The 70,750-nt window shown below is 43.2% G+C and overlaps 6 protein-coding genes and 1 long non-coding RNA gene across 7 annotated transcripts in view; 4 read left to right on the forward strand and 3 right to left on the reverse strand.

The window, feature by feature from the left end:
- Positions 1-2,944: 2,944 nt before the first annotated feature.
- Positions 2,945-7,336, forward strand: LOC137906136 (immunoglobulin lambda-1 light chain-like). The gene is made up of 4 exons (XM_068750442.1): positions 2,945-2,984; positions 3,077-3,396; positions 6,180-6,213; positions 6,901-7,336. The coding sequence occupies exons 1-4, from the start codon at positions 2,945-2,947 to the stop codon at positions 7,221-7,223; spliced, it is 717 nt and encodes a 238-aa protein (XP_068606543.1). The 3' UTR covers positions 7,224-7,336.
- Positions 7,337-11,184: 3,848 nt separating this feature from the next.
- On the reverse strand, positions 11,185-13,568 carry LOC137905590 (zinc finger protein 782-like). Its single transcript, XM_068749836.1, is given in 4 exon segments — positions 11,185-11,630; positions 11,633-11,997; positions 12,454-12,643; positions 13,397-13,568. Coding segments are annotated over 4 exon segments (921 nt in total). The 3' UTR covers positions 11,185-11,436.
- Positions 13,569-14,946: 1,378 nt separating this feature from the next.
- LOC137905351 (uncharacterized) lies at positions 14,947-16,029 on the forward strand. The gene is made up of 3 exons (XR_011105855.1): positions 14,947-15,233; positions 15,448-15,495; positions 15,580-16,029. It is a non-coding gene; the product is annotated as an uncharacterized lncRNA (long non-coding RNA).
- A 191-nt stretch (positions 16,030-16,220) lies between these two features.
- ndel1b (nudE neurodevelopment protein 1-like 1b) lies at positions 16,221-24,817 on the reverse strand. The gene is made up of 9 exons (XM_068749579.1): positions 24,671-24,817; positions 22,575-22,671; positions 21,254-21,407; positions 20,438-20,586; positions 18,597-18,733; positions 18,329-18,496; positions 18,142-18,233; positions 17,533-17,678; positions 16,221-17,441 (listed from the first exon to the last, which is right to left on the reverse strand). Exons 2-9 carry the CDS (start codon positions 22,658-22,660, stop codon positions 17,351-17,353), a joined length of 1,023 nt encoding a protein of 340 aa, XP_068605680.1. The 5' UTR covers positions 22,661-22,671; positions 24,671-24,817; the 3' UTR covers positions 16,221-17,350.
- An 805-nt stretch (positions 24,818-25,622) lies between these two features.
- On the forward strand, positions 25,623-26,286 carry LOC137906029 (RING finger protein 222). The gene has a single exon (XM_068750321.1). It carries the CDS (start codon positions 25,681-25,683, stop codon positions 26,284-26,286), a length of 606 nt encoding a protein of 201 aa, XP_068606422.1. The 5' UTR covers positions 25,623-25,680.
- A 4,434-nt stretch (positions 26,287-30,720) lies between these two features.
- arhgap44a (Rho GTPase activating protein 44a) lies at positions 30,721-52,097 on the reverse strand. Its single transcript, XM_068749608.1, has 23 exons — positions 52,045-52,097; positions 43,228-43,267; positions 42,828-42,947; positions 42,662-42,738; positions 42,355-42,466; positions 42,190-42,266; positions 41,792-41,906; positions 41,582-41,650; positions 41,388-41,469; positions 40,907-41,034; positions 40,188-40,299; positions 39,726-39,807; positions 39,458-39,538; positions 38,871-38,984; positions 38,695-38,786; positions 37,763-37,946; positions 36,591-36,608; positions 36,324-36,500; positions 34,784-35,296; positions 33,023-33,168; positions 32,535-32,936; positions 31,753-31,755; positions 30,721-30,875 (listed from the first exon to the last, which is right to left on the reverse strand). Exons 1-23 carry the CDS (start codon positions 52,095-52,097, stop codon positions 30,721-30,723), a joined length of 2,952 nt encoding a protein of 983 aa, XP_068605709.1.
- A 10,602-nt stretch (positions 52,098-62,699) lies between these two features.
- hs3st3b1a (heparan sulfate (glucosamine) 3-O-sulfotransferase 3B1a) overlaps positions 62,700-70,750 on the forward strand; it is a 10,621-nt gene continuing 2,570 nt past the window's right edge. Inside the window, exon 1 of the mRNA XM_068749661.1 lies at positions 62,700-63,193. Coding sequence (XP_068605762.1) covers positions 62,700-63,193 — 494 coding nt within the window. The remainder of the gene's footprint in view (positions 63,194-70,750) is intronic.

The following is a 70,750-nucleotide window of genomic DNA, read 5'->3' on the forward strand; positions in this document are numbered from 1 at the left end:
ATAAAGTCCAGTCCAGTTTACTGTCCAGCTGTACCTCCAGCTCTCTGCAGCTTGACACAATCTCCACCTTATCCTCCTGGATGCTGACAGTGGCCAGATTTGACCTCCACCTTCTTCAATCCACAACCATTTCCTTAATCTTAGTGATGTTCTGCTGCAGACGGTTGTGGATGCACCAGTCCACAAATTATCCAATAGAACTTCTTTACCCCTCTTCATATCATCCTCAAATATAGCCAAGAAAAGATGAGTCATCAGAACATTTCTGAGGAAAGCTACTGTCAGAGTTGTGTTGGAAGTCTGACGTGGACAAAGTGGACAGGACTGAGGACAGACTGGTTCCTTGTGCTGCTCCTGTGCCGCAGGTATCCTTTCCAGAGACACAGTTCTGCATGTGGACAAACTGTTGGTGCGATGCCAGATAGTTGATCCAGGAGACGAGTCCTGACTCGATCCTCTTGGTCCTCATCTTCTCCAAGCAGCCTCGGCTGGATTGTGTTGAAGGTGCTGGAGAAACTGAAGAACATAGTGTCCCTGAGTGTAACCACGTCAGACCAGGAATGAATCAGAATTAATGACAAATGGTCAAAGAGGCATTGGAGGTTTATCCTATGATTGCTGATACACACAGTTTTACATGTTACAATGCACAACAGAGTAATATTTCTGAGTTTCTTGTACCACGTCAGACATGAGTACAATCAGATAAAATGAGTGAAACTGAGTTTTCACCCTCCATCAGTGAAGCGTCACATCTCTGCTCCTTCCCAGGATGCACCTGCAGGCCTGCTCTCCTTATTAACAGCTCCATGTAGATGAAGAGTCAAGATTCAGCTCTCTGTAGAACCACAGGAACTCAAGCAGAACTCATTCATTAGGAAGCCAACAAGGAAAATAATATGACAATAAAGTTTCAGGATGAGTTTTTCAGATCATGATTTTGTATTATTTTAAGTCGGGGTGTGAAACATTTTCTGCCCTGATGATCATGGAGTCTGAACAAAGATCCCCTTCCCGTCAAAGCTCCTCCTCCTCCTGTCAGTCTCTCTCTGCTTCAGTGCTGTAATAAATTGCTCCTCCAGCACCTCCTCTCCTCATCCTCCAAAGCAGTAAGATCACTTTCTGAACGAGGAGACCTTTCTCAGCACACACTGACAACATGCTGGTGACCCTCTGCACTCTCCTCTCTGCTCTAACATGTAAGGAGGCTGACTTGCTGCAGCTCTGAACTCATGCTGGCCTCATCAGTCGGTGTGTTTCTCTTGACTACATGTCGTCTTGTTGTTTCCAGGTGTGTGTGGTGTGACGGTGGTGACACAGCCTCCTGTTGTGGCTGTGAGGAAAGGAGAGACGGCCACCATGGACTGTAACCTGGGGACGGGTACTTATAGTGCTAGCTGGTATAAACAGAGTCCAGGAGGAGTCCCTCAGTATGTGCTGGTATTTTATCACGGCAGCAGCTCTCCAGATTACGGCTCTGGGTTTTCATCCCCAAAATTCACTTCCACTCGTCAGTCACAATCAGATTATCGTTTGATCATCAAAGATGTGGAGGAGGGAGACTCAGCATTCTACTACTGTCAAACATGGGACGGCTCTGTTAATGAGAACGTATCACAGTGATTTACACTCTGACAAGAACCTCCTCACCAAACACTTCTGCTTTCTGAAACTTCAGTGTTGATTATGCCTCAACATGTTTTTGTAACTCCTCCACATCAAAATCCGATTTTAAACTTCTCACCCCTGTTCTATATCTGACATAAATCATTACAGCTCTTGTAAATAAAGTCCAGTCCAGTTTACTGTCCAGCTGTACCTCCAGCTCTCTGCAGCTTGACACAATCTCCACCTTATCCTCCTGGATGCTGACAGTGGCCAGATTTGACCTCCACCTTCTTCAATCCACAACCATTTCCTTAATCTTAGTGATGTTCTGCTGCAGACGGTTGTGGATGCACCAGTCCACAAATTATTCAATAGAACTTCTTTACCCCTCTTCATATCATCCTCAAATATAGCCAAGAAAAGATGAGTCATCAGAACATTTCTGAGGAAAGCTACTGTCAGAGTTGTGTTGGAAGTCTGACGTGGACAAAGTGGACAGGACTGAGGACAGACTGGTTCCTTGTGCTGCTCCTGTGCCGCAGGTATCCTTTCCAGAGACACAGTTCTGCATGTGGACAAACTGTTGGTGCGATGCCAGATAGCTGATCCAGGAGACGAGTCCTGACTCGATCCTCTTGGTCCTCATCTTCTCCAAGCAGCCTCGGCTGGATTGTGTTGAAGGTGCTGGAGAAACTGAAGAACATAGTGTCCCTGAGTGTATCCACGTCAGACCAGGAATGAATCAGAATTAATGACAAATGGTCAAAGAGGCATTGGAGGTTTATCCTATGATTGCTGATACACACAGTTTTACATGTTACAATGCACAACAGAGTAATATTTCTGAGTTTCTTGTACCACGTCAGACATGAGTACAATCAGATAAAATGAGTGAAACTGAGTTTTCACCCTCCATCAATGAAGCATCACATCTCTGCTCCTTCCCAGGATGCACCTGCAGGCCTGCTCTCCTTATTAACAGCTCCATGTAGATGAAGAGTCAAGATTCAGCTCTCTGTAGAACCACAGGAACTCAAGCAGAACTCATTCATTAGGAAGCCAACAAGGAAAATAATATGACAATAAAGTTTCAGAATGAGTTTTTCAGATCATGATTTTGTATTATTTTAAGTCGGGGTGTGAAACATTTTCTGCCCTGATGATCATGGAGTCTGAACAAAGATCCCCTTCCCGTCAAAGCTCCTCCTCCTCCTGTCAGTCTCTCTCTGCTTCAGTGCTGTAATAAATTGCTCCTCCAGCACCTCCTCTCCTCATCCTCCAAAGCAGTAAGATCACTTTCTGAACGAGGAGACCTTTCTCAGCACACACTGACAACATGCTGGTGACCCTCTGCACTCTCCTCTCTGCTCTAACATGTAAGGAGGCTGACTTGCTGCAGCCCTGAACTCATGCTGGCCTCATCAGTCGGTGTGTTTCTCTTGACTACATGTCGTCTTGTTGTTTCCAGGTGTGTGTGGTGTGACGGTGGTGACACAGCCTCCTGTTGTGGCTGTGAGGAAAGGAGAGACGGCCACCATGGACTGTAACCTGGGGACGGTTACTGATAGAGCTTTCTGGTATAAACAGAGTCCAGGAGGAGTCCCTCAGTATGTGCTGAGGCTTTATCACGGCTGGAGCTCTCCAGGTTACGGCTCTGGGTTTTCATCCCCAAAATTCACTTCCACTCATCAGTCACAATCAGATTATCGTTTGATCATCAAAGATGTGGAGGAGGGAGACTCAGCATTCTACTACTGTCAAACATGGGACAGCTCTGTTAATGAGCACGTATCACAGTGATTTGCACTCTGACAAAAACCTCCTCACCAAACACTTCTGCTTTCTGAAACTTCAGTGTTGATTATGCCTCAACATGTTTTTGTAACTCCTCCACATCAAAATCCGATTTTAAACTTCTCACCCCTGTTCTATATCTGACATAAATCATTACAGCTCTTGTAAATAAAGTCCAGTCCAGTTTACTGTCCGGCTGTACCTCCAGCTCTCTGCAGCTTGACACAATCTCCACCTTATCCTCCTGGATGCTGACAGTGGCCAGATTTGACCTCCACCTTCTTCAATCCACAACCATTTCCTTAATCTTAGTGATGTTCTGCTGCAGACGGTTGTGGCTGCACCAGTCCACAAATTATCCAATAGAACTTCTTTACCCCTCTTCATATCATCCTCAAATATAGCCAAGAAGAGATGAGTCATCAGAACATTTCTGAGGAAAGCTACTGTCAGAGTTGTGTTGGAAGTCTGACGTGGACAAAGTGGACAGGACTGAGGACAGACTGGTTCCTTGTGCTGCTCCTGTGCCGCAGGTATCCTTTCCGGAGACACAGTTCTGCATGTGGACAAACTGTTGGTGCGATGCCAGATAGTTGATCCAGGAGACGAGTCCTGACTCGATCCTCTTGGTCCTCATCTTCTCCAAGCAGCCTCGGCTGGATTGTGTTGAAGGTGCTGGAGAAACTGAAGAACATAGTGTCCCTGAGTGTATCCACGTCAGACCAGGAATGAATCAGAATTAATGACAAATGGTCAAAGAGGCATTGGAGGTTTATCCTATGATTGCTGATACACACAGTTTTACATGTTACAATGCACAACAGAGTAATATTTCTGAGTTTCTTGTACCACGTCAGACATGAGTACAATCAGATAAAATGAGTGAAACTGAGTTTTCACCCTCCATCAGTGAAGCGTCACATCTCTGCTCCTTCCCAGGATGCACCTGCAGGCCTGTTCTCCTTATTAACAGCTCCATGTAGATGAAGAGTCAAGATTCAGCTCTCTGTAGAACCACAGGAACTCAAGCAGAACTCATTCATTAGGAAGCCAACAAGGAAAATATTATGACAATAAAGTTTCAGGATGAGTTTTTCAGATCATGATTTTGTATTATTTTAAGTCGGGGTGTGAAACATTTTCTGCCCTGATGATCATGGAGTCTGAACAAAGATCCCCTTCCCGTCAAAGCTCCTCCTCCTCCTGTCAGTCTCTCTCTGCTTCAGTGCTGTAATAAATTGCTCCTCCAGCACCTCCTCTCCTCATCCTCCAAAGCAGTAAGATCACTTTCTGAACGAGGAGATCTTTCTCAGCACACACTGACAACATGCTGGTGACCCTCTGCACTCTCCTCTCTGCTCTAACATGTAAGGAGGCTGACTTGCTGCAGCTCTGACCTCATGCTGGACTCATCAGTCGGTGTGTTTCTCTTGACTCCATGTCGTCTTGTTGTTTCCAGGTGTGTGTGGTGTGACGGTGGTGACACAGACGCCTCCTGTTGTGGCTGTGAGGAAAGGAGAGACGGCCACCATGGACTGTAACCTGGGGACGGTTACTAATAGTGCTGCTAGCTGGTATAAACAGAGTCCAGGAGGAGTCCCTCAGTTTGTGCTGATGCTTTATCACGGCCGGAGCTCCCGATATTACGGCTCTGGGTTTTCATCCCCAAAATTCACTTCCACTCATCAGTCACGATCAGATTATCGTTTGATCATCAAAGATGTGAACGAGGGAGACTCAGCATTCTACTACTGTCAAACATGGGACAGCTCTGTTAGTGAGCACGTATCACAGTGATTTACACTCTGACAAAAACCTCCTCACCAAACACTTCTGCTTTCTGAAACTTCAGTGTTGATTATGCCTCAACATGTTTTTGTAACTCCTCCACATCAAAATCCGATTTTAAACTTCTCACCCCTGTTCTATATCTGACATAAATCATTGCAGCTCTTGTAAATAAAGTCCAGTCCAGTTTACTGTCCGGCTGTACCTCCAGCTCTCTGCAGCTTGACACAATCTCCACCTTATCCTCCTGGATGCTGACAGTGGCCAGATTTGACCTCCACCTTCTTCAATCCACAACCATTTCCTTAATCTTAGTGATGTTCTGCTGCAGACGGTTGTGGATGCACCAGTCCACAAATTATCCAATAGAACTTCTTTACCCCTCTTCATATCATCCTCAAATATAGCCAAGAAGAGATGAGTCATCAGAACATTTCTGAGGAAAGCTACTGTCAGAGTTGTGTTGGAAGTCTGACGTGGACAAAGTGGACAGGACTGAGGACAGACTGGTTCCTTGTGCTGCTCCTGTGCCGCAGGTATCCTTTCCGGAGACACAGTTCTGCATGTGGACAAACTGTTGGTGCGATGCCAGATAGTTGATCCAGGAGACGAGTCCTGACTCGATCCTCTTGGTCCTCATCTTCTCCAAGCAGCCTCGGCTGGATGGCGTTGAAGGTGCTGGAGAAGCTGAAGAACATCGTGTCCCTGAGTGTACGTACCTCTGAAGTACAACCATGACATCATCGTCCACACCAATCTCTGGCTCGTAGGAAAACTGTACAGGATCCATGTATGTGGTCACCATCGGTCTCATGCAGGAGAGGACCAGTTTCTACAGGATTTATTGTGTAAAACACAGATTCAAGGGAGGATGGAGCTTTTATTGTTTATCAGCACATGTTGATGTTTCACTTCCTCCTCCTCCTCCTCGTCATTGGTGAGAGTCGGGAGGTTTTTGTACAGCCATGTGTACGAACTGAATCACTGTGGTATTCGGACAAGGCACCAAGCTGATTGTAACAAGTAAGTACCTTCAACTTACCTTTAAATGAAACAGCAGAGACTTTTGTGTTTTAAAAAGAGGTTGTATCAAATAAAAATCAATACTTTTGACTCCTTGTAAAAACATTTTACGTGCTATTCATTAATTAAGATGCTGACAGATTGTAAGCTTTAATATTAAGTTATTTATTAATGTCATAAAAACATTTCACACATTTTCTACATAATTGTCCATATTAGTTTAGAGAGCTTTGACAGTACAAAAGTTAAATACTTCAGTCATCAAAAAAAAAAAAAAAAGAATTGTTGTGTTTGTTTTGCTCATGTTTAAATTCTAGAATTCATCTTGAATCGAACTTGTAGTAATTGTGTTTAAGGGATGTTTGAAGAAGGATTTTTCCATCCTCCGTTCAATGCTTATCTTGACATCATGAAAACCAAGTTTGCTCTGTTATCTTTTCTCATACTGTCATTTTACAAATCCAGACATTTCACAATAAAAGCACTAAATGGTCACAGAAACCTTTATTTTTCAGATTATTTTTTTTTGCTTTTTAGTTGTTTAAAGGGGGATGTTATATAGAATTCTTAATATATTATTTGAGATGTTCCACTCTCAACTGAACTCGTAACATAAACTGTAAGACTCTGCCTTTTAACAATCATTTCGCTGCTGGTTATTGATGAACGTCATTCATGTATTTTCAGGCTCCAGCCTCCCTCCTCCTGTCCTGACGCTCTTCCCTCCGTCCACTACTGAGCTCCAGTCCAACAAAGCCACTCTGGTCTGTCTGTCCAGTCAGTCTGTGCCGTTTGCAGACTTCAACTGGTTGGTTGCTGGGAGTCCAGTGAGCAGTGGGATCTCTACCAGCACCGCTGTTCAGCAACCGGACCAGACTTTCCAAATCAGCAGCTATCTGTCCATCCAGAAATCAGACTGGAACATGGATGAGGTTTACACATGTAAAGTGTCTTTGGGCTCCCAGACCGCGGAGGAAAGCATCAAAAAATCTGACTGTGTAAAAGAGTAGACAAGCAGAGCGAACATTTCATATCTGCTACTTTATTGTTTGTTCTTTTTGCTCATTGCAGTGTTTTAATGTTAGAAAAAAACATGTGTGTGCATGCTTGTAGTAAATGTTATGACAGTTAGGTGGAGGCGTTGTATCGGCTTTGCAGATTTCAAAACTCATTCAATAAAAAACAGGATAAAATATATGCGTTTTATTTTGTCTTTTCCTTTCAAAATATACATTATTGACATCATTACATTCTCTGAAAATTACTGTCAGTTATAATCCTGTATATTTATAGTTACATTCAGTGAACTTTGTAATTCTGTGTTTCTAATAATAATTACTATAAAAGTACCATGTGGAGTTTAATAATCATGCACCTGACTTTTAATGCTTTTTTGTTTGATAAAAATCAGATAAGGTGATCAAATGAAAGTGAGTCATCCTGTGTCACTGCTGCATCACCTCTCCGAGCTTCCCTCTGTCCCTGACAGAAAACACCTGCAGGCTTATTTGCAGCTTCATGTAAATGAGGAGATCAAGAGTCGATGCTAAGATCAGAAAACACTCTGACTGGAAACACACTAATTAATATGTTTCTGTACACAGACAAAGTTCATCTTCTTGTGTTCACACACAACAATTTCATAAATTAGATATGTGAACAGATTTGTGTGCTTCTGTTTTGTTGTGTTTTCAGCTGCAAAACAAAAAAATGCCTTGAGAGCATTAATGGTTTCTGAATAATAACACAAAGATCATGAAACGTACTTCAGTCCTCGGTCAAAGCCTTTGTCAGTGACATATTGTAAGTACATAATGGATACTGCAACTTGAAAAAATATTCCATACAAAATCTTATCTTGATTTTAAAACAGATGCAGTTCATTCTGACAGGAGTTTGAAATCTGCAGCAGCTGCAAAGCCGATACAAGACCTCCACCTAACTGTCACAACATTTATTACAAGCATGCACACACGTTTTTCTAACGTAAAAACTAACATAAAATAGCAGACATGAAATGTTCACTCTGCTTGTCTACTCTTATACACAGTCTACAGTTTGTTGAGGCACAGTCATCATCACATTGATGTTTGAAAAAGCAGAAGTGTTTGGTGAGGAGGTTTTTGTCAGAGTGTAAATCACTGTGATACGTTCTCATTAACAGAGCTGTCCCATGTTTTACAGTAGTAGAATGCTGAGTCTCCCTCGTTCACATCTTTGATGATCAAACGATAATCTGATTGTGACTGATGAGTGGAAGTGAATTTTGGGGATGAAAACCCAGAGCCGTAAAATGGAGAGCTCCAGCTGTGATCAAATATCAGCACATACTGAGGGACTCCTCCTGGACTCTGTTTATACCAGCTAGCACTATTAGTACCCGTCCCCAGGTTACAGTCCATGGTGGCCGTCTCTCCTTTCCTCACAGCCACAACAGGAGGCGTCTGTGTCACCACCGTCACACCACACACACCTGGAAACAACAAGACGACATGTAGTCAAGAGAAACACACCGACTGATGAGTCCAGCATGAGGTCAGAGCTGCAGCAAGTCAGCCTCCTTACATGTTAGAGCAGAGAGGAGAGTGCAGAGGGTCACCAGCATGTTGTCAGTGTGTGCTGAGAAAGGTCTCCTCGTTCAGAAAGTGATCTTACTGCTTTGGAGGATGAGGAGAGGAGGTGCTGGAGGAGCAATTTATTACAGCACTGAAGCAGAGAGAGACTGACAGGAGGAGGAGGAGCTTTGACGGGAAGGGGATCTTTTTTCAGACTCCATGATCATCAGGGCAGAAAATGTTTCACACCCCGACTTAAAATAATACAAAATCATGATCTGAAAAACTCATCCTGAAACTTTATTGTCATATTATTTTCCTTGTTGGCTTCCTAATGAATGAGTTCTGCTTGAGTTCCTGTGGTTCTACAGAGAGCTGAATCTTGACTCTTCATCTACATGAAGCTGTTAATGAAGAGAGCAGGCCTGCAGGTGCATCCTGGGAAGGAGCAGAGATGTGATGCTTCACTGATGGAGGGTGAAAACTCAGTTTCACTCATTTTATCTGATTGTTCTTTACTTAACTTAGACTTTATTTTTCATTGTTATAGTGAACATATTCAATGAACAACGGAATTGTTTGTAAAAAAAAAAACAAGATAAGATCAAAGAACTGAGACACTGAAGAGCTGAAAGGCACACGGACACTCTCTAAATCCTTTATGTTAATGCTGATTGTGAGGATTATGACTTCAGTCTTGCAATATCATAACCTTTCTTCTCATAAAAGAAATTCTTACAGTGTTTATGGCAGTTTCAGTTCTCACAAAAATACAAAATGTAATCATTGGAATTTCAGATTGTTTTTCTCAATGTGACCCCAATATTCTGCCATAAAGAATGTATTTTGGCTTAAAAGAATACTTGATGATGATGAATATATTTATTAGATAGAATGTTAGTGTACAAGTACAGTCACACAGTAGCATGTATTACAGTACAAATAACGTCAAACATCCTGTCTAAGAGGAGCATTTCAAAAAAGCCCTTGCGGGCTTGTTTCCGTTGAAAGTCCTTCGTACATAAATCATCCACAAATAACAATACAAATAAAAATAAAACCAATATTAAATTACGCAATTGATGCAACGCAACATTAGAAAAACAAAAATAAAATGTTATTACACCGCCAGTGCAAACTAACAATTAATCTAAAATAAATTACACCACTGATGCAAAATGACAATAAATAACTTACATAAATGACAATAAATTACTAAAGCAATTAATACGTGCAACATAGGTGGACAAAAAAAAGGAGGGGGGGTTTGATCCGGAGAGAGTCGTGATGACTATCTCCGTTTCTGTCCCCCTAAAAGGTGTATTTTTAGGGCCTTTTTGACTAAAAATTAACTGTTTCAATATTTACCAATTGGTCATCTATCAGTAAAGTAAATGGTGATCAAATAAACACTAGAGGTCTATTTCAAAGAAGAAACATTTGGTTTTATTACAAAGGTTTAGAGCAGGGAAAGCTCCTGTCAGAAAGGATTGTTGAAATGAGGTGAAAAAGAAGTCTGTCAACCTTTTTCTCGTCAGCCAGACTTGATCGCTATTCAGCGTACAGCTTGAATAAACTTGCACAAAGGCATCACAATTCAAGAGCCATTTATATTGAAGAAATTCTAGTTCCTGTTTGTGAGAACTGGTACCATGCACACACACACACACCAGGTGCCATAATCAGGTGCTGAAACCGATTGCGGTCGGGATCAGCAGCTGTAGCCGGTTGTGCAAAGTCCACCAGCGCAATTGCTTTGATCAAGCCACGAGACCAGCCAAGTGTGAGTCGCAAGAAGGTTCCAGCAGGGATCCTGGCTACGGCCCGTGATTGGCAGCTCTCTGTAGACCTGGGGAAGCAGCTGAGGTTCCCCCAGCACATTGTTAGCTCCACGCGGAAGTCAGACATCTTACTGGTCTCAGAAAGAACCAAGACGATCATTATCATGGAGCTGACTGTGCCATGGGAGGACTGCTTGGGGGAGGCTCATAAAGGGAGGAGGACCAAATATGAACACCTGGTCATCAAATGTCAAGAGCAGGGCCGAAAGGCAAGATGGATGCCCGTTGAGGTTGGCAGCAGAGGAATTGTGGGGTACTCGCTCCACAAAGCCTCAAGCGCTCTGGGCATCACGGGAACAGCGAGGAGTAGGGCAATCAAGAAGACCACCGTAGCAGCGGAGAGAGCCTCGAGATGGCTCTGGATCCAGAGAGGACAACCATGGGGACAAGACTATGCCACCTGAAGACAAGTCGCGGTCTGATCAACTGCGGCTGGGTCACCTGAGTGAGAGTGTTATTGATCCTCGGGTGTTTTCCAAGGTGAGTAGATTCCCCACAAAAGCTACATGATAATGGCTTCAGCATATTTTTATTTCCTTTCAAATAACAAAACACAGGAATTCACTACAGGTCAAAATATGATTTGAGCATTCAAACAAACTTTTATTCAGTCATAGAAAATAAGAAACACAGAACTTCTCAATTCATCAAACAGCATGAAAGCTACATCAATCTTCTGTCACATTTGTCACAAGGATACGGTTTCTCATCTGTGGGTCATTCGGTGTCTTTTCAGAATTGATTCATGACTAAATCTTTTCCCAAAAGTCCTGCTAGAATACGGTCTCTAATCTGTACGGCTTTTAATGAGCTTCACCAAATTGGAGCTACATGCTAAACGTCTGGCGCATTCTTTCTCTGAGGTAAGCTCTCAGCTTACTTGGTTCTCTGAATATTTCTTTTCCACAGGTGGAACAAGAAAACTGCTTCTCACCTGTGTGGATTCTTCTATGGATTGGCAAGTATGATTTAAATATGAATCTTTTCCCACGGGTAATGCACAAATGCGGTTTTCCACTAAATGCTTGTTCAGCGCAGCCTTGTATCCAAAACTTCGCCCACACATTTTACAAAGGTACGGCTTCTCACCTGTGTGGCGTCTAATATGATTGGTCAAGGTTGATCTCTGAGAGAATCTTTTTCCACAGGTGCTACACAAATGTGGTTTTTCACCAGAATGGATTCTGAAGTGAATTTTCATCTGGGACAACTCTCTGAATCTTTTCCCACAAGTTTTACAAGGGTACGGCTTCTCACCCGTGTGAATTCGTGTATGAACAGTCAATTGCGATTTAACAAAGAATCTGATTCCACATGTGTTGCACAAATGGCGCTTTTCACCAGTATGGAGCTTTAAATGCTTGTCCAGTCCAGACTTGCATCTGAATCTTTTCCCACAGGTTTGACAAAGACATGGTTTCTCACCCGTGTGGGTTCTCATGTGTGCCTCCAGTTCTGATTTATACCTATGCAACTTTCCACAAGCGTCACATTTTAAAGCCTTTTTTGGTGTTTGGCTGTTACTGTCACTCTTTGATGTGGTGGAGTTGTTGACATTGTTACTTTGAATTGTGTTTATACAATGTCTTTCTGTTGGTTTCTGTTCTCCATACACGCTTTTCTGGTCTGGTCTCTCAGCTACACTAGAGTTGTTAGAGGGAGAACGGCGCTCACTCTGACAATTTCTGTTCTTTGTCTTCGTCTCTGCATCTTCACTTGACTTTTCATGTTTGCTTCCGGTCACATGTTGACTGCCGGCTGCATCAGAGTTGTTAGTGGGAAGTTGGTGATTGCTGTTGAGTTCTGGATCACAATCATCACTTTCCTCGTGAGCAGCAGTTAACACAAAGGTAATCATCTCCTGCTTCGGAACAAGCGGCTCTTCCTCCAGAGCGGTGCAGAGCTCCTCCTCTTCCTGTTTGATACATCGAGATTCTGGTTCCTCCTGGTCCACAATGGAGTTACTCTCCCCATGTACGCAGGTCTCCTCAGTGAAAACCTCATTCTCCTTCAGGACATGTTGCTGAGGGAGCTCTGGAAGGATGGACAAACAAAAACCAACAGGATAATGTTCTACTAATACTAAAATAATCAAGAGCCACCTGAGCATGACATATTTCCCTGATAGCAACCAAATCGTTGAACAACAAATGCATCAGTGTGTGACAGATCCTCCTTCAGTTAGAGAGAATAGAACTGTGTTGTGGGTATAAACTATGGAGAAGATGACTCACCTGAATTCACCATTTCACCAAATAAAATAAAATAAAACAATTTTGTTTGTGTTTATGGAATTTGAAGGCCGGGGACCTCGATCTTACCACAGAATTTCATCCAGATCAGATTGCGGATACTTTGGCGATATTTTCCAAAATAGGGGTACACATTGCATTACACAGGATGACGGAGAAAGTGCAGGATGGATCTAGATGAAAAACAAAAACCTGAAGATGGGCCTTTGTCTGACTTAGATCCCATTAAATGTTGAGAATGATTCAGATGCCTGTCTGGATACAAAGAAATACCAATGAAGATTTTCCAACTTGTTTAAAAAAATAAAATTATCTTGTAATATTCATCACGTTTGAAAATGTTAGATTTTAACCAAGTTGTTTTTATTTTGTGTGTGTGGAAGACCCGCTGCAGCCCGGCCTCGTCCTGACTCTGCTTCCTGCGCCTCCAGGAAATTTGGGTTTGAGACTCCTGATATAAAGTCTAAAAGAGGAACTAACGCACTGGATAGATTTAAAACATAATGTGATGATAAGATAATCCAGTTTTACGCACCTATCCGGTGTAGCTTTATTTCAGGTTTCCAAACAACGTCCAGCAGTTTGCGCTGACGGTCGATCTCTTCCTCGTAGTCGACGACAGTTCTTAGAAAAACTCCGAATATTTCATCAGCAGCAGCGGAGAGTCGTTCCTTCACAAACTCCCTCAAATACTCGGCTGAAGACATTGTTGCTGAATTACGAATGAGAAATGAGAGACTCAGCGACGACAACCACGTTCACGTCTACCACAGCAGCTCCGACTCCTCGTTTATTTACTTCCGCTCGGTGTTACATTATTACTGTCCGACAGCTGACGTGATCGCTTCTTTTCATTCCACTTACAAAGGTACTTTCATTCAAAGCATGTTTCGGAGAGTTTCATTCTGTAAATAAATTGTATTCGAACCAACAGTCATCTATTTATTTACTTACTAGACAGCAATCATAGGATAAACCTCCAATGCCTCTTTGACCATTTGTCATTAATTCTTATTTTCTGCAGGATGTAACACAGTGAGTCAGTGACTTATGAAAATATATTACATTTGTATCCAAACTGAAGCTGCAGTTTCAGATTCTTATTTATTTATTTGCAAGTCTGCAGCTCGACTGTGGCAGATGTTAGCTTGTATTTTCTAAATACTGTAGCGATCGCGCGAGATCACGTGAGGCGCAATGCAGAATGGGAGTGACTGGGTTGGGCAGTTGGCACCAGGAGTGAGAGGGGTGTTACGTTGAAAGACCCCAGCGTGGCATCCATGTGCAGTTAAGTCGTCCTGTATCGCAATAAAGGCACTTGTTAACACAAGCTCGATTCCAGTGCAGTTCTTCGCTCGCTACAATACATTTTGGACTGCCTCTGCAGAGTGTGAGTGTGAGTGTTAGTATGCATTCTCAACTCGCACGTACAGTTTTCTCGTTCGTTTTGATAATGGCTCTTTACCCACAAAAAGACTCCGATCAAAACCAAATGTTAAGCATTTGTTGGCCATCCATCCTTTATTATTCTATTATTTACATGATTATATTCTGGTTTTACAATCTCGGCAAAGAAGCTATTTAAAAAAAGCACTAAATGTGCATTATATTATTATTATTATTATATTCGCCGTTAGTTAAAGAGTAAAGTTAAAAAGTATTTAAAATATTTCATCGTGTGCATTGGCTGTCTTGTATCTGGGACGTGAACCCAGAGTTTACGTCAGCAGCACAGCAACCAATGGTCGTCTGATTCGTCACTGACGTCACTGACGGATCAGACCACCATTGGTTGCTGAGCGGATTGACGGATCAGATGACCATTGGCTGCTGATCCGTCACTCCGCTCAGCAACCAATGGTCGTCTGATCCGTCACTGGCGTATTCAGCAGCCAATGGTCGTTTGATCCGTCACTGACGTCACTGACGGATCTGACGACCATTGGTTCCTGAGCGGAGTGACGGATCAGATGACCATTGGCTGCTGATCCGTCACTCCGCTCAGCAGCCAATGGGCATCTGATCCGTCAATGACGCGTAGAATGACGCGCATCTTTTGCGTTTCTGTACAGTTCTGCTAACAGCTAAGCTAACAGCTAAGCTAACAGCTTCTGACAGTGTCGGAGATCGTAGTATTTTATTTTATCGCTGCTGGAATAGTTCTGGCCCACGTCAAAGAGTTCGGTAGAATTGTATCGTATGTGTCTGGGAGGTATGGATGGATAATTGACGGAATTTCGTCGCTATTTGAGCCCGTTAATGTGCAAAATCCCCCGAGTGGCGCAGGAAAGGTAACGTTAGCGACCTGGCGCGTTAGCGGGGGAACAGCAGCAACAGAACCACAACAGACCGGCTAAACGGAACTAGCAGAGGTCGGTTAACGCTTAGATCTGTCCCGATGCGGTATTATGTTTAGGCTAGTGGCTAATACGTTCAATGAACTGTCCCTGAGTTACACAGGAGTGTCCTTTGATTAAATAGCAGCTTGGAAAGTTAGCTACACGACAGGAATCGGTCAATAAGTTCGCAAGGGTTTCAGGACTCGGTTAAGTTGTTGTTTACTTTTACAATGTGTTGATGTTGCAGACGGTGTTTCCCAGAGTGACCCGGTGGAGGTGAAAAGATGCAGAAGGGGTTTGTTTAAAAAAAAATAATAAACAAATGTTGCTGTTAATTCCAAATAAAGACAGCTGTTGACATTTGTCTCCTGCGTTTCAGATGTTGTTCTAAGCTTTGTAAAGAAGACGGGGGTTGGCGTAGCAGGTCTGCTCATGCTCCGGAAACCGCTGACGACTATATCTGAAAAGCCCAGACATTACGAAGAGACGCGGGTTTATGCGCCATTCACAAATAAATTGATTTTTCCTCGCTTATGCCGTTGATCTGCCTGCAAAACAAACACGTTTTTGAATCCTGCGTGTAAAACAAGGCATATAAATTATTATGGTTCCTGCCTGTGCTTCATTCATAACAAAATTGTGTGAAGGCCCACGGCCTTTCCATTTTCTTTGCAGAAATGAACTCTTAAAACAATTTCTGACCGCATAAACCATGTGTCAAACTCACAGCCCAGATTTGCGCAGATTCGCACAAAGGCCAATCAGAGCCTGCTCATCAGCAAGTGGAATTTGTGCTGCGTCATTGATTCCAGTATTAAATCATAACTGCACCTGCTTACTTGTTGTCTCTTTATTTACTTAAACAATTCTGACAATATGACCTTGATGCCTAATGTTAGATTATATACACATATGGTAGGCAGAAGCTTTAATCAATGATTGTGGAACACACTTTAGTAACAGACGTATAAGGGCAACCAGAACACAACTCATATTAACATAAAAATGGACACTGAAGACTTTGATTTAAAACAGTGACACAATGTTTTATGAAATGTAGAAATAGGCGAAAATGGATTCAGACAAGAAATTAACACATGGCCAATGTCCAGTCTGCTTAGTACAAAATGACACGAGTCAAATTAACATGAAGTTCTCAGAATAGCAGATGTAATGGCATGCAATAAAGGCCACAAGGAAAAATGTACTCATACATCAACCAAATCTAGTTTCCTGTTCTGTGAGTTTTATAAAGCCAAATTCACCCACTCATAGTTAATCCACCATCGCAGTGAGGTCAACGAGCTCGTCACAAGATATTTAAAAGAATCTATACATAAAGACAAACCTGTTCTCTCGAAATATCAGTGAATGTGTAACAAAGGAAAAAGCGACCACAGCGAAACGTGTGGTCAGCAGTTTATGGGCCGGTTCAAGCCAGAGGACAGAACCAGCCGATGGATCCAGAATGGAGACGACTACTTTCTGAATTACATAACACTGTCAACTATGGCTACATGGCTTTGAACGATCAACATTCACTTCAGTCATGAATATGGGGTCAAAATTAACCTCTCCAGCCCCAAATTACAAATGCATACATGCCAGAAGTAAGCAAATAAGATATAATGCCCTTTAAAGCATATAGGGAGATAAATTACTTACTATGAACATATCCCTTTTTAAATAGAATACATTCTAAACTGAAAATAGTTTACTTGTGCAACTTAATTAAACGTACAGAAGATTAGATGCCGCGGTCATGTAGGGACCGTTTGTCAGTGCTAGTAGCTTTTCAGAGGAACGGATATAACAAATGTCCCTTCAGAGCTGAGCGCAATGCATTTCTAGTAATATTCACACAAACACACACGGCACATGCAAGTGTGTGGCAGGACTGCATGCACACGACTGCACACCCACTCACACATGCATTTACAGCTGCTGTAAAGTGAAGCCTCCTGTTCCACACATCACGCTCAAAATGTGCAATCCCAACAGCCAAAACACACGCATCACTCGTCATTCCCAAGCACTCACTCTCATTCACACACACACACACACACACATAATGGTCTTTCAAGTGTTCTCTCTGTTTGAGTCGGGTGGATAGCGGTTTCCAGTTTAGGTTTATGAGGTCTGGCCAAGTCTCACACACTCAGAGGCAACATGCCGGGTGGAGACACTGCTCTGGTTGCTGCCGTGGATGTCAGGGAGCCGGGATCCAATCCGTTAACAGTCCTGCATTTTCCACATGGACGTGTACAACGTTAGCAATCACAAAACTGAATACCGGTAAGACAAACAGACGGGGTGAATGAACGGGACTCACGTTTTATCAAAGTAAGTGGCGTGCAGAGCGTGGGAGAACTTTGCAGCACTGCCGTTGATGACTGTGCTGTTGTCTTTGGAATAATTTTTCCTTGCCGCCTGGTCTTTTGCAAAGTTTCTACAGGTGGCGAGTTTGGACTCCAAAGCCTAAATAGAACAAGAAAACAATCCGTGTTTAGACATTGTAAATTTGTTGGGGCTTTGCAAACTACTCTAAGTTTAAAGCACTGTCTGACATCACTTTGTCATCGCTACTACGCATAAAAGAAAAAAGAAGAAAACACCTCTTAAATAAAGCCAGTACAAATACATGCTAAATTAAATTAAATTTTTTCTTGCCATCTTTATACACTAGCCATGAAAAGTAAAAGTGAATCAGTTGATGTGTATTTGTAACATTTTCAATGTTTAAATTAAAGATTCGAATCCATTCTGGATCTGATCCGGATGAAATTCCGTAGCGAGGCCTCCCACCCTACATGACTGTCAAATTCCATAAGTATCGGCCAATAATCAACAGAGATATTGAATACATTTTGAAACTCCATTGACTGCAATGCTAAATAAAATTTCAAAACTTCGCCGCCTCGCCGGAGATAATAATACCTACCCCAACTTTCCTCAGGAGGTCACCAACAATATTAAGCGCGGAGATTCGAGCAGAGGGAGGGAGTGAGGAGTTGGCACAGCCATTGGTCAATGCTGCACAAGCACACATGCCAATGTTAATACACAAAACAATGACTTTGCAATTTCACGTGTACATTAGAAAGAAAGAAAAAGAAATCAATCCTGACCTTTCGGGCTGATGAAGGGATGTTCCATGCTCTTGCCTACAGGTGTGGCTGGAAGCGATAAAGAGGCCTGCACTGCAGAATCCATCTTGTCGATGTCTAAGGTGGGTGAGCTGGGTGCCGACATCCTGTCTGTAGATCGTTCCCGTACTGCCAGCTCCTGTCTCAGGTCTGCGGGGTCAAACAGGGTTAGCCTTGTTCACTAACCCTTACACAGGTGACACATTACCTGAGAAAGAGCTGAATGGATTGAGATGAAATTATTCTTCACCTCGTGCTTCATCCTTCAGCCGTTGAACAGATACTAGAAGGGACTCCTTCTCATCGAGCTCACTTTCCAGGAAGGCGTTTCTCTCAATGGCCTGGTTTAAACGCCCTTCAAAGTCCTCAAGAGACACTATTGTTGCCCTGCATACACAAAAAGGGGTTGAGCGATACAGCAGTTAACACCTTTTATGAAAGATTAGGCGCAATCTCTACGAAATCCAAGAAGGCTAGACTTCCATTATTCATTGGAATACGGAGCGTGGAGGGTCAAGTCATGTCTCGACTTCCATGAGCAGCAACAAAAGGGTCATAGTTGTGAACGGCTTGTCATTTCCTACACAAGCTGCATTCCCGTGTACATTTGGCTAAGAAGCTAACAGGTTAAACCAGACATGGGCAAACCACGGCCCGCGGGCCGTATGCGGCCCGTTATGCTTTTCAATACGGCCCGCCGAACTTGTCCAATTACCAAAAAATTCAAAATCTTGACTTTCATTTTGTCCCTGCAACACCCGTATTTCACCAGCAGATGGCGCACTGACCATCGGTGGTGTGTAGCGTATTGCTCTGCTTTTAGTTTCGTTTCCCCCATTGCTGGTGTCCCGTCCCGTCACAAGACCCTGAAACCGCACCGCAGGAGCTGCAGTTGGAACTGATCGATCTTCAGTCCGACTCCGCCTCAAAGGATAAGTTCAAGTCTCTTAACCTGAATTACTTTTATGCCTCACTTAACGAAGCCCCGTTTCCAAACGTCCGGAGGGCGGAACAGAAGATGCTGGTGTTGTTTGGCTCGACCTACGTGTGTGAGCAGACGTTCAGCGTCATGATCAATAAATCCCGTTCTTTTAATGAAGTGCGCATTTATGCACAGCAGGGGAACAAAAATGAGTGCAGCAGGAATAATTGAGATTTAGTATTTCGTGTTTTGATATGTTTTGAATGTTGAAAGTGATCATCTTTTTTCAATAAATGTTGATTTCTTTAACTTTACGCCTTCAAGTGAAATTTATTGAAAACAGATGCAATCACCAGGTTTGATAGATCACAGTGTCAGTGCTATTTTAATCTATTTACATTTCTCCTCACACTGTTGTTCTATTTTAATCTATTTACATTTCTCCTCACACTGTTGTGCCAAAATATGTGTAAATGCCGCATCTTGCATATTCATTGAGACAAACGTACTACCTGGATAAAGGCTATTTTGCACATTTGAAAGACGCAGTTCTTCGTACACACTGTTAGTAAATCGGGTTGTACATTTATCTGTGTGTGTTTACTGTGCTATGAGGTTTGCACACTACACGCAGCGCTTTAGTATATCTGGGCCAAACACTCATCCAAATGTTCCTGGCCCGGCCCCTCTGTCAAAATTTCAAACCCAATGTGGCCCGCACGTCAAAAAGTTTGCCCACCCCTGGGTTAAACGCACGGTCGTGGGTGAGAATTAGCCACTTCCAAGAGCAAGCAACACATCATTAACAAGCATTCATTCACTTTAGAAAAGAAGCTGTTTGCACACAGCTAAGCCACTGTGCATTTTCCCCTCTGTGTGGAAGCCAATCAAACCTGTCACTTTTTAATGCCTGGTATTTCCTTAGATAGCAACAAAAATCAGAAGGCTGTCAGCTGGAAGATAAACCTGCATTAAACTCGACTCAAGATGTAAAATAATAACGATGTTTTGATTTTTTAAACAAAAACAAGGTGGGGCTTAAATAATTCTCATTAGACATAATATAAAAATGCAACAACTGACTTTTTAAAAGTTTGCCCTCTGTCTATTCCTGTCACCTGTCATTTTATTAGTCTGACACAAAATGCATGACAAACGGCGACTCTGACCTTTTGGCTCTCTCCAGGTCGTCGTTGGCCTGCTCAAGCTCTCGGACGTATTTGTGGAGCTGCTCCTTGATGCTTCGTGTCTGGCCCAAGTCATCCTCGAGCACAGAGATCTGTTTATAACTCTGAGCGTACTGATGCTCCAGCTTCTCCTGAATAAACAAACACAACAAAATGAGTAAAGACAAAAAGCTAATTAAAAAAAAAAGAAGAAATGATTTCATTCTGCTGATGCAAACAAAGTAAAAGCACAATTATATGTGCTATAACCTGAGGCACAAACAGTTTCTCTCCAAGCTGGCGAACAAGGAGTTAAAAGTTAACTTATTGTTCTATGGAGACCCTTTGGCTCTTTTGCCTCGTGATACTTTACAGAACCAGTCGTGAAAAAGCTGCATGCCTGTACGGTGGCCCCTGAGGTACAAAATCAGGGAAGCTGATTAGTGATCACCCATGCAGATATCATTGATTTGGCCATGTGAAGAATCAAAATGCTTGTAATTTGTGCTATCAGCGAGGATGGCCATTTCTTATAATCCCCCCCCCCCCCCCCCCGACAACAGTTCATGGCTCTTGAAGCCTACTTTTCATCGCAGTGTTCTATTTTCTTCCTCTTTATCCTGACATCCACTTAAGGAGTGCTGGAGCGTTTCTTAAGAACAAGCCTAAATCAGACTCAAGGCATAAATAACTCTGGACCTTGACCACAGGATCAAACAGAGATCAGATAGCCGCTTACGCAACTGCTAATTGGTCGATTCGGTGCCGTAAACCACAAACCATTAAAGGAAGTCAAATCCGAAAATCAGCTCCATTCACCTTGAGGTTGGCCATTTCATTCTTCAGTCTCTCGTTTTCTCTCTGGAGGTCTTGGAGGCGGTGTTCGGCCTGGCTGAGCTGCGCCTCCAACTCCGCTTCCAGCTCCCTGCTCCCTTCCTGGAACTCCTGCAACTCCTCTTGGGCATCATGGCAACTGCGTGGTAAACACAAAAATGCATCAGGGAGAGACACACACAATAATGACCAATTACACTCAACTCTGTTCATTCTACAGTACACCATTCAATTTCATAGAGGCGGCAGGCTGGGGGACTTCGAGCATAAGAGCTAGAAAACGGACTGGCTTTTGTCCGATAACATGAGCCAGTAGCTTTATCTCCAATGGCCAGAAATAACCCTCGATAAAAAGCCAGTCACATTTGAACCTTGCTTTAACCTGAGTGAACAGCGCTGACTGTCGAGGTAAGCGATACGCATACGCGGCTCTGAAGACGCAGCTTAACTGTGAAAGTGAGTTCAATAGAGGCTGAGGAAAAACAGGCTCACTGTCTGTCATGTGCCCTCAGCTGCGGGAGAGGTCATAGGTCAGAGATGTGGGGAAATGAGAGGGCAGGGGGAACAGGATTAGGACACAGACTGACAGGCAGGATGCTATAAGGACTGATGGCATTTAGAGAACCTTAAAAGGCACGATAACTCAAGATTCAGCTCAAGTAAGCATTTCAAATTAGAACGGGAAGGAAAAAATAATATAATGTATCTCAGCTAAGTGGACACAAATCTTTTCTCAAGGGTATTCAAAACACATGACGCCACCTTGGCTAGCACCGTTCTGAGATCCGCTGAGTCGCACGAGGGTGGCGGCCTCACAGCGAGTCCAGTTGTTGTGCCAGGGCCGCACAATCCTGAGAAATCTACTGAAAACATGTGACACAAGCCGTGATAATGATAGGCTCCCTCCCATTTCTACTAACTATGTACCACTGCAAATATTTCCTAGAAAGGCAGGAACCTAACATTCTGTGCTGTTTTTCCTCCTACGACAGACCAGAACTCCACAAATGGAAAAAACAGGCGGCGTTGAACGGTTTACACAAAACTACCAACACCGCAGCCCTGGCTTCTATTTAAGAAGTCAAGACGTAATCATTTCCTCCAGACGAAGCCGGGCACTGATTTCATACCTTCTATGGTTAAATACATTTCTGTCCTGTAAAAATTAAACTTTTGAAAAGGGTGTAAAAACAGAAAATCATTATGTCACAACAACACAGCATAAATACATAAGTGTATTATATATCTCGTTAACCAGGTTATACGCTGGGCACTTGTCACCAAAGAGGCGAATGTCCTTGCCTACCTTTTCTTGTACTTGAGGGCCTGGGACTTCCAGTAATTAACCTCTTCATCCTTCGAAGAAAATTTAGGAATCATCTCTTTGTCCATGTCAGGGCACGCTGAGGGTTGGAGAGATGAATGTTAGACCCGCACTTTGCATCCTCAGGCATGTAGAGTCAGGCAAAATGCATTCCCCTTCTTATCTCAGAGCCGAACCTCTGAGCAAATTAAGATTCAAGATTTCCCCCCATTCCTCAGCGGAGAAGATAAGAAGCCAGATCCTTGTCCTGACATCATGTCGCCTGTAGTTATTCATGGGTCACAAGCCCCCCCCCCCCCTCGTCATTTTGCATGAACGGTTTTTTGATGGAGCTATTGAGGTTCTCCATTCTGTGATCTACGTTTACAACAAACCAGGGTCTAAGAAATCATCTGACGCACCTGAAAAGAGCTGCCATGTGTGCATCAAGGAATTTGTTTAAGGAATTTGGTTTGATGGTTTAAAAAAAAAAAGTGACTATAAATAATAAAAGTCTACTTTACTGTTATTATTAGCATCAGATCTTGACCCGATTTAGGCTTGGGCGAGCAGGATGTGTTATTTTCCTTTGTGAGAAGGAGGTCTGGACTCGGAGGCCCGTCTGCTCGTCTCTTTAAACATTCCTCTGAGATGGCGTCATTGACGATTTACTCCCCACAGGCTCAAAATACTGAAAGGGTGGAGAGTTGGAAATGTGTCCCAAGTACTGGGGATATACCATTAAGCTGGATCACGTCAAGGGAACGCCCCAAAATATTTATTTTGATTGCGAGGCCAACTAGTCATTTCAAGGTAATGTATTAATAGCAGATCTTCATAGTCCTCAAATGCCTGCATTTGGGAAAAGTATGAGCAACAGGAAACAGTTTTAATGGAAACAATTCGCACCGTCACGAGAATGACTCTTCAAAAAGATGACTAATTTTTAACCCGCTGAACAATACCAGGACATTTTGATCACAATGGTTGAACTATACATAACATACATCCGCCTCTATCACTGCCGTCTGATGCCGGGACAAATTAGTGTTCATATTCATTTCAGCCTCCTTTGAACGTAACCACAAGTGTGCTGTAAAAACATCTGGACAGACCAAGGCCTGCAGCTCGTGAACGTGGTGAGGGTGACGCTCCGCTGGAAGTCACAGACAGCAAGAGTTAGTGCAGACAGTTTCTCCTCCCACATTCTTCTTCTTCTGTCAGGGATGACAATCTCCTTAAAGTCAGTGTTGTAGTCATGATCTTTTAGTGGGGGGGGGGGGGGGGGGGTCCATGAGGCGGGTCCTACGCTGATGATTTTTCAGATTTGTTTTGTTTGTTTTGTTTTACTGGCTTGCTGTACCGGATGTGGTGATGGTCAGCGCGCCCCTCATGTTGGCCCCTGTGTGTTTATCCATATGGAAAAATAAATATGATCGAATTGAAAATCATAAACACAAAATTCTATATATATATATATATTTTAAATTAAAATCACACTTGATATAAATGACAAAGAAAGCTGTTAAAAAGGAAAATAACATCTGGTCAGGATGGTAAACGTGACTCGAAGCCATCAAACGCTGGGTGCCTTGAGACAGCAGAAACACGGGTTAGTATCAAATAGTGACGGCTTAGGATAATTTTAATGACAACGACGATATGACAAATAAAACTAACGGTGCTTCAAGCAACATGCCCTCGAAGGTGCGCTTGTGCGTAATTACGCACAGCTGATACGGTCTTTGCGCAGCAAAAAATCTACGTTGCGCCATTGTAAACGGAGTTTCAGTACACACATCCTTTGCTTGTTGATTTTATCTGTTTTATTTGTTGATTTTTATCACTTGTTTTTATGTTATTTATTTTTATACTATTGTGCACTTTGAGATTTGCCTTCAAATGTAAAGTGCGTTTAAAATAAAATGTATTATTATGATGTTGCTCACATTTGTCCGAGTTTGTGAACGATCAGAGGGATCATCGGCTTCAAGCAAACATCAAGAAGAAACGCCTTCCCACATCCAAACCGGGCTGTCATCGCACGCAGACGCCATACAAATAAATAAAAAGAACCGTTTTAGGATTAATGGCGGTACCTGCTCATGTCAAGTCGGTGTTCCCACAGTTCCCTGTTACGGTCGGTCGTTCTTCTCCCGGTGGTCGGTCCTAAGTACGCCCGTCTCTCCTCCTCTGGCCTCGGGTAAGCAGCAAAGTGACTGAGCCTTGTTTTCGGAAATTGCCAACGCGTCTCCCGGAAGTAACTAGCCTGACGTGGGCGTGCGTCTTGACGTATTTAAGTTACGTCATTACGGGGGCCGACTTGCGACATATTTTCTTTTCCTTCTGTGCAATCATGCAGATTTCCCCACAATGACCGCAAGGGGGGAGTATAATTCCCAAAGAATAAAGCGCCACACAGTCACGGAACCTTAAGAATATACACCGTGGGATATTCATGAATAAAGTATACGCACAAAAATGTAGGAAATACATGTTTGGTAGATTATTTATTTGTTGTAACAATACCGGTATTACTTGGCGTGAAATCCTGTGCTATTTTAAAAGCCTCTTGTTGCCTCATTTATAAGGAACATTCATTTTTTGGGGAAGGAATCCAGAGAAGCCACGCAGACGTGGGGAGAACATGCAAAGAAACTCCTCACAGAAAGGCCACAGGTCGGACCTTTTCTTGTTGTGAGGCAACAGCGCTTACCACTGCGCCACCGTGCTGCCCTTCTTCTTTGTTTTATTTTATAAAGACCATTCAAACACGTGAGAAAAGAATTGTACAAATAAAACAAATATGTATTTGTTAAAGCTCTTATTTCTCAAAGCATGACAGTTTTTGGTGACCATGCCCGGCACCTTATGAAGTGCATGACATGTGAACCGACTTGGCCCCATGAAGTGTCACCGATGTCTTCCAAGGAACCAATCAATCTGGTCGCAGCGACTTCAGGTGGCAAACCCTGTTTTTCTAGCCTCCACCCACAGTCAAAAGAAGTAGCGTGCGCTCAGAGGACAACAACCTGGGCGAGGAATCCACAGTCCCGACGTTTCTCCTGCGTAATCCTCTGACACCGAGTGGGTTTTTTTTTTTCTTTTTATGGCATTTCTAAATGAAGATAGCCAGGAGGCCGGCCCAGAGTGTCCAGTGTGCTACGAGTGTCTGTCTGGCACCGAGAGGACTCTGAGCTGCGGACACGCGTTCTGCCACGACTGCCTCGTAAAAACGCTGATCAGCATCAACAGCGGTGGAAACATCAGAGAGACTCTCGTTTGCCCCATCTGCCGTCATCTCACGTTCATAAAGAAGCAACGGGAAGCGCTGTCGTCGGACAAGGATCGAAATGACGGGCAGATACTGGAGGTGCCGCTTTCTCTGCGGCCGGGAGAGCGCAAGGACGCACGACGCACCAGTTTACCGGGAGTCAGTGGGATTTCCCACTGCGTTAGAGGGATCTGCGAACGAGTCCGCCGTCAGAAGTTGGTCAGCCCTGGTAATAATGAGTCACAGGTCTTTGTCATAAGCGCTGAAGGACGGCCGATGGCTGAAGGCGAAGTTATCAACGTTGTTAGGACCGCGATTCCACCTCAACGCAGGCGAAGGCGCAGGATTTGCACAACTTCACGATGCTTGGTCGTCTTGCTGGTGGCGTTCACTCTGCTGGCGATGGTGGCTGCAGTCTTACCCTGGCTTTTGTTGGCATAACCCAGGGATGTGGATGCCCGGATTACAATGTGCCAATGATAAACTAAATATTGATGGAATAGAAAGCATCCGGTCGCGTGTCATATACGCTACAGTTACATTATGAAATTATATATGTGGAACAAATACAATTCGTAAAAAGTGTAAAAACATAATGACAATAAAAGTTCATCTTAATCTAAATAAATAAATAAAAAATGCTCATATATATATATATATATATATATTAAAAATTCCTGATCAAAATAATAATAATGTTTTAAAATTAAAATGTACAATTTTGGTGTTATTTAGTTTGCATGTTTTAAAGATTGGTATTTTCTTTCTTGATTTATTGGAATTGTCAGAAGGTTTGCAGGCAGGTCCCTTTGTGTGCATTACCAAGCAACAGTAGAAAGTAAAGAAAAGGTTGGGGAAGTCTTAAAGACAAAATTCCTTTGTTTTGCATTCCTCTCTGTGACATGTTCCACCTGTTTTTGAGAAGCAAACATGCAACATGTGTTTTTAAAAGTTTTGATTTTAGTTGCAAAAAAATAGTTGGCAGAAGCAATGCTTTTAAAAAAAAAAACACTGCCCATGTCATAATCCCATTGTTCGTAAAAGCGACGGTTCAGGTCATTGCTGAGTCACCTTGTAGATGGTTACAGTGTTTCCAGGCAATTATGACAAAACGTGTCATTAGTAGAGCAACTATACAACTCAGGGGTTAATTTACATAGAGCTTGTTTATGTGTGATAATAAGGAACCTGCGTGTGAATTTATCTTTGAAACCTTTATGTGCAGATGAAGTGGAAAATGTGTAGAAAATACAACTGGTTTGGTTTGTAACGTGCGCAGAGCCACCTTTTCAACTCTCATTAAAGAAAGGAATCATGAATTCATCCGTGGAGCTCTGATGGCACTGGTCGAGCAGGTGGGGGATGAGATGTGCCTGGGTGGCTGCTGTAAGGTGATGCATGACTGTAGCATTTCAATACCCATGGCTGTTTATAATACAGATTTGAGATACAGCAGAAGCCCAGATTGTGTAACCTGGGGTGGAGATTCAAAACAAAGGATGTCAGTATCACCACCATGCAGGTGAACGTGAAGTGTGGTAAGAACTCGGCCATCCAGCCAGGCCTGTCCTACAGGTTCTATATATGACTAGGCTTTGTTTCTTCTGCCATGGTTGGCTTTGTTAGTGTGCATGATGATGAATTATTTCTTTTGATAGCAGGCAGACTTTGACAAAGTTTTGACAATGTAAAAACGCATTTCAAGTACAGAATTAACAGCAACATGTACTTTTGGTATCAAAGTAAAAATAGGTCTATCCAGTCCCCTAAAATGTAACTACCGGTAATAACATAAAATATCTACAACAATGTAGTATAGTTCCTCAATATTGTACTTCATAAAATTCTAAATTTCAAGCATTTTTCATTCATTTTCACATTTAAAATGCGAGAGAAGAACGTTTTAAGTAGGGATGTCCTGATCAGTAATGAAAATAACTATATCCATATACATCCGAGTCCTGATCGGGAGGTAACGTCCGATTCCGATCGAGTCTGCAAGCACGCGATCGGGCCCGATTTCCGATCACGTGATCGGATCGGGACATCCCTATACGGTAGTTTAAAGTAACAAATGTCATCTGCCAAAACTAAACAACAAAACACAGAAATGAAACTCACTGAAAATAGTTATAAAAAAAATGTAGAGTTTAATATATATATTTCTGACATTCTGATAAGGACTGCAGGTTGGCTTCACAGTACGCACTGTGTTCCACTTGATATGCTAAGCAGAGGAGGGAAGGATGGGCATGGCGGGCTCCACAAGCAGCAAGTTTCATTTGTACAGGAGTCGTGAAAGCAGGAGGCAGTATACCCCCACCCACCCCACAAAGTGATCCACATTCTCAAGAGTCCGTCTTTATATTGTACCCCTCCTTACAATCCCTAAAAACAAAACAATGGGACTACCCAAGCACATGCACAATAGTTTAAATTGACCTTTTCCTCTCATTTTAAAATCCCACCCACAAAATGTAAACAAATTGAGCTTCCTTTAGATCAGCATACACTTGGTGGAGAGGTGAGGCAGGATGTAACAGCGTACCATTTGTTCCCAAACGAGGCTCTTATGAATCTGATCTATACAACGGCTGTGAAATTAATGCAGTGGGTAAAACAAGGCAGATGAAATCATGACCTGTGCTCCGGGGGTTTGTGTGTCTTTTTTCAGCAGCATTAATAGTCACACCTGTAATAAATAACAACGCATGCGTTTCGGTGACTGTAAGTTCCAGGTACGATGCACAAAGTCTTTGTGGCAAGACTGGATTTGGCTAATAATGCCTAACAGTGCTAATGAACCTTGATCAAAATACAAGACCTGCCTTTAAGTTATTTCAAAAACTAGGTAGCCTATCATCTGACATGAGTTACACACAGGAAGCGATACCCTTACCTCCTTGTGTAAACACACAGAAAATAAAACCTCTCGTAGATATTACTTATGCCTATAGTTCCAGAATAACAGCCAGTGAGAGGGCACTTGCAATAGCTGTCATACAGTATAGTCACATCCATCAATATAATAATGCACGTCATCAAAATCATCATGAACACAGTCGACTGACATCACATACTGTAAGCTCACGTTAGGAGAAAGGTTAATCTAGAATTCATTTAGTCTTAAGTAATCACATAAAGCAAAGTAAAGAAACAAAATGAAATGCTTTCAATATAACCAATGGCTATTTTCTCTGTGTTTAGGAAGGGTGACTTTGACCAGTGTTGGGACTGAGGTGGATCAGTAAATACTGTAATTGCACTTTAATGACAAAATTATCATCCTAAAACATTTTAGGCCAAATCAACAAAGTGACACTGCAGCAGTTGTTTGGCTGATGAACTGGAGATACGTCTGATTACTTGTCTAAGAATAAAAAGGCATGAAAAGGATCGTTTTTGATTTCACTGATTGGAGTAACATGCCTTTTACTTTTGTTTGTAGTCCTCCCAACATTAAAGGACTACATGTACCCTCATTATGAATTAAACAGAGGGTCTGCGCATGCTCACATTGTCAAAAATATTTACACAGTAATAGATTAAATATGAGGTGAAAAAAGAAGGAAGGGAACTGGTGTGCAAGTTGCTCCTTCGTGCCGTAGCACGATTGAGGTCAAAGCTCAGTAGTCAGAATGAATGACTACTGCTGTAGCATCATTGTAACCTGGTGTTAAAGTGAAACACGATGGATCCACAGTAAACCTGTTCATTTTGTGCAAGGACAAAAATAACATCAACATTTCTATCATGTTAACTATCAGCACATATATTATTATTATATATATATTCAAGATATGCATTTTACGTACACATTTCCTCTCATTTTATGTATATCTCTTTATGTACAGTATTTATTTACAATAAGGGTCAAAGGTCACAGATTCCAAAGCACTTGAAACAAGGTTAAGGGTGAGAATCATACAAACCTAAAGGCAGTTAAGTCATCCATTCTTCACCATAAAACTGTTAACACCCCACAAGTGACATTTATTTAGTCAACAGACAACAGAAAACAACACGCCACCATTCAGAGGCCCTTTATCTGCAGCAGTTTGTTCACGTTGGCTCGTCATGCAAACACATAGTGGTGCTTTTTTTCAAAACTGAAAGAGAGGTGCACGTTTAAAAAAAAAATGTAATTTAGAATGACATTCTTCTAATACTGTGCTGGTGCAGAGTGGGTTAAAGTGAGTTGACCTATGTGTGAAGGCGAACCGATAAAGAACGGTTGCAATTTGTAATAGTCTGGAAGATGAGCGTGGCTATATGACAAAAAGAATGAAGCTGCGCTAAATGTCTCATCTTGCATGCCAAGTCCATCGACATTTTATTCGTGTGCACGAAGCTTCAATACCCTGCAAGCAATACATGCCTCCTCTCTGACTCACCCTGAGTATGGGCTTTTTGCTCCTAAACCTGACCAGAAGGCCTTAAGAAATATCACTGCAATTTGATTGCATGTTCTAAAGAGGCAAAAAGAAATGGATCAACTCACAGAAATATAGAACACTGCATCAAAAACAAAACAAAAATCACAAAAAGAAGACTAGAAAATAATTCTATAATACTCATCTATGCTCCAGTTATTCCTCCTCGAGGCGATTGTTCCTCCACTATGGCATTTTGGTGCTGATTGTTTTTTTGTCTTCTTTGTCTTTTTTGTTCGTTTTATTGTCGTCACATTTATTCACTAGCCAGCAATTGTAAGAGAAGAGTTTCTTTGCAGCCTGTAGCAGATGTGATCGAGTTCTGGTTTCAGGTGCGCATCGGTGAGGCCCATGTGTGTTTCCATCAGGCCTTGGTGGCAACAGTTAAGAGAATGTACAGCCTTAGGGGTGCTGGTAAGCTGCAATGTCTTAGGGTCAAAGGTCATAGAGTGGTACTCTGGGGATCCTCCTCAGGCACAGTGTCCCCTTCTGGAGAGTCTGCCACTGCCACGGACCTCCTGCAAGGGGCACCGCTGAACTCATCGATGAGGCTGTCCAGATTGACATTGATGGAGGGGATTTCATAATTGAAGATATCTAATGGCGGGTATGACGTAGAGGGTGAGTGTGATGTGTAGAATGGTGGGAATGGTGACAATGAGCAGGAGGAGGAGGAGGAGGAGGAAGAGAGGGCGTATGATGATGACAATGAGGTGTAAAAAACGGAAGAGAGCAGAAATAATATTAATCTCTTTGAGTCTGAACTCATGGTAAGTGGCATATGATGTCGGCCATGGTCAGAGAAAATATTAGTGGATTACACGTGATTCATATTCTAGAGTGCAGCTAAACAAAGCTAGAAACGCGTGTTGTTTTTCAAAGCTTTGGTCTCTTTGGCAACACATTTTGTCAGGAAAAATACAATAACAGGTTAAAAGGACTGCACAATGACACATTACTGTACACGACTACAACAATGGCTGGATAAACCGACACAGAGGCAACAAGATGTGTGCGGAACTCTGCGGAAAAATGGCACCGAGAGGGATTGAAGTAACGATGCAACTCTCATGAGGACCGGCTACAGTATTTGCTCTAAATATAGGTAGTCTAATGTTCTGCTGCATTATTGAGTGCAGCAGGGCCAAGCAGAGACACTATCCTGTGTAGGAATGAGATGGAGCGTGGCAGTGGGGTAAGAGGGAGCAGAGAAGTTACAAAAAGCAATGAACCTGCCAAAGGAGGAGTGGGGGGTGGGGTTACCTGATGCCCCCAGATACCGGAAGGAGGTACGTTAGAGGGGGATTTCTGATGGTAGGACTGGTAATGGGGAACAAAAGAGGGTCAGGGCTTAGGATGGACCTTTGTAAGTGACAGCATCTGAAATGTGAGCTTTGGGTGCTGCACTCTGGGAAGTCCTTAAGCCATGCAGTATTGGTTCAGCTACACCATGCAAAGGGTCAATAATGACCACCTGCTAGGAGGAAGTAGGATAAATATTCTGTTTGACTGGAAGTAGGTTTGAGGCTGGCTGCAGGAGACCCCAGAGGCAGCCACAGCACGAGGCCAGGCAGTGAGATGGAGCGCATGGGGCAGGGACGGTCTGGCTTACCCTAAAAGTCCCCCTCACACCTAGCCCACACTGAATCCCTGGCCTCACACAGCTGCAAGGTACACAATAGTGGCGGGGGGCACAAGAGAATGATAAATATAACAAAGTGACAGAATGACCGGTATATAATGACAGACCACCTTATCATCAGAACACCATACGGTAGATAAACTGTGGGGCTCGTCTGGTTTCCGTGCCTGAACTGGTGTGAACTGTGTAAGCCTCTGACCTACCTCTGCAAAGTGAGGGTCTGGGCAACACAGATAGACAAGACAGCACACGATGACTCTAATGGCAACTTCCATACAAGCAGGACGAGCTATGCCTCTCTGATGTTTCCACACGTTACCCAGAAACATCATCACATAACACAAGCGATGAATACATTGGCCATTTGCCCACTAGACACAAGTAAAATGCTGAAATTTACACAGTCTCCTACGCCGAGCTAAAAAGGCTATTTTATTCACTCAGACATTCCTTTGGGGACAGTCGGTAAAGTATCTGTTCTATCTACGGTCCTACAGAGTCCTACACTCGTCCAGCATCTCCATTGGAGAGCGCCACAGCGAGTCTGAGAGAGGGCCGCTGCAGCCCCACCTGTGGTAGCGGTGGCGGTGTTGTTGCCAAGGGGTGGTGTTTACCTGTAGACATGCTCTCCCCAGGAGACAGTCCATCCAGGAGGCCCTGCTCCAGGGGCTGAGGAATCGGGGCCATGGCAGGCCCAGTCAGTCCTGGGGGTACTGTTGGTGGCTGAGGAGGGGGCAGACTGGGCCTCTGCCTGGGCTTAGGGGCAGGCCTCAACTTGGTGAGAGTTCCAGAAAGGGAGGGCGGGGACGAAAGGGAGTGAGACGCACCCAATGGGGTCTGCCCGGGAGAGGATGGCGGCACTTGCCCCGGAGGGCAGGCCAGTCCATAAGGGGAAGGGGTGCTAGGAGGTGTGGGGGACAGGCTGACCGGGGAAGGCTGACCGGTGGACTGGTCGGACATCCCGCCAGACTGGCTGTACGGGACCTTCGGCGGCACGGGGGCCAACTTCTTAGAACCTAGAAAGAGACAACACAGCCATATCAGGGTCTCCTCTTAAGCTGGGGCAGGACAATGTAGGTTCAGTGTGAGAGAGGGGGGTGACCTTTGCGGAGGGTGTGTGGACTGTGCTCTGTGGAGTGGAGGTGCTGGCTGCTGCTCTGAGGACTACCGCTAGGGGGCACTGTTGGACCGGCCACCTGGATGGCTTTGTGTCCAATCACAGGGGAGAGCTCTTTACCCTTCAATGAACTGAAAAAGACAAAGGGACGTTAGAGTGGGAATAGTATCGAACACGTCGTATTTAACTCACCCCCCGCCCAATCAAAAAACAATCACTACCAGCATCACCACCATCACCATTACTCAGTGCCTTATTATGTTTAAGACGACTGTCACCAGCTTTACGAAAACAAACACAGTACAAATCAAGGAGGACCATATCAAAGAAAGTGACGCAGCATCTAAGGCGGGCGGCATCTGTGAAGTTCCCTTCTTCAATCAGCATTTCTGAGACCTTTTAAACTCAAATAATGACATTAGATGGCCTTGGCAAATCAGTCCAGCAAACCGTATCATCATTTCACCCGTATTATTTTATCCAAATGACTCATATTTTATAAAGAATACTTTTTACGAAGTAATATAAATACATAAATAAATTCATACATCTCCCATTGTGTATACTCAGTAAAAAAGAAAAAGTTCTTTACTCTTTGTAGATTCAGTAGTTTGCAGAGAAATAAAAAATACATTAATGACTGGCTCAAATAAAGGCTAACTGGAATCCAAACTAAGAATGTTTGAATGTTAGATCCAAAACACCATGCATCCAGTAATAAACAGAAGTCTTTTAATATGTTCAGCAACAGCCATATAATTATTTTCAGCATGGAGAGTAGTTAAGATAGGCCGATGATAGCGGTGGATAAAAATCACTAAAACACATTTAAGTATTAATTATGAATGTTAGAAATAACCTTGACTTCATTTGCTGACCTTGTATGATGCCTAAATATCTTTCTGTGAAGATAAAAATAAAACGTGCCAGAAATGAGAACAGAATTGTTAAAATGTCTCTTAAAGAAACTTCTTATGGAAAGATAAAAAAAATAATCAACAGTTAATAATAATAATAATGCAGTCAGTAACAAAGGAAGAGGTTTCTTTCTTTTTCCCCCCTCTTGGGTTTTTCTCAAGAGCTTTTCCTCACCGGAATGGAGGCTCTAAGGACAGAGGACGTCCTGTGTGAACAGACTGTACAGTCCTCTGAGACAAATGTACTTTTAGGATTTTGGTCTGCATGAATAAAAAAAAGTGTTTGATTGATAGACACAAAGCTGTTCAAATGAACTCAAACCCAAGCAGGGATCCCCAAACTGAAGTGTGGTCACATTTTGTATTAGGTGCTATTCTACTGACTGCAGTCCCTTCGTGCTGTGATTCTGCAGAAACGAGGCATTTAAAAGGGAAGACATGGAGAGATTGAAGAAAGGATGCTTGTCTGATCATTGATTAATAAGTTATTTGTTTTTGGAAAATGCTGCATCTGTCACACATGTTCTTAACAGCCCACATTTGTTGGTTGTACTGCAGTTCTGCCCCTCTCAACTGTGACAAAAGAGTTTTGAACAAAGTTAATGCCATAACTTGTGTTGGATGATATTTTTCTTAGTTGCTATAGGCAACATCGTTGAGCGGCATCCCTGGGCAACCTGAATGTTGCAGAATCTGAGGCATATAATATAATCTGAAGGGGGAGGGAAAAATAAGCAAAAAGAAAACATATGAGCCAGCAAGCTGGAGGAGAGGATACAGCTGCGACTATATGATTCATCCATAGTGGCCATGGGTGTGTTGCATTTACCTAGTCAGCCTTGGGTGTCCCCTCTCTCGGAGACATGGACAGGCAGCCCACGGAGGAGGTGGGGGCGCGGACGACGGGAGGCTTGGGGGGTTGCCAAGGGACTGGTCGTGACGGGTTAGAACCAAGGAAGTTTTGATGTAAAGGGGAGAAGTATTAGTGTCTGGCGGGGGAGCATGCGATAGTTCCCCAGTTGGGCTGTGTTTGGGGAAATGCAGACAGCTGGGTTTTGGGTTCGAATTGATGTCGAGCGATGAGGAAGAGGAGGAAGAAGAAGAGGAAGGGGGCGGGGCTGGGGGAATGAAACCTGACCAGCGCAGAGGCGGCGGGGGTGAACATGGGGGCTGGGACTCTGGACCTGGTGCCACAGGGCGAGCGCAGGGTGGGGGTTTGGGATAGTAGTAGTGAGGGGTAGCGTGGCACGAGGAGCTGGGGTAAGGAGGGGGTGGCCGGTCCCCCCCTGGGGGCGGATGGGCATGAGAGGTGTCCGGCCGATTGGGCGACACGTTGTCTGAGCTGTAGATATTAAGAGAATAGACAGCACAAAAGAAACAGCTCTATTGATTGAAGAGGGGAACGCGTTGGAGCGATATAGGATAAGCTGTTTTGCCGATCAAGGTGATCAAGGGCCGAAAACAAAAGGGAGAAAAGAACGAGAGAAAAAAGCTGCATTTGAGGGTGGAGGGTGGGCGCTACGCTCAGCACACAGTCAGCTTAGTGCAAATACAAAGGCAAGCACAAAGAAGCAGCACAGGAAAATAAAGTTTTATTGCCAAAGGAAAAGAATACAGTGTCTAGGACCCCCCCCCGTGATCACCTTGTGTCTGTGCACTGTGAGGATCTGTCTCTGGACTCAAACTGCTGATCTGCACCTGACGATATAATCGAGCAGAGCTGAGGACTGAGCATCTCCTCTCTGCTGCATGCAGAAGCCCTATCTGGCCCATGTCCTATACAGCGTGTGACTTATTTGCATTGCAGGTCCTGCAGGCAGCCCAGGGCAGTGTGAAACAGACACAAAAACCCTTTCATCGGCTGAAAGAGCCACAGGAGAGAAGGGGAAAAAGCCAGCCAAGCCAGAAGCCATATTATCTCTCGTCTAACACACAGGCGGAATCAACCGGCATGAGGAGATTATCCTTGTGTTTAACAGAAAAGACAATAATTCATAACCAAACTGAGAAAGCCAAGCCAAAACAAAAGGATATTGGAGATATGTGCATGCAAAGGATGTGTGGATTGAAGCTTCAGTGTGCAGAATTAAAACTTCCATACAGCATTTGGCTTAAAATCTTCGCATTGTCCTTTGGAAATTCGAGCTACATCAATAACAACCTGACAAAGCACAGGAGGAAGTGACAAAGAGTGAGAAACTGTGACGATGATAACGGGATGGCACATGAAGGTGTCGACAGACACACGAGCCAGGACCCTCGATCACACAGAGGTGATAAACGCTAGGATGGTGATGGTGATGGTGAGGGTGGAAGAAGAAGAGGACAGATGCGTTCTCAGGAGGAAGAGAGTCTCTGCCGTGACTTACCAAACCCTTTCTACGGGTGGCGGCGTTGCAGACGGGGAGGCGGTGAGCTCTGGCATGAGTGGGTCTGCAGGAGAACCGGGGCCTTTCGTGCCTGGGGGAGTAGAGGAAGTCTTGCGCGACAACGTGGCCGAACCCTTACGAGACACCCAGGAGGTATCCATCACCCGGACGCCCATGCTGGGAGGCAAACACATATATGGGCGTCACGTGTGGCGATGAAGACAGCAGTGAGAGGAGAGGGAAGAAGTGGTGGGGAAAAAGGTGTACCTTTGTATCTTCCTAATGCTGCGTTAGTAGGAGGAAGAGAGGCAAAGGGGATATGAGGTCAGACGTAATGCACACATCATCGACTTAAGAGACTCGGTCAGCCAGGATAATGATCCAGGGAGGAGAAGCGATGCACCGGAGTTGAGAGGATGTCGTGGCACATGAGCAGCCTGCACTTAAGGATGATTAACTGACGCCTCATTTTTTTCTAATTAAATATGGTTTGGCCTTAAACACACACAAAATGGAAGCATTTATCATTCTGCACACATAGCAAAACTAGCAAAGCATTTAGCTCTGTATTCCAGCCAACTCTGTTGCTAGCGAGTGGGTTTTCTCCACTGCTGGAGACGTTGTCACGGCAACCAGATCTGTGATTTCTGCAGAAAATGTGCATTAGTTAATCTTTCTAGCCAAATCCTTTAAGCTTGAATAGTTAGTAGTAGTAGTAAGTTACCTTTGTCATATTCAGGCTGTTGCTGTTAAGTGTTTAAAGTTTACAGTTTTAACTTCTTAATAATTGTATTAACATTTTTAAATTGTTACAATACAATAGTTTTAAAACTTCAGTCTAATTTATTTGAAATATTACCCATTTGTGTCGCTTTTATTTATTTATACAAATTCTATTGTTTGCATTTTTTTAAATAAAAGCATTTTAAGTAATTTTTTTCTGCCTTTTTTTGTACCGAAAATAAACCGAACCGAACCGAAATGACATTTTAGCATACCTCTACATACCCCAATAAATATCACAACTTGTATGTTGGTGAAAGCAAAGCAGTGGTTTATGACTCTGCCAGTGATTTTCCACCGGCTGCATGTGTGACTCAGGCCAGGTAGACTGTGAAGGAGGCGCAGGCTGTGGGAGGATAGGAAGATGGCGCTGAAGAAATATGTAGAGAAAAGTCTCTCCTTCAGAGACCGACCTGTTGCTATACAGACAAGTCCTCTCAAGATAATTCAGATTCACTACAGTCATTTAACAGAGGAAGTTGTTGTATGTGCTGGAATTGACCAGAGTTGAGATAAACAGCAAAAGGATTTTTTAATGTACATGCATCGCTGCTGCAAATCTAAGAACCAGATGCCCGAGAGGAGGTGTGGGTGGAACGGGAGAGAGGAAGAGAGAGTGAGAGGTGTGCAGCAGAAGCATTCGCTTGGCCTCATACCCATCTTTCTTGTAAAACTCGAGCATCATGTTGTCAGTGGCGACACTCAGGGGGCGTCTGCTCTGGTCGTGCTGCGGCTTGCGCTCAGAGCGCTCCATGTCTGGTGAAGGCATGGAGCTGTAGTTGGAGTTGTGGTTGGTGTGGATCGGGCTGCCATAGCTGCCTGTCAGGTTGAATTCAATCTCTGACGGAGGAGCAGACATACCGTCACACATGATGATGATGTTGTCGATGTGGTTTACAGCGAAGGGCAGTATCTGGCAAATATGAATGTCTGCTGTGCGGTACGGTTGCACTCTGATGATTTTCAAATTGCGTTTAATAAATCAGGGATGCAATTTAGCAGAGCTGCTGGTGATCATCTTAAATCCACGGCAGGACTTGGGCAAACAGGAAGTGATGAGATGTTTTACTTACACAGCCAATGCAGCATTAACTGCTCCATTAGGTTAAGTGTTCCAAGATGCTGCAGCTTTGAACACGTCAGATATCATGTGTGCACAGTGCTCATGTGTTGTTGTTTTCTTTCATATACTTAATGTGTGTTATAGTTGTGTTTACTGTGGGGGGTTATTTTATTGTGACATTCAAGTGAACCAATGCTGATGTGATGATTACAAGGGCATACTGATGTAATGGCAAATGAAAAATAAAATAACTCATAATAACCATTAGATATCTTCTGAAAATATAAGCTGATATAAAATAAAATAACAGTGTATTTAAGTACATGTAATAATATAGCTACCTATCTATTTATGTAGTATACAGTGCAAGTGTTTAAGTGTTCAAAAATTGCAAATTTCTACAAAGATTGGGATTTATAACAAACAATATTGTAATAAATCTCCTGCTGTACAAATGCAATGATCAAAGATGAATATAGTGATATGTGGTCCAGCTTATAATCAACAGATGATGCGAGCCCCCACCTCCAGGGAAGAACCAGTCAGCATGCTGGATAATTGGCTCAATGACGCCAACGATCTGCAGCGATAAGGTTGTCATCATCTCTGTAATGTTCCTGAAGCGAAGAGAAACAACAGAAATACTGAAATAATTCTTACATGATGAGCTATATTTTTGCATATATATGTAAAATAGTTACGGTTCGGTGTGTGTCCAAAGCAAGTTTGGGCCCAGGACGATCGCCTGATTACCTGGAGTCATCTTGTTTGTGTCTTGGTACTCACTTAGCTTAGCTAAGAATTTGATAAGATATCTGTGGGATTTAAATAAAAAAATGTTTTTAAAAACAAATCCCCCCCCCCCCCCCCCCCCCCACACACACTCATTTGATAACCCTTTACAGCACCTCTTCAGTCATTCAATTTAAGCTGGTTGCAAAAAGCTAGTTTAAAAAGCTAAGAGAAAGGATTAATACCAACAATTTTAAAACTTTTATAGAAGCAGTCAGTCGTGATATTTAAATGTCTGCTATTCAAATCTGCTGCTGCTGTTACTTTTCTTGCCTCTAGATGGTGCCAGAAACTGATGGTAATTTGGATATTGTCTGTATGTTATTTTGGGTAAAAATAACTGCATCAGTGACACATTTATTTTAATTTGTGTGACTTCCTTCTTTCCTCACTAGAGCGATTGCTGACATTTCACCTCACAATCGTACTTTTTAAATTTCTCTTTGCGTCAGTGAATAAGAACTTGTACAAATGGCCCAAATTCATCATAACTGACCTGAAATTGTTCAAGTTGTCTGTGGGTAGTTTGTCACACACTGCCATCAATGCTTGTAGTCTCTTGTCCATATCTTGGAAGCTGAAAAAAAAAGGTGATGTTTTACAGATGCGCTGCTTCTTAATAAATATCCCTATTCTTTATTTTGGCAATTTAGAAGCACTGAATGATAATTTCACTTTGTTTCCTGCAGTTCATCGTTCATTGATTCATGGCACATTCAATGCAATACATAGTTTTTTTTTATTATAAGAAAACAGCAACTCACTTGGAAGCCTGAATCCATTCATCATAAAGTTCAGCCGTCATCAGTGGCTCAGGGAGCTCACGGAGATACGATTTCAGAGCCCCTTTGGGTGAGAAAAAGAGGGGAGAGTTGTTTTCTCTCCTTCAGTGCACTGGTGAGTCTATCCACCACATCTCCACTCCCCTCCAGCAAGCCCTTACATCTTATATAGCTGCTAGTTTCTGATCGCCCAACGCAGATTACATTACATGGACGGTGGTATCAGAACGGAAAGCCTTCACATTAAGAGCACTGAGGCCAGAGCTGATGACTCGTATGTCTGCCACATTTCATCTAGGCACAAAATCCAACTAAAAACTTGTGTGATGATGCACAAATGAATTTTAGCGGATATACTAAGAATTTCCTTCTGACAATTACAAAGTGTGGTTGTTGTTCTTTTGGAAATGGTTTGAAGATGACATTTTAGTGGGTGCAATTCACCTGCAATGGCGTGCGGGTCGGAGGAATACTCCTGCACATCCAGAACGCCGCAGTCCAGGGATGCTTTCAGCTTCTTCAGCTTGGATGCTGCCGGAGCCACTCTGAAGAGGCCCTGCAGTGTAATGATCAAACAGCATGACATGTGATTGGTAATCCTAACCTCTCAGATGCAACGCATTTGATGACTAGACATTAAAATTGCAGAAATGATGCTACCTTCTGTTGGCTCGTTCTCTTTCTCGAGTCAACATGATGGTCAAAATCCAGCAAGGACTAAAATGAATGAAGGTTTTAAATCTTAGCTGATTATTGGATAAAATTCTGCTAATGTTTGTCGAAACATTATCGATCTATCTGAAATAAGTAAATGTTTTATAACTGTATCATAAATATCTGTCTGGTGCAAGGTTATGATTTTATAGGAATGACTGAGAGTGATTACGGTTCAACCCCAGACACATCTTTCATGGTATAAATTCAGGGTACCGGTAAATAAAAACAGATAAATATATAAACACATTTTGTTGTAAAATTCTTGCTATCTAATTTGCTTTCAAAAGTCTCCACAACACAAATACTACTAACTACTACCAAAAGCTGAATAAAGGTAAATCCAGTTGTAACTCTTGCTTGTTTATTTTACTATAGAGTAAATTATATTTTACTTAACACGACTCTTCATTTCCCCCTTGGTTGTGTGTGTGTGTGTGTGTGTGTACCTCCTCTTGCATGCCACACTCTAACAGCATGGTGACACAAGCTTCGATGGGGAAGGCGATCTCCCGCCCGCTAATGTTCAGGTGTTCCTCCAGTGACTTGCCAAACGACGGTTTCTCCACCCACGCCTCTGCAAAACAAAATCAATGCATGAAACACACACACACACACACCAAAACAAACACACACCTGGACCAGTATTTGTAGCAACATTTATTGACTTTGGTTATCAATGAAATTGTGGTTCGATTCCAATTTAATGTTTCACTGGTACCAAATTACAGTTTCTGAAATTTATATGATATGATTTGATGTTTGTCTGATTTAGTGCCTTTAAGTGAGTAATGAGATCTTAACAAGATAGGTGTGTAACTCCTCAGGGGTATTAGCTCAATCACTGTGATCTTTATATTGATTCAGGCACAGAATTAGAGAGCAGATCATCACACACACACACACACACACACACACTGTAAAACTCACCTTGGTGAGCTTTAATCTGGGGCAGGACACTGTGGAGAATCTCTAATGATTTCCTGTGATATTCTGCCTGTGTTTCTATAAGCTGTAGTTGAAGAGAGTAAGACAGTGATGCAACAATATTCAGTGAAAAATAATTTATCTTGGGAAAACAGACAGGGGAATACATTATTAACAGTTTCCCCCAGTGTACTTACTGTCTGAAAGTAGCTTGCATAGTCTATTTCTTTGGCCACAAAACTGTACATATCTGCTGACAGCTGATCCTGAAACAGAAAGTATGTCGACGCCATCCAATCAGAGTCCATCTCACCTATTTGTAACTTAAATTCTGTGATGTCGGACATTGGGGGGCTCAGGTACATCACAGCAAGTAAAAAGGAGTAAATAATTTTGGAATGGCTCACCCTACAAATCTCCATCCGATTGGCTGCCTCCTCCATCTCCTCTCTGAGCGACTCGGACTTGGCGCCAGGCTGCAGCGTGCTCGGGTGACTTGATGACTTGGACGACTGTTGATATCTGTGTGCACGAGATTAACGGAGATTCAAGGTTAACGTTAATGTCATTCGGACTATCCATCAGACAGATTCACAGCAGAATGAAATGACGATGCAAATAGTCAATACCAACAGTATAAAGGTAAAAAAAAATACAATGCTATATTTCCATTGTATTTTCTTTTAAAACACAAAGAAGACTTGGATGCACCACAGGAGCAGGATTATGGCAGTAGAATAAGGGAATTGAATAAGATATATTGTTTTTTCCTGCACAGAAGGCCCTGAACAAGACATCGCTTCACCTCGTCCTTGAAGAGTCCATGTCCAACACAAGTTTGGCTAAATGCTTCCTCTGTTTTTGGATGTTGGGAATATCAACCTGTGAGAGAAGATGAAGTGGAGGCTTGAAATCAGAGGGTAATACAGCCACATGTAAATGACGATCATACTGTTCTTGTGCAGCTCACCTCAGCGAGCACATAGAGCGGCTCCACCACGTCCCTCTCTATCTGGAACTCAAACTGGATGAGCTCTTGGGCCAGTTTCTCTTCCGTCTCCCCACACAGCTTCAGCATCTTCCTGTTTGGTGGGAACCAGTCCCAGGAGATCAGATGGAATTCAAATGAAGAATTCCAAGGAAACAAGGACAGTTAGGAATCCAATAGTGAAATAAAAAATCAAAGTGGTTTCTGGTTGTTGTTGTTGTCCTTTGTCTTTTTTTGCATTTATGTGCAGAAAGTGTGTGTGAGCAGAGTCTCGTTAACAATGACTTACCCCAGGAGAGAGTCGTCCCCCAGCACTGCAGCCCCCTCCACCATACACTGGGCCAGGATCATGAGCGGAAGTTTTTTCTGATGCCGGAGAGGAATAATGTTAGTAGAGCTGCTATGAATCACGTTAAATCGTCGAATCAGAGGGAATGATGGACCCAGGTGCTCACAGAAGGAGTCTTGACCGATCTCTTTTCCACGTCCGTCCCCTGCTGGCCCTGCAGGCAGGCAGTCAGCTTCTTGTGGGTGCTGTGTGTCACCTGTTTGACCAGATCCAGACGCTTCTCCACCTGGAAGTACGGCCAGCGCCCTTTTATTATACCCTGAAGTATTCAGGGAAAGACAATACTACTGCTTTATAGAAAACAATTCTGCCCATAAATCTGAACTTGTCTTTGTTTAAATAATCCTTCCTGACAAAGAAGGAAGATTTTTTTTTATTGACATGTGCAACATGAAAATGTGACATAAAATGTTGGAATCGCGGATTTCCATCCTTGGCAAAAATGTGCCTGTTAAGAGATCGTTAGGCGATCAGGGACACGCACGCACATTTACACAACAGCTCACCTGTAGAAGGTCGTCGCTCAACACCTCTGTTTTTTCTGCTCTGTGGGGATAAAAGTGTAAAACTGTTAGGAGACAAGACGTGAGGCTGACATTGGGAGCATTGCGAGCTGTGGTGATTCGAGACATGCCGCATGTATTACATGTGTCCTCCTGGATTCTGCATCAGTGTGTTAAAAATGTTTATCAGTGGTTAAATTAAGTCCAGACTATGTGGCATTGGATGCAGACGTGGACGTGACGGTGGACCATCTGTCCCTCTGTGGGTGTCCTTGTGCTTACGTGTATATTTCTCTAAGCCTTGCAACACATTGAATCGACGTTAATTTGAATGCAAACTATTCCAGTTTCAAACCAAACAAACCAGAATCCAGCAGATGTAGCCAAAGACTTCATAAACGCAGGTAATGTAAGCGGCAACTCATTTCAACTCTTACATTTAAAGACTTGCCAGCGGAGGTTAATATATCTTACAATTCTTCAAGAGAAGAAAAAAATACACATAAGTGTAATTTTATTTTATTTTTTAAATGGCTGCTTTCTTTTCCTCATTTAATTTAAAAGAAAGAGCCAGTGTTGTTTCAATAACATCTTTGAACATAGAAACTGTGACTGCTGGGTAAGGTAGCTCTTTCTTTCAAACAAGAGCTGAATTGAGAAAGGTTTGCTGTTTGGGAATTTTGGTTTTCCTTATCAAGCTCAACAATGGCCACATCTAAAGCAACAATCGAAAACAAATCAGGACTACACAATCAATATGGATGACAAAAGATACTTCCTGTAAAACAAAAAGGCATGTAGACCGACAAGGAAGGGAGTGCTTGGGTCTGACCTCCTAAAATGAGTTGAACCCAGGCCTGCAGACCCTCACAACCATCCTTACTCTCTTCCCCTTCCTGTCTGCTCAATCTCTTCCTGTTGTTTGTGCCAAATCGTGCCAACGCCAATGGTGAATAAAAATACTTCCTAAGAATTCTATATGCAGTTGTGTACATGTTCCATACATGGTTGCGAACAAAACTAAGCTGAGCTTCAATAAAATTAATTATTGTCATCCCCTTATCGTGCTGCCAAGATATGAGAACAAAGTCATGGGAACTGGGTCAAATCGTGCACGAATGGATCCGATCGCCGTCGGCCTCTTGTAAAAACCACCCTGGCCACTGCGGAAGAATACAGGAAATGTGTGTCTGAATGCTTCGCCCATAGAGCGACCGAGCATTTAACAGCGAGGCAAGAGATTTCTGGCAAGATAATTGTGATCACAGATTGCTGATTACATCTGACAACTGTGTTGCAGCGAGCCCTTGCGGGCCCTTGCGGTCTTGTTTCCGTTGAGTCCTTCATACATAATTAATCGACATGTAAAAATATCACTAAAAATAAATGACTCAATTGATGCAAAATAACAATAAGTTAAAATACACGTAATATGTAAAACGTAGGTGGACGAAAAAAAAGGGGGGGGGGGATTGATTTGGATAGAGTCGTGATGACTATCTCTGTTTCTGCCCCCCTGAAATGTGAATTTTCAGGGCTGTTTTGAAGGAGGCCATCTGCAGAAGCTGCTGCTCTGGTCGTGATGTTTACCAGAGCTGTGAAGAGAAACTGTGAGGCTCTCAGGAGTTTCACTAAAAGTTAAACCAGCGACAGTACGACAGTGGTAATCGCTGGGAGTGTTTCAATCCCTCCTTTTAATTTTCAAGTATGGGAGGGCTTTTCCTGAAGCCGTGACTTGAACAAAACATTTAATGCATTGCTGAAAGAAGATGAAAAAAAAAAGCTAACTGCTTGATATTTGAAAGAAGGCAATGTATCTTTAAATAGAGAGACGTCGGCTGTTCTCACTGACCAGCATGACCTGGACTTCAAACGGGTTGAAGCCCATATCTTCAAAGACGGCGTCTTGTCTCGCCCTTGGAGCTTGTTTGTTTTCAGGCAGTGGCATTTCCTCTTCGGAAAGCGGGACCGTGACCACACAGAGATAAAGTGGCTTGTATGGGGCAGGGGGGGGGGGGGGGGGGCGGGTTTAAAGATAACCTGCCGAGGTTTTTGGAGGTGAGGAGAGAAATCCGTCTCAGTAAATAGCTTGGAGGGAAATGAATGTGCTTGGGAGAGTTGGCAGCCATGTGGGCTGTGCGTTCATGGAGGGGGGGGGGGGGGGGGGGTAAGACGTTGCCAGACTTATGCCAACCATCTGCCACTTTTCAGGCATTCGTTTACGTGGGGCTGCTGCTGACCCGATACAGACACACACACACACACACACACACATAAAATTGATAAATTTTTCTAAGCTAGAATGATGAACTTTATCAGTTCAATGGTTGAAAGCTGACTTGTTTATTTTATGCATTGGAGTTTTAACAACTGAATGTCTCTGCAATGGGGCGGCACGGTGGCACAGTGGGTGGCGCCGTTTCTTCACAGCAAGAAGGTTCCGGGTTCTGTGAGGAGTTTGTATGTTCTCACTGTGTCTGCCTGGGTTTTCTCCAGGTTCCTCCCACCTCCAAAAACATGCAGCCTATAGGTGAATTGATCTCTCCAAATTGTCTGTAGGTGTGATTGTGTGTTTGTTTGTCTGTTGTGAGGCCCTGCGCTGAGCTGCCGTCTCATCCGGGGTGGGGGGGGCGATTGCCATTTGCCCTGAGCCGGCTGAGATGAGACTTCAACAGACCCGTGACACACAATGCCGATAAGAGGCTGTAGATGTGAAAATGGATGGATAGATGTCTCCGCAGTGGATGAAAGACAAATCAGTTGATATAATATTTTAAAAACTGCCAGAATCTCAAGGTAACATATGCTGACGAGAATGGAGGATCTCCCTGCTGTTTTTTATTTACTTATTTACAACTGGGACAAATGCATTTTCACTGTGCATATTTTCTTCAGGTCATTAGACATTCCAAGTCAGTATAAATATGGAAGTAGGAAGGGTGCAACAAATACCCAGTTGTCCGTCTCTACAGCACAGCCCGAGTAAGACTTATTTATATTCTCAGAATATGTTATTGTTTGAAGTATTCATGCTTGGCCCTCCAGCACTTAGCATTCTTTATGTAAGCATGAAAAATCCATGTTGGCGTTACCAAAATGTAACTAAAATAACGTGGCAATGAGCATGAGACATGTGAGCCGACAACATGCTAACTGTACAGGCCCACCTGTGATTCACCTGACAAAGGGTGGCCCTGCTGCTCCTCTGAGTACAGTACTGTGCTAGACGCCAGGCCCCGCTCTGCAAGGGGAGGGCAGTGGAGCAGAATGGTGCCCCTGGGCCCCAGTAGGGAACCATGACACCCGCAGCACTGGCACGAGATCCAGAGCCAGCCACACAAACACCAAAATAAAAATCATTTCTTTCTCCATTTCAGTTTTTTTGTGTGTGCAAATACATCTGAAGGCTATTTCTAGTTTCCTCCCAACTCACAAGGCAGAAGGCTAACGGGAGACAAGGTTACTAAAACAGAAAAACCCACTTACTGTAGTTGACCAGCAAACTAGGTCACGGTTCTGTTAAATATGCAAGAATAACTGTCAGAAGAGAGTACACACACACACATACACACACACACACACACACTTCCAGATAGAGTGAACAAGAGAGAGAGCGAGCCTAAAGCACTTTGTGACGTTTCACTCGGAACACAAGCAGTGAGTTATCTCTAATAACTTTATTCATGCTGAATAATCTCCATAAGAGACACTCTGCTCTGTCACTTATGTGTGAGTTTACACAAATGCAACACATCCAAATGATGCTAAATGCCCAGCAGAGAGCTGTGTAGACATTCAATGGAGAATACTGTGCCTCATCGACACCCTGGCCACAAATGAAAAAAAAAATGGTCACAAGACATCCTTACTTGATTTTCGAGAGAGAAAAACACAATTAACACGCAACAGCGAATGTGATGAAACCGATGGCTGTAAGCGAGCGTTTCTAGGCAACCACATCACATGTCAGATTTGACATCTGCTGTGTAGATGAGGGAGATGTAGAATCATCTAAGATGCATTTTGTATGGAAAAAATGAGAGCGCGATCAATAAAAGAGGAAATTGTTATTAGTGGATTAATCCTTCCTGTTTTGAACCTGTTGGTTTTCCTGAATGGGCGGAAGTGGACATGCTGATAGGGAGTCTCTCGGCTCTTGTTACCCTCACCTACAGCTGTTGGTTACCGGTACTCAGAGTGACCCTTCAGATTGAAGAAGCATTTCAACCACACAAGACTTTATTACCTCATTAATCCACAATTCATTGCAAAGAAGAGCATAATTGTAATACGTTTTTAATTTTTTTTGTAAAAGAACCGCTTTTAGATTCTTTATGTATAGAACATTAAATCCACTTCAGAGCATGTCTTGTTCCTATCCATTGCAGGTTGAATTAAGTCTGATTCATTTACTGTAGAGGTCACCTGGAGGGGAGATTATGGCTCTGACACCTGTGATGCACTCTGGCTGTGATCGGACGCACTTTAGTATGCAGCGGATCGACAGCGAAATAAATCAAGCAGCAAAAACAATAATGACTCTCGGGAGAGCTCGTACCTCCATCAGGGCCCGGCAGTCCTGTTTACTCAAGCCTTGTTTAAAATCCACACCTATAGCCTGGAAACTAAATTTAGGGGCTAGTCTAACCCCATTATCTGCTCATAGATACTAATCCTCTAAATATACCGGACTTTTTTTTTACGATTATTAAGATCCATACATTATTAACTGAGAAATTTCAAAAAGGCTTAAGAAACACCGGTAAAATATAATGAATGAATGCAGTTTCATGGAAATTAATTGAACTTTTTTTTGTAATTCTCCTCAAAATCCAACGAATGGACAAAGGTGAAAGTCATCCTCCAAGTGCTCTGTACTGCACAACCAGTACAGGTTTACCTTTGGAGGGAATCAGTGACAGCGAAATGGAAGAACGGCACTTCTGTGTGATATTACATTATTTCTATTGTGACAGCCTGTCTCTTACCGAGCATGCCCTGCAGCGTATGTCAGAGGCACCGAGAGGGGTTACGGGAGGTCACGGACCTCTGGCATAAACCTCTTGAGAGTGAGTGAATCATGTGACCTGCCAGAGTCGATCCATGCTGTTCTCGCCCCCGAAGACAGCAAATCAAGGCAACACGGTGGAGGAAGATGGAGAGAAGGTGGTGCATGCATTAATTAGCATATGGTTGTCTCGAGCATCTCATTTTGCACGTTACCTCATGCTCATTTAAGTTCACATGTTTGCCAAGAGGCACACATGTGTTCACACTGTGTTGAATGTGCAAGCAGGCAGTGACTGGCAGCAAAATATTGTTTCAAAGATTCAAATGTTCCGGATTCATGCATGAGCTTGTCTGTCCATTTGTATGATTTAGAGCAGCGGATGTACACGGCAAATGTTCACATTAACATGTATAATATTAATGCATGAGATAAGATTATTCTTCAATGCCATAGATGCATTAATCTACACACGCCTATGAAAGGTCAGCATGTAAGGAAAATGGTGATGCATCTCCCCCGACTGCATCACAGATGGAAGAGAAACTGAAACGGAGTAAGCCTGACACAATGTGGGAGAGAGAATAGATCCACAACTCATCTGCCAGCCCATAAATAGCTTCCATTTTTCTGGTAATTGCATTGGGAAGTGGTGGAGCAAACGACTGCCCCGAAGGCATGCGCAAGAGGAATGCAATCACCACTAGCGTATTAGTGAAAATCACCCAGGTGAGTGGTGCAGAGTGAAGGCGAATGGAAGGTAAGAGTCAATTTGTCAGGAGGCTATAGCTAAAGACAGCAATGTGCTTTTCAGTATTGAAAGGCTAAAAGGTTGTTTTCCATCTCCTTTACGCGTTAAACTTGTGTGACATCGTCTCGCAGATTTGCACCAGGGACTCTTTCACCAGGCTGTCCTAGACCCAGATAGGACAGTGAGTTGGGAATAGAAAAATAGGTCATAAGAAATGGAGGAGGGAACTGGCTGCTTGGTCCAAACGAGGGCATCAAAGGAATTGCAAATTCATTTTAACATCATTTAGAAAGTATGCCGAGCACTCGGCCATCAATTAAGCGACAGCCGTTAAAATGATGGTTTAAGACACCAAAAATATAGCCAAACGAAAGCAAGCTCTGGTTACAGGGCTGCAAAATCCTTTTGTCTCTGCTGATGCGCCGCAAAAAAATATCTTTAAGCTACAGCGTATGCATGGCTGCACATCCTCCAGAATGACTTATTTCCCCACGGAGATGATTGGTCAAGCTTGCGGTCACATGACACGGATCTCACCCACGCAAGTGGCAGCAGCAGCAGCCTCAGAGAGCCGGAGGGATGCTGACACAGCACAGCTGATCATTAACTCCCCCCCCCCCCCTGCCCACCACGCTGAAAAAGGCCTTCAATCTCCAGCACAGACATGACACACACATATAGAAAGACTAGTGGAAGCAGAGAGTCGCCATTACAGAAACAGTAAAAAAAAAAAAAAACCGGCTGTAAGCGTCGGGCTGGTTTAAATGTCTGCTGCAGAACAGCTTACTCATCTTTTTTTTATGCCGACACACTCTTGCCAACACGGCAGTTTCTAACGTGGCGCGATGCTCTTCTTCTGGATCCGGTGAGTCCGCCTGAGGAGACGGAGGACCGGTCAGCAGTCCCGACAGCTGCCGACGTTCAGGAAGGTCAAACAAACGCAGCGACCCCCCGTTCCACTCCGAAGGCGGGCGAGTCTTGAATCAGCAGAATAGTGTATCTGAAACCTCAGCCAGATAAAGATGGAGCAAAGCTATGGCTGGTGGAAACATTCATCTCCAGACTTTGTTCCTCCTATGTTTTGGTTTTTTGCAGCGTAGCATTTGTATTGCTGCACAGAGAATGAGAATTCATCTCATACAGAAAACAAAAACAATTGTCCATTTCAGGTAACATAATGCTACTCTCCACGGACTGTGTTCAGCATCCTGTAAAAAAAATGACCCGATATATGGAGTGAACACAGGAAGAGCCGGACTTTAATATGTATATTTGACGTTTGTGCTACTAATCTGCACATGCAAACATATCTTTGTCACTGTCCACTGGCACGGCTCTCTCACGTATAGGCCTACACAAACTCCAAACAGACATGCATATAAATCATCCAAACACCCACACATCCCTGCACAGTGGGCGGCATTATCGAGAGACATTATTATCTCTCTTGTTCAGGTTACAAAAAACGAGAACGAGGCACTTAAAAACACGAGCCATGGCTGAACTCAAAACCTCTTTCATTTCAAAAAATGAAGAACCGACTTCAAATACAAGAAAAACAAACAAACAAACAAGCCAGCTGTAAAGAGCAGCAGCATGTTGACCTTCAGGGGGCACGCACTCCTCCAGAAGGCTATTTTATAAGCTACATAAAAAAACATTTCCAATCAGTTGTTTAATCCGGAACACTTTGCAGGACACGGTTTCATTACAGCCAATGTTTGACACAGCTCAAGGTCACCAAAGGCCAAGAACGGCTACTTCTCCATCTGATCCGCAGCTGATTGATTAGAGTTTGAGAGTTGCAGTGTGTTTGTGAACTATAGCATGGAGCTAATAGGGAGGAGGAGGGGGGGGGGGTGATCAGGTAGGATGATGGTGCTCGTTATGGAACTGTGGTTAAGGTTAAGCCCTGATCATCTCCGAAAGCTGCTGATCGGGAGCGCACTGGTCACTGGTGTGCACTCCATGTGAGATGTGCTTTCAAATAAGGCTGTACAAGAGCGCAGAAATGAGCCAAAGCCAAAACTGCACTTGTTCTTTCTCTCATGTGAAGGCCCACACACATACCCAGGATCACACCCACACGAATGAGTCACGCAGCACTGGTTATAATAAGAGAGGAGCGTGAAAAGCAGCCTCCGTGCTGAGGGGTAACTGACAGCAATACCCCAAATAGAGCCCCTGAGGTTTGCCCCACTGACACCATCAGTGCAATGAGAATGACCCACACCTCCCGGCTGCCCGAACCCACCGGATGCAAGGTGCACGCTGCTCCGACACCCCCTGAGGTGAGCAGATTGTGTGGGTGCGGGGTGGGGATATGAACCCGTGTATAGGACACATGCAAAATGTCACACGAGCATCTATTTTTGAAGATGGGAGGGGATTTCACAAATAAGGGCTGTGAGAGAAGGGGGTGGGGGGGGGGGGTGATTCCTAACCATTCATTTACTTTCGGATCTGTGTTTTAGGAACTACAGCGATAAAGTATGACGTAGAACACAACGGGTATAGTATACGACAGCAGCAGAACACGACCTTCAGGAATTCGTGGACTTGATTACGCGCGCCTATAGGAGCTGAGTGCCCCCCCCACGGCTGACATTCAACTGCGTAATGAAAACATTGCGCCTTTTTCTATTTCCCTCACGGCGCAGGCGACACCGCATCCACCTGCATCGCGTCACCTGAGATGTGACAGGAAGGCGCAGTCAGCGGCACCATCTTCACAGCCGCGTGTTTTCCGTGCGCTCCGGCGGTCGCATTCCGTCTTAGTGTGATACTGTAAATGTGGCATAAATGCAACTCCGCGTGCGCGTTGCGTCGGATCAATGCGCCTATACGCGGCGCCTCTGCGGTATAGCCACCTCCAATGAAGATTTACGCACAAAAGCGAGAAAGGGTCGCGTTGTCTCGTGCAGATAATTTTCCCAAATGAGACTAATAGAAATCACGCTTCTTGGATATGATTCACATACTACCGAGGCTCATGCGTCGGGGGTTATCTTCCCTTTGACTTGGCCCGGCGCGAACCGGGAGGAGACGCGGACTCACTTACCTTCCCACCGTTTGGTTGGCGAGCTGACGCATCCGGTTGAATTGCTTCTTCATCTTGTATTTTCTGCGTTAACACCTAAAAGGGGAAATATTCCGCATTATTTCTCTCAACATAACGATTCGTGCTCCACAAAGGCGCAACACAAAATCCAGTCTCCCACATTTTCCTCCCCTTAAGCTGCCAACGCCGCAAACGGATCCCGCGATTACATATTTTCAAACGATTTGTCTTTTCTTTCTTTTTTTTTTTTTTGCATCTACATTAGCTCCATTGAATGCGCAGGGATGCTGGACCAATTCACCGCGGGCACTCAGGCGGAGAGCGACAGCAGTGACACGCAGAGGCTGCGCAGCAGTGCAATGTGGGAAATGTAGTAAATCATCAGATGGTCCTCCCGGATTACGAGGCGTGATAAAATCGATTTTTATTCTAATATGTTTCAAATTCAATTAATTTGTCTACAGGTTTCAGAAGACTTTTACGACAGTGGATCAATTTATTCTCAGATTCTGTGTTCTAACATTCTATCTAATAAATATTTTCAGCATCATCATCATAGTTCCTCCAAATGTAAACAGCTGGATATAGAAGCCATGAAAGGTAAGTGTAAAACAACCAATTTAGTTTAATGCTGCTACATGGAGGCAAAACGCTTCCACTGATCATACTAATGTGAAATTTATTATTCTATTATATCTCGCTAGTCTTCCAGTCGCAGAGTATTTTGGGGGGAATCTGTGCTGCATTTTGGCTACTTTTCCAGCAGGGGGCTGTCTCGTCTCAATTACACCACTCCTTGAACCTTGTCTTGTTTGCCTAGACTATCAGTTACCTCATAACATGTTCAAGCTGGAATGAAATGCTGTTATTGTGCTTGCCATGGTGGAAGCCATTTTTGCAGATGTTCAACAACATAATTCAAACAACTGCAAAAGTGAAAAGCAGTTACAGCTAATATGTTAAGAAACACCTTATTTATCCAGTTTACGACATAATTACAACTTTCATTCACTCACAGGTCTTTCATGTGTTTAAAAAAAATGGTCGACATGACGGAAGATGTTGTTGGAGGCTTTGGTTTGAGCAATGATAACACAATATGGTGCAGACTGCATGCAAGGTGACAGGACAGAACAGTTTCTTCTCTGATTCAGGAGAGACTCCCTCTGGTTCAGTTTCTTAAAGCCATAAAAGGAAAACAGGTGGGCTGCACACCCCTGAAATAGGGTTAAGAGCCCAGAGGGAGTAAATGATACGGATAAATGGCTGTTCTCTGCCCTCATTTATCTCCCAAGTTGGAAATTGAGAAGGACGGAAGATCCCTCAGCCTTGATCTCGACCTTTTGACCTCATTGGATCATTTGTTTTCATTAGTCCCCAGTCTGATGAACTGCCCAGTTGTGGTTCAGACAACCACTCTGCCCCCTAAAGCAGGAAAGCGTTTCTGACAGCATCTCCAGGGGCCTTCTTGACTCAAACGCCGACCCCCGAATCTGTTGAGCAGCACTTTAAAGATCTTTGCACATTGGCATCAGATGGGTTAGGTCTTCCTGGAAAAGAAAATGCCGGTTGGCCAAGTGTGATCTTTGCTCAATACAAACAAAGGTATGGCTGTGAAGCAGGACCTAATGACATGTCACATGCTCAGGTTAAAAGGTGCAAATGGGAAGTGTGGATACCACGTAGCCCGTCCTGCTTTATCTTCATAAGTGCAGACGTGCGGATGTATCACTGAGATCAGTCAGCCAAGGGGTGTGTTGCTTACAAGCCTTTGGTCTGTTATTACAGAAAAGGGTGACGTATTCATCAAGGACAAGTGTGCAAGGCAGCAGGCAAGTGCCGTAAGACGTACCCCCCCCCTCTAGCGATGACTCGTAGTAGTCTCTCTGTTAATCACTTTCAATGTAGTCAGGAATCAATAACTGTAGGATTCTCTCTGTGTGGATTAAGTATAGCTCTCTCTTGAGCGGATGTGTACTATGTTCACTATTGGCATTAACGCCAGCGTTTAAGGTAAACTTCAGCTCAGAGTCCAGGTGTGACGGCGCGTCTTTAAATGGTTTCCCCAGCGAGCCCAGCGCCAAGGCCTAATGAGAACGCTGCGACATCTCAGGTAAATACTTTGCAGGTCTAAACTACAGGGGCTGTTCTTCACGCATATCAAATGACAGACGATTATGGTTATCGCAAACATCTTTCAGACACTAAATGCAGCTCTGCTGCAGAGGAGGCCTGGAGAGATGCAGGAGGAACACAAAACACCTGTGGCATTCAGGACACTCAGCATTTAGAGCTAAACAAAACCAAAGGTGTGATTAAAACATGGAAATGTGAACAACCACAAAGACGATGGTGGCAAAAGCACGGAATAATTAAGGGGTTATAGTTATTATGTGCTAACACGTTTTTAAGTCAGGTGGCAACGTGTTAGCTTCCACACCGCACCTTTCATCACCTAGATGTTCCAAAAGGCATCAGTACTGCAATGCATGAAGATAATTATAATAATCATAATAATAATATGTGAAAGATCAAATGTAGAAAAAAAGGCAGAAATTAGATTTAGATTGTATTTCTTTATATTAGATGAAAACAACATTACATTTTGAATCCTATTGAAGCACACAGCACTTTAGATGAAAGGCAACATGCATGGGCTGCATCTAAGGCCAAATAAACCTTAAGGAGGAAATGCCACTTTCTGATTGAGGCTTGTTCGTTGGTCAGCAGGATTACTCAAAAGTTACGAGCAGGTCCTGACAGTAGATTTTTTTTTTACTTGCATGAATAATACCCGCGGCACTCCAACAATTGCACAAAAATCTTCCATAAGAAAAGTCTGATCTGCATCCAAACAAAATTCTGCATCTGCTGATCCGTGATGTTTTAATTTCATGGGGGGGGAAATGAACATTTCGTAGGCGCAACCATTACACTAATAACAATATAATTATTCAAATATGATTTGGCTTTCATGACTGAGGAGTTACCGGTATATCATGGGGGTCCAAGCATCACAGGATATTGTTTTTAGATGCAATGACATTACGGGAAAGCTGAGCTGTCCTGACAGTGGTTTGCATTCTCCAGCTGAAACCGGGAACAACAGCAGCAATTTGACTTCCAATCATATCTTCTCACTAAACCCCATAACGTGACTTTCCTGGGCATGTGTCAGATATAAGCGCTCCAAAAACCACACAACAGACCGTCATTATTTTTGATCAGCCATTACAATTCGGATGGAATACCTGAGAGTTACAGGTAAAAGCCTGCGGCAAGCTCAGTGATGTGGTAAGCCTTCTGATAATAGCATGTTCCTGGCATGCTGCTCTCTGCCACCTCCTGAATACCAACTGAAAAAGCTGTTCATCAGGGTGCGGTGAGCTGCAGCTGCGCCGTATTGTGGGTGTGTTTGAAGACAGCACATGTATATACATGTCAGCACACACACACACACACATAATAAATGGCAGGTTTTGCTTGAAAGGAATAGAGAACAAATGTTTTTTTTCTGTTTAATTAACAAATATGTGGAACTTTATTATTCAAGCAGATGTTTTAAAGTGTCAGCCATCATGAATGGTCGCCGGGTCTCGCTTTATCGTTTCATTTTGAATTTCTTTTCTCCTCTCTCTCTCTTTCTCTGTGATTCTGCATTCTCTTGAGTTTCACATTAAAAACCCGTCCGGGAATTCAGCTGATCTTCAAATGTGTTCTTTGATCAGTCGCAAAGATGTATTCTTGGTCATTGCCGATTTTCAAATTAAAAGAACAAAAACAAAAAAACTGTCCTCTAAAAATGTACTTAAAAAATTATAGTACCTCTGTGGACGGCTGACCATTGTGTGTTACTTTCATCCATCCATTCATTTTCTTGCACATTTTGGATGTGGGAGCCGGGAGGAAACCGGAGAATCTGGAGAAAGGCCATGATGACATGGGAAGAACATACAAAGTCTGCACAGGTAGGATTTGAATGCATCTTGCTGTGAGGCCACAGCGCTAACCACTACACCTCCATGTTGTCTGTTGTGTTACATTCAATTAATTGTTGTTTAACAGACTTCTCTTAATTCTATTTAAAAAATATCTTTATGTAGGCCAATGTAAGATTATATTGACATCTAGGGGGGATTTCGGGCACGCACACCTACACACACACACACACACACACATACACAGTACTTTTGATAGGAGACAAACTTGTGGGAATCAAGGCCTCGACTCAGCCTTGGCATTTCATGGACGTGAAGGACAGAGTGAAAGCAGACAGTCAGTGGATTTATGATGTGAGCTTCTCCATCCTGGCTGCCACAGGTGGGGGAGACATTTACAGGCAGCTCATAGACCAGTGGAGAGCAAGCTGAACATGGAACACACACAGATGCTGTAAAACCAGCTCTAAACCTGAATGAGGACACTGGATCATGGAGCGCTTATTCTGACTTGGAACAAAAGAAACTCTGGTCTAGAATGGCTTCACAAATCAAACAAGTTCAGACCCGTGTCCTTGATGACTGGCTAATGTTTTTGACATTGTGATCGTAACCTCAGTTAAGTATGTATGTGCTTTATAGATCTCGCCCACCTTTGTTCATGCAGAATATACTGCATATCTGGATAAGGTTGACGTTTCCATGAACTGCCTTTGCCCTTATGAAATACGCATGCACTCACCAGGTTCCTAATGCGGCAGTGTGTTTATGCAATGCTAATGAGCGCAAAGAAGGTTCGTCAGCTTCAACGCGCTGTTTGCGTTGGCTTCATCCACCTTCTCGATGCCTGTTAAACAATGGGTCAGTACATCGCTGTTGAAGTTTTCTTTCTGGTTCTCGATTACAATAATATCAAGTTTACATGTTTGTGTTGTATTCAAAAGCTCGGACTCAAAGTAGAAAGCCGCCTCTTTTCCTGTTGGCATTGCTGTTCAGGAATGCAGGATGCATCAACATCAGCGGAGGAGCTTCGGTGACTGACCTTATACTTTCCCCCCAACCTGGCGCTGAACTCCATTAAAGCGTGCCTGTAAGACTGTAATTTTACCAGCAGCCTCTTATCATGTTTGTCTTTTCTCTTCCTCAGGGTCTAACTCCTCATCCACAGAGCAGCTTTACTTAATTTTAGCCGGTTTTCCACAGTCAGGGAAATGTCAGTCATGTGACTGATACAACTGGAAGGCTGGAAATGACTGCATATTTCTAAGGGGCATAGTTCTTAGATGCACTGATTTCAGTTCTCTTAGGTGCTTTGAGTGGAAAGTCATGAGCTAATAACGTTTTAATCAGAGCAGTGATTGTTATTTTTGAAGCTTTGAACTTCTTGAGTTTCGCATGACTGAAAGCTTCAAGGATCATTCACTGTTAACAGAGAAAACACACCATGTCCACTCCATTACAGTTTATTACAGCTGCACTCGGTTATGTTACTCAGTGCCCAGCCCTCATGGGCGAAGATGACACCAAAAATCGTGTTGCTGTGGTCTCTGTTTATTTGCCAGACATGGCTTCTCATTTCTTAAACAAAGAGCTTCATTCAGATGACTCCAAACTTGCATTTTTTATTTAAATCTCCAAGTCAATGAAATATTTAGAAATCCTCTGCTCATGATGGACACCATGAAATCCTCCCTAATATTCACCTTGATCGCAGAACAAACCCTAACCCTAACCCGAACCAGCCGATTTTGATCATGTGAGTGGAATTAACAGCGCATACAAAGATCTGACTTTTAGCTAAATCCTACTTAAAGCTCTGTGATCTCACTGTTTTTACTCGTGTTCACGACTTACACCATCTTCCCTCATCCAAACAGAACAAATGAGTATTAAACAGTAACCTGATTAAGGAGACATATTTTGCTTGTGGTAACAGAAGAGGCCTGTGGGCTGGGACCACACAGCCTTGTCGCTTCAGCCCAGATCAAAAGCTCGGCTCTGTTATGATAATAGCTGAGGCCCTCAGCGAAGGCTACAGCAAGCCGGGAGCCCGAGAGCAGAGCGTGATCAGCACCAGCGGGGGGTAACTGAGCATCGTTTACCCTGGAAAGGAGCAGCGGTCTTCTTGCATGAAGACATACTCGAGATATTTGAGTAAGGACGTTTCTTAAATATGTGCAGGGAGACGAGCCAAATGAAAGAGAAGGGAGCGAAGAAGCATGTCAGGAATGGTGGAAACGTGGAGTGAGACATGTCTTTAGTGGACCTCCACCCAGACGGAGGTTCAGCGAGAAGTTTCCTTGGCCACAATTGCTCTTCCTTTTGACCTCGGCGTATTGCGGACACACGGATTCTCACTGAACAATAAATACTGGCTGGGAGTAAAATGGAACAATGAAGACATTGGAGTTTATGAAATGCGCTCACAGTATGTTCAGCTTGTTTTGATTTGTGCTTTAAAGCAGAAGGAAAAAAATAGTTGAGAAGATTTCTTGAGATTGCCATTAGGATTAATAGTGTAACGTTGGATATTCAACCCCACAGTCATTGGCCATTATTGTTTTATGTGTTTATTTTCATATGGTGATGAAAATTACAATAATAAAGGCCATGCATGGCAGATTAGAAGTAACTATTTGATCGAGTCATAATTTCCCTGTGCCTTTCCAATTAGCCTGCTGCGTGCTGGTTAAGAAAACTTTCTCCCACTCAATTCAAAGGAAGCTTGTTTTTCCGTCTCTATTCTATAAATCGCTTCACTAGTTTGACTCACAATCCAGGCATCTGATCTACTTGGCTTTCCAAAGGCCACATCGTAAATTCCAGGACCTTGATATTTTCCTTTGCTTCCCAAAGGGCCAGAATGATGCGGGCTTCTTTGTTGAAAGCACCTGTTTTCAGCTTGAATAATGGGCTTCATTTCCATCCGGGATATACTCCCTGAGGGACGCCCCGACTCCATGCCTTTGAGGTGAGGGTATCTAGTTGCCGCCAGTGCCGTAGAATGTTCTCCAAACTTTTGAACTCAAGCGGTTCACATACGGTCTTTGACTGGCACGATCTGCTTTTGTTTTTGGCTGTCATATATTGAAGCACTGCACGCAGGATAATATAGCAGATATAGTGTATAAATAATAATCAATTGAATTATTTGTCTTTACTCTGAAAAAATATCTTGGTTTAAATTGTTTTATTTATTCATTTGCTTAACCGCTTTCGCTGAAATCTGGGTAACGGGATCTACTGCAGCCTCTCCCAGCAGTCTACGGGCAAGAGGCGGGGTACACCCTGGACAAGCCGCCAGTTCATCGCCACACATAGACAGACAATCATTCACACACTCACACCTATGGATAATTTAGTGTAACCAATTCACCTAAGCTGCATGCTTTTGGTGGAGGGAGGAAGCCGGAGAACCCGGAGAGAACCCACGCAGACACGGGGAGAACATGCAAACTCTTCACAGAAAAGATCAAGTTGGATTTGAACCTGCAACCTTCTTGCTGTGAAGCAACAGCGCCACCCACTGCACCAGCATGCTGCCCATGTTTTTGTTTTTTTTAAGTGAAATGATGAACTAACTTTAAAATAGACCTGAAAATGAAGTGGTAACGTTCCGTCGTGCCCGGCTTCTTCATCGCAATCACAAACTTGTGAACCATCTGGAGGAATTATGCAGAAAACACATCTTATTACAGGCATATGCGCCCTGTTTAGAAACTCGAGGTAACTTTTATGCTCACAGTGTTAGAATGGAGGCTAAAATAAACATTGACATACTCTTAGTCTTTTAAATCTATACATTGCATATTTTTGAAAAGCTTTCAGTTGTCTAATTGGAAAAATGGTGATAAGATGAGCCGATATGTCTCTTCTGGATTGTCCCTGTTTCACACTCAGCTGGGAGAGCTAAAAGCATTACAGAATTTCTTCAGCTTGTGCAAGACTTGGCATGACCTGAACATCTAAGCCTGCCTGAGCTCTCCAAGACATTCTGCTGCGGGAGGGCAGCACCGAAGGATAAGAACTTTTCTATGAGATGAAGTGAGGAAATCCACTCAGGCTGTTCCTTAAAAGAGGATAAGATGCTCTATAGGACAACTCCAGAGAATTTATAGGCCTTTAAATGGTCTTAGTCAGAGTTTAAGACCTTTAAGGAGGCCTTAAAGGGCAAGAGTGGCATCTTGATCTGCCATTCAGTTCACTTAATAACCCTGTCATTAGACTGAGGGCTTTGTCTGAGGAAGACTTCAGTCGTTTCTCCTGTTGTTTAGCTTTTGTTTGTTCTTGCTGGGATTGAAGGGCTGATGAGATCATCCAAATGTCTACTTTACCCTCCAATTGGCTCAGATCTGCGACATCTGGAGGCTGGTCCAGTGGTTATGTCAGTGCAACGTGATGTTTTGTTGTGTTTGATTCCACTGTATGTGCACATCAGACAGACTGGAATCACACACACACACACACATGAAACACACAAGAATGTGCACAGGGCTCATGTAGTTCACCTGACTCACACTTTAACACATCTGCATTTAGGTGGAAAAATGACTTTTTCTAAACGCGCTAACAAGACAAAGTGATAAGTGCATGTGATTTGCAACCCTTTAAGCAGATGCTGTGTGCCGTCGTGTGCTCTGGATAGGAGGAGATACTTTCCTCTCCTGGCAGAGAAGCAGCTACACCTTTTGTCTGGTGTGAACTCAGAAAACGGCAAAGACTGCCTCTCTATCTATCTATCCATCCATCCATCCATTCATCGATAGGGTGTTGGGGTTTTATCTGGTGAAACTCTGATGGACCTGGCATCATTGAGGTAATCCTGTGCTACGGTGAAGGCCTTTGACCCAGGAGGAGGTGCCAACAGACACACACACACACAACAATAAAACACATTTACTTTATGTATAACAACCAACAAACAGGAACGTGGCTAAACTTTACTCACATTCTTTGCACCAGGAGAATCGTGACGTTGGTAAAAACAAACAAACAAACAAAAAACATTTGATCAGTGACAAAGGAAATGTGAATGAATCGCAGAATGCAAATTATTGCATGCAGGTGTACTAAAGAAGTAGGCCGACATTTTCTCTTCACCTCTGGTCTTGATCTAATGTTTAGATATAAATACTTTTATTGACACTGTTGCAGTTTTTCTAAGTCGCTTTGGTGCTTTTCTCAGATTAGAATGAAAACGATTAGAACTAATAGTTTAACCGCCACAACATTTAGTCATTTGTGTACATCTTAGCAGCAATTTCTCCTTCCTTTGAACAAATTGCAAATGCTTTTGGACATGTATCAGTTGCTTTTATACAATTCTTTGCGCGCTTATAACATTATCATTTGCTTATGTCATGTCAGTCAAAAGGATCTATACTTACGGATGCTGAATAGTCATTCCCAATAAAACTAATAGTCTTCATTTAATTTCTCGAGTCATTACTTACAATTTCTTTTAACTAGTTATCAAATTAAAGCAGATATTATACCTTTCTTTATGCACAACTGGCTCAGCGAGCAGCCATGCATGCAGCATGTGATGACATCACAGCAGAGTCATGCAGAGGGTGGATTCTCACTCCAGGAGATTCTTTCCTTGCTGCATTGCAAGGGATGACATCCGTTGTGATGTAGATGAAAATATGAATGAATGAATGAATGAAATTCCTATCGTTAAATAAGTGTTGATGTTTGCCCAGTCATATGTCGACTCACGCATGTTTAGAAGCCGCTGTCTTCTACCTCAGTTTTGCAAGATATGCAAACATCAACATCCTAGGAATGAAGGATTTTTTTTTAATCAAATTTGTGCCACATTTAGTCTGTGATCCGGTTTAAAATATGTTGTGCTATATAATAAAAATAATACTCCAGTCTGTTAGATAGAAGTGCGTCAAAGAAAACACAGAAATAAAAGTGGTGACAGGAACTATCACGATCTTTCAAAATAAAGGTGTAATCTTTTTCATTTTTGTAAATCACTAGTACCCTACCCAGTGCAAAATGTTACCTCTAATTTAAATGTTTGTTTCAATTAGATAATGTACGTATAAAGTTAAAATCATTTAAGATATAAGTAACATATTAATTCATTAATTGAATCCAGTTTCCACTAAGGGTGTTTAAAAGATAATATTCCAACTTTTACATGAATACATATATGAAAACACTACTCGGCATGTTCAAACAGAGTATTATAATTGCATAACTTATTTCACTGCAATTACAACACGTTTATTTTTGAAAACCCATGCCGGAAATGGTGTTTTCATACCGCAGTGTGCTTGATGCTGGACTAAATTGTCGAGCGTAAAGGAGTTGGCGCTCCTGGATGAGCGCGCTCTCTCTCTCTCTCTCTCTCTCTCTCTCTCTCTCTCTCTCACCCCCCCCCACACACACAGAGCAGGGAATGGAAGAACAGGTCGGTCCCTGACGCGCGTGTCGCTCACCTGGCGATATTTTCCTTTATTTTTTTTTTAACTTAATGAGTTGTCGACTACTCTCTGAGAAGCACCGTGTTTGAAGCAGGAGGTGTCCGCCCGTCGAACGCACCAATCAAGATTAGTTTTCACTTCACTAATTATTGGTGTTGTTATTTTCTTTAGATATTGCGCATCGATTTCCAAGGATAGGCGTCATGGCAGAGGAGTGAGCCCCCCCCCCCCCAGAAAATGCCTGCTACCTGGAATATAACTTTTTCACGGCTGTCTTATGGAATATAGTTCGATTTTACACAGTCTCCATGTCGTGCCATCATCCCACGCGAAAAACAAACTCTTCGTGTTCTGCATAATGCTGTCTCTTTGGGTGTATATGATTTATTGCTGCGTTGGCTACTGCGCAACTATGTCAAATCTGACGTACGGCTCCGTGAGCAGACGCGACAGCGACGCGCAAGCTGATATCCAGGAGTCGTCCGTGGGGGCGTCCAGGGACTTGCTGAATAACGAGAACGATTTGGACAGCAGAGGAGACGAGTGGGACGAAACGAGGAGCGAGCCCAAGGCGTTGGATGATAACGCCATGTCAGGTTCTCTCAATGAGTCGGAAAGCAAAATGTTACCCGAGGCGATCATCATTGGGGTGAAGAAAGGAGGGACGCGGGCGCTGCTGGAGTTTCTGCGCCTCCATCCAGACATCAGAGCGGTGGGAGCGGAGCCGCACTTCTTCGACCGCAACTACGACAAAGGGCTGGAGTGGTACAGGTACGACTCAAAGCGCTGTCATTTATAGCGTGCCATCCAATGAAGGCTCTTTGGAAGCGCAGCGCTCAATAATAGTACAGATAAAAACACAAACTATAGTTCCGGTTATTGGTATTTATCAGAACTGACTTATTTAAAACCAAAGCAAACACCAAAGCGGCATGCGCCTCGTAAAGTCTGTCCTGAGTGCATACACGCACTTAGACATTTCTTAAATTGCGCCATAACAATCAGCAGCACATAATATTCCTGGACAGTCTCAAAACATTTTCTGCAACACACACACACACACAAAAAAAAGCGCATAAACTGCTGTAAACTGGTCAGTGTGTTTGTGTGTGTGTGTGTGTGTGTGTGTGCAAACTGATAAGATAATAAGATACAGAACGTGAAAAGAAGAAATAAACCAATGATACTGTTGAATGTTAACAAAGGAAGTGTTTTTTTATGATTTAATCTTGATTGAATCGAATAGGATTTTAAGAAAGTGGCACGAGCGTGTTGCAAGATGTGAAACAGCATGGATGTGTGTGTGTGTGCTTTTATTGGAAATATAAAACTAAAAGTTACATTGTGGTTATTTGTTTTTCTATGGCTAGAGAGAACCAGCAAGTTTGGATGAGCTGATTCGGGTGAGCTCACCTGCAGCTCTGTGTAGAAAACAAACTAACCTTGCTGGAACCTCAGGTCAGCTCCATGTTTATCAGTAGCCTACATCTCACAGTTGCAACAACAGCAGGTGTCAGTCGCCTACGCCAGCGGTCACAGCACCCAAAAAGAAGGGAGCGCGTCGTACCCACATGCATGTCCATAAACTGTTTGTGTCAACTTTGTTTTGTGCCACTCATGTTCATTCAAAAAGCACAGTGGATTTTCTGCTGTTTACACGACCTTCACTCTTGGGTTCCCGGAAGGTTTGTACACACACACACCTTGGAACTAGACGTGGCTCTCTGACATGAAGGGGAGGGGGTGGGCCACCAGGTAGAAAGACATACAAAAAAAAAAGGAGCTTCCATTTAAATTAGAAATAAATGTTGGAAGCAGTTCAAAGGCCTTGGTTTACAGTTAGGAGTCAGCAAGTTACATCATGCCATCTTCCTTAAGCAGCCAAGAGCAGGCAGCACATTGTTTTGATCTTTAATCCAAAGAGACAAGAATGTGAAAGGCAGAGATCTGCAGTAAGAGGCTGCATGTACCTTCAACATTTTTTATTTCTATTCTCTGCCATGGCAACGACCGTCCTTGTACATCTTGCGCTAACCATTGACTCAGCTGCATTTATTACACAACGTGCTCGTGAGAAGAAAAAAAAATGTCCCAAATGTTCCTGGAAGTGGTTTGGAATTGAATGTGTTCCATCAGAGCAAATCACACTGTAACTATGGAGATAATAGGAGATAGTGATTCAAGCGTCCAGTTGACTGATTTGAAGGCTTAATGGTCGATGTCAAAGACGCTGCTTCAAAGAACGACAATAGGTGAAGTGAAGCGTTGTTCAAAGGGCTTCTTGCTTAAGCTGCTTTAAGAATTTCTGTACAGGTTTAGGACATTTTAGAGCATCAGTCTGTGAAGTCTGGCCTTTTTTTTTTTGGTCCAGCGCTACAGACTGAGCAAGAAGAACAAATTTATATCTATATTTTTTACTTTAAATACTCGGGATTTTCCTATTATCCACAAATTTGCACACTGAGAGTCATGGCGAAGCTGAAGGATCCACATTTGTCAAAGATATATGAATGTTTCGTAATGGTCAAAGAAGAGCGTGTACTTAAATAAGAAATACCGGCTACATGTACACGAGTGCAAACTGAACACACTGCAAGAGTACGTGGGAAGATGTTTCACCTCGAGATAGATAGTACGAATGAGCTTCTTACCACAGAGATGCTAATTGAAATGACTTGGCTTGAGTTATCGCCACGCGCCACGTTCTGACCCCGTGATATCCAGACAACCTTTAATGATCATTTAATGGAGCTCAGCGAACGCCTGGTCTGTCTTTGCAATTTGAGTACACGGGGAAAAATTAGTCTTTCTACATAAAGCTGCACGCTTGAATTAATGTGTAGTGACAAAATATCCTGAAGCCTTGTAAAAAAAAAAAAAAAAGATCTTAAGCTCTATTTGACCAGAGGTGAGTTTAAATATGAGCTGAAAAAGGTGCGTGTTGATGTTTCCACATATGTTTCACTTCATTGCCCCCCAGACTAATGGTGTGCAGGAGTTTGCAAGAATGGCCCGCTGGGTGGGCTTATCAGCCCCTGTGGCGGTATTGAGTTGTGTCCAGACCATTATCTGCTGTGATTGGTGTGTCCATCCTGCTGGAGCTTCATAGACGAGAGGCCCCTCACTCAGCGGCGCCCCCAATGCAGCTTATTTTTCTCCATAGGCTGAAAAAGAGGGGCAGACAGATGATTGTTGGCACTTATTCAGACAGAACACCTCCTTGGCCCCGCCTTCCCATAATAGCACAGTGCTACCTTCATCCGGTGGGGCTCATCTGCTTATCTCCAAAGTCTTCTGAGGTCTGTGCAGTTGATGTGAATTAATTGTTGTAATTGTGTTTGTCCTCTTGAGGCTCCATATGTCGAGCAAACCTTCTTCCCAACTCACCGAGGGTGTCAGAGTAGACAGCATAATCCTCCTCAGAGCCCCAGGGAAGCTTACTGCAGGCCAGTGGCAGATAGAGGGCAGTAAATTTAGAGTCTATAGAAGGCAGAATTACGGAGCTCAATGAAAGAGAATCCTGGAGAGCCCCCCTCCGGGGTCTGCATTAACCCCGGTAATAAAGGAGCAGACAATTAGTGTGAAACATGCTTTTTGTGCCTTCACTTTGTATGCAAATGTGCTCAGAAGGGTGAAAGTGCCCTTTGACGAGGCCCAGCAGGAGTTCATCAGAAGGAGGATTCATTGGAACCTGCCCAAGAAAAGACTCAAATGCTACAGGAAAGCTGTTTGGGCTGACAGTTGACTTTCAACGCTCTCCGTGCGGAAAGTTGCGTTTCCCAAGAGCAGGTTCATCTTAGTCCACTTGTGGCTTTTTTGGTTGCTCAGCACCCCAGCTTAAACAAATGTGTCAGCACACTGACAGCGATAATGGAAAGTACATCAATAATGAGAGCCCTCAAAGAATAATTCTCATGACGGCTGTTGTTGTTTCAAACATTCCGGTCATATTTTCAGGAGCCGTAAAATCGTCCACTTTAGAACTCCATCAAAGTGATCCTCCTGACCGACTGAAATGATGCGAGCATCCCTTGGGTGAGTCGACCAGATCGTCAATACTGGTAATGTGAAGCTCAACCTTCCTCTTCTGGAGATTGAAGATTTAATTTGCACTAAGAACCCCCCTGGGCTCTTGCTCAGGGCAATTTTGTCAAACCACAGCACTTTTTACAGCACTTTGGAAAAACTGAAACAAAACAAGTTCACTCCATTATAACCCCTCGAGTTGTTGACTTCCCCCTCTGTATCTGTCTCTGTCTCCCGCTCTCTTTCTCTTGTTTGTAGTCTCCTCAGAGAAAACGAGCCGTTTCCAGCTTCCGTCTCTCGCTGCAGAGACTCTCTGACAGCATGTCAGAACTAAAAAGCACCAATCTGCCCCAGCCATCTTTGTTTTGCTTCTTTGAAGTCTCTTTTGCTTGTGCTGATCCTCTCAGACCAGCATGCATCTGCAGGGAATTATCTCATTCTTCCACCACATAAATTGCAAACATACATTTCATGCAAAGAATGGATTACAAAAAATCCCATTAAGTGGAAACTCTACCATCATAAATGCGGACTGTTTGACAAAGTAAACAATATTTATTGAAATGAAATGTTTCAAGTAAACCAAATATTTTAACATGACATTGTTGACATTAGAATTCAACCAACAATGTAATTAAAAGGGTTATAGTAATAGCTTTGACATATTTTTGTGTGTGCTAAAACCACATCGATGAAGACAAGCTTTCCGTTTACTCTGATATGTTCTGCTTCTTTGTTCATTCATTTATTCCATCACCAATATATTTATATAATAAACGCTAACAGTGTCCACTTCATTATATTTATACAGTTATCCTTGTTCCACCAAGGATCTGAGGAAAAGACAGGAGGCGGAGCTAGAAGTGGCAGAGATGAAGATGCTGAGGTTCTCCTTGGGAGTGATCAGGTTGGATAGGATTAGAAATGAGACAATAAGAGGGACAGTGAAGGTTAGACATTTTGGAGATAAGGTCAGAGAGACCAGACTTTGATGGTTTGGACATGTCCAGAGGAGAGACGGGGACTATATCGGTAGATGGATGCTGAGGATGGAGCTGCCAGGGAACAGGGCTAGAGGACGACCCAGGAGAAGATACATGGACGTAGTGAGGGAGGACATGAGAGTGGCTGGTGTTGGGGAGGACGATGCAAAGGACAGAGTGAAGTGGAGAACATTTATTTGCCGTGGCGACCTCTCAGGGGACAAGCCGAAACAGTAGTAGTTGTTCCACCAAGTCTCTTCTCTGCTGCAGTTGTGGCTTCAGATCCTGGTTTACCAGAGTCGTTCCATAACGTGTAAAAAATCATCAGTTAGATTGGTAAAATATCAGTGAACTGTCACTTTAAGTGATACGGCTTGTGTTTTTATAGTTGGCACAGGATCCCCCATTTTCTTACTCATGCAGAAAAAAACAAAAACCTGTTTGTGCTGGCTGCTTCTTTTCCTCTCACGTTTAGGTCAGAGTCACACCTGTCGATGAGACCTTCTTTGCTGCTAACAAAAGTTTAACTAACTTAAAATGTTCCATGTTCATGCAACAGCATTGTGAAAAGGATTATTTATGCTAACAGACCCAAAAGTAGGATTACATGCTGGAATGTGCATGCCAGACCCAAAAAATTGCAATTTAGCATTTCAAAATCAACATCGCAGCGCAATGACCAGCTGCTAATATAAATCGGAGACGTCCGGAGAACTAACGCGACATATGTCGCAGCTAAAATGCTCCAAAATGCAGACTCTGAAAATGGAAAGCTATGTTTTAAGATAAATGCACCTGGGGCGATGTTGGCGCAGGTGGTTGGGAGGGTCGACCTATGATCGAGTGGTTGGCGGTTCGATCACTGGCTCAGGCACATGTGTACACTGTCGTTGTGTCCTTAGAAAGTGTAACTGCTGTAAACCAAATTGCCCTCCGAGGGACAAATCAATAAAAGAGAATTTAGTATTACTTTAGAATTTAGTATTATTAAGATTTGCAGACATAAGAGTTCCAGCGACGAGGGAGTAACAACATGCTTGTGTTGTCATCGCAAAAAGAAAAAACAAGAATAACAAGAAACTAGAAATAACTCGAGTAATTCATACTGAGTGGTATGAAGAGTATAGTTGCCGCTAAATGCTGAAACAACCTGGCGATGAGCCGAAAGAGAGACGCGGTTCTTGTCCCGCAGCTCGATAAGATGATTGTTTTTGATGGTAGGGGAAAGCAGAGCGCCCCAGAGGAAACCACACATGCACAAGGAGACCATCTGCAGACAAAGGCCCTCACGCAGGAATCAATACCTTCCCGATCTGGCGGCAGCAGTGCTAACCGCTGAGCCACTGCGCTTCTAGAAGCTTAAACTGCTGGTTTTCCCAGGTGGTCTCCATTCCGGCCTGGTCCGACTTTGCTGCACTTCCCAGATCAGATCCAGTTGATCCAGTTGAACACACAGGGTTGCATATCTATCAGTCCACACACCGAATACGGACGTTTTTGTTGAGTAAAACCGGTTCAGCCCTATTTTTATTTTACCACCCCATTGTAAATGGTCTATGTGTTAGTAAGTGGCACTGCTCCCTCCACCTCCTCTCTTCAAACTGGGCTCGTCTCCATCAGACAGCCGGGTGGCCTTGAGTTCTGCATGCTGACAGTAATGAATGGAGGGAAGGAAAAATACATTCTCCACGCTATCATTGTTATTCGGGAATGCTACTGCGATAGCAAAGGTCTTGGACGTAAAGCGTGACGGCGATGACTTTCACACGCATGATAAGATGGGCCGCAATGCCCGCAGAGCACCTTCCCTAAAGATGTCTCCGTTTCTGCTGGCTGTCTGGAAGTCCTCTCACAGCATATTGGTCTGACTACTTGAAGTGGCTGCATACCACCACCTCGCTTTCTGTTTTCTGAGCAGAGGAAGGATTCCCACAGCAGCTCAGCGCCTCTCAGAGCCGCGGTGTGAGATTAGAACCCGTGGCATTCGATAATGTGGAGTTTTGGAGTGGAGCACTGGAATGCTTTATTTTTTTCGTCAAAGAGTCCCGCATCACTGTAGTATGAAAAAGTTTCACATAGATAAGCCATTGAGAGCAACTCAAGAGTATTGCAGTTTTCTACATTCTAGTAGTTGTTACTGTGGTGACCTCATTAGTGAGGACATAATTAACAGCGACATTATAAATTCCTACCTTTGAACCTGCGTCCCGATAGCAGTGACTGTAAGCAAGCATGGCACCAGCTTTCAAATGCTGTGCCCCCCCCCCCCCTCCAGCAGCCAGTTGAATGGACACACCTGACTGCCCTGCAGTCAGAACACACACAATGTGCACAACACATCACTGCTGGATTAATATCTATCTGCAAGGTGCAGCATGATGCACCAGGGCTGCAGCAAAATGCAAACACAGCATTCAAAATTAGACTGCAGGGTCGACCTGTGGAACAATCATATTAATAGTGTTCCTCTGTTATCTCGTCAGTTCTGCCATTTTCCTGTAAGTTTACAAGGTTCGGTAAAAATATGCAGAAGCGTCAATGTCGATTTATTGATAAAGGACTTTGATAAATTCATTTTCTGCACACTTAAATGTTACGGCTTTAAAGTAATGGATCGTTTGACTTTTCTGAAGTCATATAGAAACATGCACGCCTCATGAGTTTGGTTTCCTCAATTGCAGTTAGAGAACTATTTATATATAAAAAAATAAAATAAAAGAGCTGAGTGACGATGCCTCAGCATGACGGATGAGGAGGAACAGAAACCTGTTGGTTTCGGCCAGCATTGTTTATTAAGCAGAACAAATTATGAAAGCTTGCAACAAGTTCCTCCCTTTGGGCAAATCCCTCACTCCTCCCTCAGTCGTGTTCTCCCCTGCTCTATCGCTGCCACGATGAACGATGCATGTGTTTCTCATAGATTGTGTTGCCCTAGAAATTGTGGAAATTGTGATTGGTTGCAAGGCTTTGTGTCCCTAAAGACTCGATTAATAGCCTGAAGCAGCCTGCTTGCATGTTGCGTATGCAAAAGATGCAGAAGATAATTAAACAGGGTTTGTTTGCATCTAAAATAGTTGTTAGCGTGATTAGATTTGTGGTTTCTTTTCAACACGTACAGCAACATCAAAGGCACATAAGTCAGGAAAAAAATCAAATCGAATAAATAAATAATAAATATAAATAGGTGATGAAAACGGCACAAGAAAGAGCACAGCACAAATCTGTAATTTAATAAGGAGGTGCAGGTGGTGCCTTGTTTTCCAGCTTTTTCCCAGTGTACAGTCAAAACGATGGAGACCACTTTCTTCTCATTTCCCCC

Source organism: Brachionichthys hirsutus, chromosome 16, assembly GCF_040956055.1.
Source record: "Brachionichthys hirsutus isolate HB-005 chromosome 16, CSIRO-AGI_Bhir_v1, whole genome shotgun sequence".
Classification (NCBI taxonomy): domain Eukaryota; kingdom Metazoa; phylum Chordata; class Actinopteri; order Lophiiformes; family Brachionichthyidae; genus Brachionichthys; species Brachionichthys hirsutus.

What these genes read in the sequence shown, in the direction of transcription:
- LOC137906136 (XM_068750442.1), top strand. Translation starts at nt 2,945, where the DNA reads ATGCTGGTGACCCTCTGCACTCTCCTCTCTGCTCTAACAT. An exon ending in TCTCCTCTCTGCTCTAACAT is followed by an intron (nt 2,985 to 3,076) that starts GTAAGGAGGCTG and finishes TGTTGTTTCCAG; the next exon opens with GTGTGTGTGGTGTGACGGTG. An exon ending in ACAGCTCTGTTAATGAGCAC is followed by an intron (nt 3,397 to 6,179) that starts GTATCACAGTGA and finishes TGAATCACTGTG; the next exon opens with GTATTCGGACAAGGCACCAA.
- ndel1b (XM_068749579.1), bottom strand. Translation starts at nt 22,660, where the DNA reads ATGGACAAAGAGATGATTCCTAAATTTTCTTCGAAGGATGAAGAGGTT. An exon ending in GCCCTCAAGTACAAGAAAAG is followed by an intron (nt 21,408 to 22,574) that starts GTAGGCAAGGAC and finishes TTTACCACGCAG; the next exon opens with TTGCCATGATGCCCAAGAGG. An exon ending in ACCTCCTGAGGAAAGTTGGG is followed by an intron (nt 17,679 to 18,141) that starts GTAGGTATTATT and finishes TGTTCTATTTAG; the next exon opens with GCTTTGGAGTCCAAACTCGC.
- LOC137906029 (XM_068750321.1), top strand. Translation starts at nt 25,681, where the DNA reads ATGGCATTTCTAAATGAAGATAGCCAGGAGGCCGGCCCAGAGTGTCCA.
- arhgap44a (XM_068749608.1), bottom strand. Translation starts at nt 52,097, where the DNA reads ATGAAGAAGCAATTCAACCGGATGCGTCAGCTCGCCAACCAAACGGTG. An exon ending in GCCAACCAAACGGTGGGAAG is followed by an intron (nt 43,268 to 52,044) that starts GTAAGTGAGTCC and finishes TTATCCCCACAG; the next exon opens with AGCAGAAAAAACAGAGGTGT. An exon ending in GACAACTTGAACAATTTCAG is followed by an intron (nt 38,985 to 39,457) that starts GTCAGTTATGAT and finishes TAAATCCCACAG; the next exon opens with ATATCTTATCAAATTCTTAG.